The sequence below is a fragment of the Balaenoptera borealis genome, assembly GCF_965194805.1.
Source record: "Balaenoptera borealis genome assembly, chromosome: 5".
Lineage (NCBI taxonomy): Eukaryota > Metazoa > Chordata > Mammalia > Artiodactyla > Balaenopteridae > Balaenoptera > Balaenoptera borealis.
Genome location: NC_138862.1, coordinates 39,461,206 through 39,533,294, shown reverse-complemented (window position 1 = coordinate 39,533,294; position 72,089 = coordinate 39,461,206).

Here is a 72,089-nt window from a genome sequence, read left to right as displayed (position 1 = left end):
ATATATGGGATGAAGCAAAAGCAGTTCTAAGAGGGAAGTTCATAGCGATACAGGACTACCTCAAAAAAAAAAAAAAGAAAAATCTCATTAAAACAACCTAAACTACCATCTCAGGAAATTAGAAAAGGAAAAATAAACAAATTCCAAAGTCAGCAGAAGGAAAGAAATGATAAAGATCAAAACAAAAATAAAAAAAATAGAGAACCCCCCAAAATAGAAAAGACCAATGAAGCTATTATTTTAAAGATAAACACAACTGATAAGCCTTTAGCCAGGCACATTAAGAATTAAAGAGAGAGGATCTAAATAAACAAAATTAGAAATGAAAGAGGAGAAATGACATCTGATATCACAGAAATACAATCACAAAAGAATACCACAGTTATATGCCAACAAACTGAACAACCAAGAATAAATGAATAAACTCCTAGAAACATACAATCTTCCAACACTGAATCAAGGAGAAATAGAAAATATAAACAGACCAACTACTAATAATGAAATTGAATAGGTAATTAAAAAATTCCCAACAAACAAAAGTCCAGGATTGGATGGCTTCACAGAAAAATTCTAGCAAACAAAGAAGAGTTAATATCTATGCTTCTCAAACTATTCCAAAAAATTGAAGAGGAAGGAACACTCCCAAACTCATTATGTGAGGCCACCATTACCCTAATACCAAAACCAGACAAAGACACTACAAAAAATGAAAATTACAGCCAATACCTCTAATGAATTTATATGTAAAAATTTTCAAAAATATATTAGCAAACCAAATTCAACAATGAATAAAAAGGATCATACACCATGGTCAAGTGGGATTTATTCCAGGAATGCAAGGATGGTTCAATATTCACAATTCAATCAATGTGATACACCACATTAACAAAAAGAAGGATAAAAATTATATGATCATTTCAATAGATGCAGAAAAAACATTTGACAAAATTCAACACTCATTCATGATGAGAACAGAACTCTCAACAAAGTTGATATAGAGGAAACATACCTCAACATAATAAGGTCCATTTTGTGACAAATCCACAGCTAATATCATACTTAATGGTTAAAAGTTGAAAGCTTTTCCTTTAAAAACAGAAACAAGACAAGGATGCATACTTTGCCATTTCTATTTACCAAAGTATTAAAACTCCTACCTACAACAGTCAGACAAGAAAAAATAAATAAAAGTCATCCAAATTGGAAAAGAAGAAGTAAAACTGTCACTATTTGCAGATGACATGATACCATATGTTAAAATCCCTAAAGTCTCCACCAAAAATCTATTAGAACTATTAAGTGAATTCAGTAAAGTTGCAGGATACAAGATTAATATATAGAAATCTGTTGCTTTTCTATACACTAATAATGAAATATCAGAAAGAGAAATCAAGTAAACAATCCCATTTACAATCACATGAAAAAGAGTAAAATACCTAGGAAGAAATTTAACCAAGGAGGTGAAATAATTCTTAAAAGTATAAGACTTTGACATATGAAGTTGAAGACAATACAAATAAATGGAAAGATATCCCGTGTTCATGGATTGGAAGAATTATTGTTGTTAAAATTTCCATACTATCCAAAGCAATCTACAGATTTAATGCAATTCCTATTGAAAAATCATGGCATTTTTCATGGAACTAGAACAGATAATCCTAAAATTTGTATGGAACCACAGAGGACCCTGAATAGCCAAAGCAACCTTGAGAAAAAAGAACAAAGCCAAAGGTATCTCGCTCTCTAACTTCAGACTATACTACACAGTTAGAGTAATCAAAACACTATGGTACTGGAACAAAGACAGACGCATAGATCAATGGAACAGAATAAAGAGCCCAGAAATAAACCCACCACATATGGTCAATTAATCTATGACAAAGGAAAACAGTTTCTTCAATAAGTGGTGTTGGGAAAACTGGACAGCTACATGCAAAAGAATGAAATTAGAACATTGTATCGTACCATATCCAAAAATAAACTCAAAATGAGTTAAAGACCTAAATGAAAGTCTAGAAATCTAAAACTTATAGAAGAAAACAGGCACTATGCTCCTTGACATAAATTTTAGCAACTTCTTTTTGTATGTGTCTCCTCAGGCAAGGGAAACAAAAGCAAATATAAACAAATGGGATCTGATCAAACTCAGAAACTTTTGCACAGCAAAGAAAACAATCAAGAAAGCAAAAAGGCAACATATTGAATGGGATAAGATATTTGCAAATAATAAGTCTGATAAGGGGTTAATATCCAAAATGTATAAAGAGCTCATAAACTCAAGGTCAAAAAACAAACAACCTGATTAAAAATTGGCAGAAGACCTGAATAAGCAATTTTCCAAAGAAGACATGTAGATCTCCAACAGGCACATGAAAAGTTTCTCAACGTTGCTAATCATTAGGGAAACACAAATCAAAACCACAATGAGATATCACCTCACACTTGTCAGAATGACTATCATCAAAAAGATAAGAAATAATAAACACTGGAATTGATATGGAGAAAAGAGAACCCTTGTAGTGTTGGTGGGAATGTAAATTGGTACAGCCACTGTGGAAAACCGTATGGAGGTTCCTCAAAAAATTAACAATAAAACCATCAATACCATATGATCCAGTAATTCCACTGCTGGGTATATATCTGAAGAAAACAAAAACACTAATTTGAAAAGATATATGCACCCCAATGTTCATAGCAGCATAATTTATAATAGCCAATATATGAAAACTACCTAAGTATCCACCAACAGATGAATGGATAAAGATGTGGTATAAAACTCAGTTTGTAATACAAAAGAATGAAATCTTGCCATTTGCAACAACTTAGATGGACCTGGGAGGTATTTATCATGATTAGTGAGATAAGTCCCACAGAGAAAAATAAATACTGTATGTTTTCACTTATATGTGGAATCTAAAAAATAAAATAAGTGAGTATAACAAAATAGAAACTGACTCACTGATACGGAGAACAAACTAGTGGTTACCAGTGGGGAGAGGGCAAGTTAGGTGAAAGGAATTAAGAGGTACAAACTACTAGGTATAAAATAAATGATACAGGAATATAATGTTCAGCACAGGGAATATAGCCAATATTTTAAGGTAATTTTAAATAGAGTATAATTTATAAAAATATTGAATCACAATGTTTTAAAACAGAAACTAATTTAATATTGTAAATCAACTATAATTTTATTAAAAAAAAAACTCAAAAAAACAAAAAAGAAAAAGAAAAGGAGCCTGTAGAGTTTCTCTGCTGCTCATATACAAAACTGAGTGAAGGAAGAAGTAGGCCTGGTTATGGACAGATCAGAGTGCAAAAGATTTGCTACTTGCAAAAATTTGAGTTTCTCAACCATTATCACTGTGATTAAATGTCTCTATACATAGCCGTTTTCTACATCTTAGTAATTTCCTTTCTCTCTCTCTTTAGTTCAGCAAATATTTATTCAGTACTTTATATCTACTAGGTGCTGAGAAAGCAGTAAGTATATAAAGATGCTTTGCACTCTGTCCCTGACCAGGGGATGCCTGTAAATTAAAGGCAGAGAGGCTTATAAAAGTATATAAGTTGCAAAGCATAAGTGCTACAGCAGATATGAACAAATTGCCCAGGAAGAGAGAAGGAACAAGTAAGTGATACTCAAAAGCTGAATCAGAAATAGGTTGCTGCCATTTATCATTCTTTGTTGAATTTTTTTTCTAGCTAGGCAGAGTCTGAACTTTTCGTTTTTTATTTCTATGATTTTTCCCTTTATAAAGATATTTCTTGTATTTTTATCATCTTCAGGATGCTATTCTAGAAACTTTTTTCATTATCCTCTTTAAAATTACTTATTTGCTAAATGTATCTTTCATTTTTAAATTATAACATGTGAATATTAATAGCTAAGGATTTTTCCTGAGTTTTACATTAAATTTTTTTCAGCACTGGAAAAAAAAAATGATTTGAAATAATAAAAGAAGCCACTGATCTACCTCCAAATAAAACATTGAATAGGAACACTACAAATCTTAAAGTCACCTGAAGTAAAACTAAATTTTATAAGGTGAGGCTGTAAATAGACCAGATGTCTCAAATGGGCTTTTTTAGATTAACACATTTGAATGCATTCCTCTATGCATGAAAAAATTTACAGTTTCATTCTTCACTATTGAAACAGCGTTGGATACAAAAAAGATAAGTTCAGGTACTTACTAGTCCATAACAAAGGAAAAGGTAATAATCTTTTTACATCTGAATTCTCCTGCTCTATGAAGCTATAAATTATTCTATGCACACACACACACACACACACACACACACAAACAGACAAAAAAATTTGAAAACTTAAATAGAATAAAGCACAATCAACTTGTCTCTGTTCAGGCACGTTGTCTCTGTGAAGTCATTTTTTAATAGAAAAGACTACTTTCTACAACATGGACTAACTTATCCATGTTAGCTATTTCTTACTTTGCCCATTTCAAAGTATGGATAAGAATTCTTAACTATTTCTTACATATCATGAGGATTAATGATTCTAAGAAGCTTTCAAGATGGAATTTCTTTCAAGTATAAAGCATCATCAATAATAAAGAAAAAGGAAATTAAACCATAATATCCTTGATCATGATGACAAATTGATGTCCTGATGGACATAATTGGCATTTCATATACCTGGCTGTAAGGCAGATTTTGTAGTGCACCATTATTATTCTACCCAGGTACACAGATGATACTCATAATGAAACTTACACACCCCCACCTAAACGTATGTGTATAGAACACACACACACACACACACACACACACACACACACACACACACACAAAATCAAAACTTACATGTTCTCTACAAGTTTACCCAAGAGAGAATTTAATCTCATGAGTGGATTAGAATTAATGTAAAAATGCTTCCACATCTAAAAAATTCAAAAACGTTGAGCCCAAATAATATACTTGCATTTTGAAGGCTATATCTCATATTTTATTTTATTTTATTAATTTATTTATTTTTGATGTGGACCATTTTTAAAGTCTTTGTTGAATTTGTTACAATATTGCTTCTGTTTTATGTTTTGGTGTTTTGGCTGTGAGGCATGTGGAATCCTAGCTCCCTGACCAGGGATTGAACCTGTACCCCCTGCACTGGAATGTGAAGTCCCAACCACTGGACTGCCAGGGATGTCCCTATATCTCATATTTTAATGTTTTAGAGTTTTGAGAGTTAACCTATAGTAAATGACTGTTATATAAAACCATGAAATGTCATATTTTAAAATTATGGGATATTAATTAAAATATGAATTAAAAATCAACATCCTCAGAAAAATATGCATAACACTTTTGCTGATAAGAGAAAAAGCTATATCTTTCAAGTCAGGCCCAATTCCATGATCAGTTAAGTAGGCAATTTAAGTATCTTGCCAGCGTATAAGTGACCATCTAATATGAAAAGACACACAGGCATTTGTAGGAGAAGCACAATTAATTTTGATAGGTTTAAATAAGATGGTACTTCAATCAAACTATATATTCCAAACAATTGTGATGCTTTTGATTCAGAAGTTTAGAGATGATAACACTGATGAGAATGTGGATAGTAAAATATCAAAACTGGCAGCACACAACTCCAATTTAGAGAAGAAATTAGATTTCCCTGCAAAATAGATTAGGAGAGGAAGTGGAGACAAAGTGTCCTAGAACACAAAAACAATTCAAGCAACCCTTTAGAAACTGGCAGAAGTAATTGCACCTCTGCTTAATGAAGTGAATGATTTAGGGACAAACTCTTCAGGTTTTAAGTAGGGCTGGAGGGGAGGAATGTAAACTAGTTACCGAGCAAACTGCTTGGGGACTTTAACGTCTTCATGCTCAGCATCTCATACTTCCCTTGCATTTCTGTAGTTCTAATACTTCTAATATTTGATTACCTCAAAATGGAAAATATTTTAATTAAAAATGTTTAAAGACATAGTTAACAGATAGCTATTCAGGTGCAAAAAAGGTGCAAACAACATGACATTGGTAACTTAAATTGACCAGTAGAGGCAAAGTTGAACTCACTCTCACATTTGTAATCATCTAAAATATTCATCGAATTTCTATTAGCTGCCAAACCACTTTCTAAGCTGTGGGGATAACCTTCACAGGTCTGGCATTCTAGTGGAAGTAGATAGAAAACTGAGAAAAAAGAAACAGCAAGAAAGTTCCAGGGAATATTAGAGGGTGCTACATATTATGGAAAGAATAAAAGAGGGGAGGGAGCTAGGAAGTGCCTGGGTTGGAGATGAGGGTTGAAATACAAAGAGATGGTCAGAGGAGGGTTTACTGAAAAAGTGACCTTAATGAAGGGGAATTGAAGGAGACAAGCGTTCAAACCTCTTAGGTATCCGGGGAAATAGTTTCCAATTGGAGCTTGCTGGTACAAATGTCCAAAATCAAAGCGTCTCAACTACTCCAGGAATGTCAAGGAGCAGTTGGAGGGCAGTGAGCGAGAAAGAGAAAGAAAGGGAGAGTAGGAAATGAAGACAAAGGAAAAGACGCAGATTGGGTAGAGCTTTGTAGGCCATTAGAAACCTTTACTTTTACTCTGAGTAAAAGGCATAGGTTGCTTCTGAGCAGAAAGTGATATGGTTGTACTGGAACAATTTCTAATTTTAAAAGTGTGACATCACTCCCATTAATATTTATATATATAAAAGTTCATATTATATACAATAGGTATCTTATCTTCTTAATTTGATCTCTTGTTTAAAACTATTTCAGTGGAACACGCTATAACACTGTGGAGTTAGAGTACAGGGCTATGGCAGATATCTGGTTTTCTCCCTAAATTCACTCCACCTTTTGCCCACAGTAGTAAAATGGCTAGCTGGGCACATTGTCCTCCAGTTGTGATTGTATTTCTTTCCCTCCCTCACAGATAGGTGAGGCCATGTGAGTGGTTTCTGGCCAATGAATGTGAGTGGTAGTGTCCTCTAGCAGCTTCTGAGATTTATCCTAAAGAAAGAGGGCTGCACACAATGTGTCCCTTATTTTTCCCTGAATCTCCATTCTGTTAAATGACAGCAGCATTTCACAGTGCTTGAGTTGCTTTCTAAGCTCATTTGTGCGCTTTAGCTTTATCATTCTGGACATTTATAAAGTGTGATGATGATATTGTGGTTAAGAGTGTGGACTCTATTGCAAGAATGCTCTGCTTCAAATTCCAGTTTTGCCCCCGGCTTAGCTGTGTGATCTTCAGCAAGCTACTTACCTTCACTATGCTTAAGTTTTTATTACCTGTAAAATGGGGCTGTTGTGAGAATTAAATGACTTAATTCATAAATAATGTATAAAAGTGCCTCACAATAGTAAACCTCAGTGCCATTTTAGCTGCTTTTATCATGTGTTTTAGTAGCAAATAAACACTTTCATCTCAATATTATAAATTAGGCCCAAAACGTAAATCTTTGAAAATCACAGTCACCAAGTTTCACAATTTCCTTTCTTAAGAAGTGGGGAAAGAGGTTTACCTAAAATAGCCTTTCTATTTGTTTTCAAGGCCACAATACCAAGACATAACTGCTTATCTGTCAGATTTAACCCAATTTGTACTTTATATCCAAGTTCCCAAACAGTTGTTGTTTGCCCTTGTTACCAGCACCACAATAATGCCAAGCACATAATAGCTGCTCAGTAAGTTTTCATTGAGTAAATACATGAAATGATAGAGAAATCAAAATCTTTAAGACCTCAAGGATTTAAATAGTCTTTAGCGCCAGTCTTTGTTTTCAGACCATTAAATAAAGCTTCTCCAAAGTCAAATCTAGTACAATTTAGAGGTAGCTACTTCTGGAAAGTATTAGTATAAAGAGCCTTTTCCTGATGTAAACTTCACAAATGAGTAAGTACAAAGAGAAAAAAAAAATGTTATTATATCTTTATCCGGGGATTACTTCTAGTATACTATGCTAAGGCTACTATTGAAACACAGAAAAATACTTGGAAAAATAAATAAGCAAAAACCTTTTTTTAATGCTGCCGGAGTCTAAGTTTTAATTAATGTGCCAAGGCAATGTTACTGCCAGAATATGGCCAATCTGGTGGAAAAGAACCTAGAGGACTCAGTTTGAATACATACTTTCCTTTGAGCAAAGTTAGAGGAAGAATGTTTTGGTGCCTTGGAGAATATGGTGTCAGTTTATAAACAGTCCATTTAGACCAAGTCTGCATTCTTTGGAGGGAAAATTAAAGGAATCTTTTTTACAAACAACAGAGAAACACAAGATACAAGCAATGTTACATCTGGGTGTAAAGGTGTTATGCTGTCCTTTTCATTTGTTGTTATCTCTGTACAGTGGAATTATGGGCAGTTTTCCTCTTTTTTTGAACTTCTCTGTACCTTCCAACTTTTCCATAAGGAGCATACTTTTTTAATAATCAAAAACAAACAAATACCAAGTGAGAAAGCAAGCTTGCAGAAACCTAAAACTTTCAACTAGATAGGTTATGTTATCTGAAATTGACATAAATGAGATAACTTTCTAAATATTTTAAAAATAAGTAAGGATTGGCTGGAGAAAGAAACAGATTGAGTGACTTAGTAAAATACTGTGCTGATATTGTGAATACTGCAGAAGGAGTAAAATCCTAGAAGATACATTACATGGGATAGAGCCAAGAATTAATAATGAAGGCTCATCTTCACGGCAAAAAAGTAAAGAAGAAACACTTGAACCTGTGAAATAGGTTATGGGGTTTCAAATGATGGATTTTTAAATTGTGGAATTTCAAATTGCAGATTAAAGGGATCCCGACAGACCAAAAGTAACAAGGTATGAACAAGTAGTTTGACTTTGGGCCAGCTACCTAATATCAGTTATCTCATCTTTAAAGGGAGATACCATCTACCTCTAAGAATGTTTATGATGATTTAATTAGGTAATATGTGGCAAACAGTCCTCATCAAATTTTTTCCTGAATCTGGTGGTATAGGAAGGGAAGAAGAATAACACAAACAAGTTTTTACTTATCTTAAAGAAAGGAATTCAGAATTATTTGGTTAGCACGAAAAATTAATAGAAGAAATTAAAGTTAGATATTAAAAGCTGCTTGAGGTTTTTTCAAAAACAAGTATATTATGAATATTTTCTAACTAATAACTAATTTCTAATAAACTATATACTATATAAATAAAATGTAAAAGAATAACAATAAAAATAATCTTACAGTGATGTACACCATATTACAATTCAGCTACTATAGCACTAAATATAAACCTGCTAATTTCCTTTAGCATAGATGGCAACAAGAATAAAACTGAAGAATATATAAAATGTCATTGAAGTGTTAAACTCTAAAATCAACACTATGGATTCTGAGATAGCCAACATCACCTTGACAAGATAGAATGAACATGAACAAAAAGAAATGCAAATTTCCAGGAGCCAGCCCTAACCAGGCCACTCAGTGTGTCAAAAGGGAAGTTGGTGTTCTTTGAGAGAAAACATGTATCCAATTTCATGACAATCTGTCAACATATGTGGACATGGGAGTCTGGGACCAGGAAATCTTTGAATTATTAGGAGGAGAAGAATTGCTATGATCTCAGGCTCAGTCAGCAAGCTACCTTCAGTCAACTTGCTTCCCATGAAGGTTGCCTACAGGGAGAGAATGTGCTGGTATGCAAGCTGCAACTATTTCATTCACTTGGCTCTTATATTTATCATTTAAATTCATAAATTAGCATTCTGCTCTTTACCTGTCATCCTTGCCTCATTGGCATTTGTTATTCTAATAAAATGCCGCAAAGACAAGGTTAGGTTTAATATCCAGAAGATTGAGAGCTGAGTCCTTTAGCACACCAGCCTAACTTCCCCAAGATTCTCCCTCAACCACTCACATTTATTTTTTTTTTTTAAAGATTTATTGATTGATTGATTGATTGCTATGTTGGGTCTTCGTTTCTGTGCTAGGGCTTTCTCTAGTTGCGGCAAACGGGGGCCACTCTTCATCGCGGTGCGCAGGCCTCTCACTGTCGTGGCCTCTCTTGTTGCGGAGCACAGGCTCCAGACGCACAGGCTCAGTAGTTGTGGCTCACGGGCCCAGTTGCTCCGTGGCATGTGGGATCTTCCCAGACCAGGGCTCGAACCCATGTCCCCTGCATTAGCAGGCAGATTCTCAACCACTGCGCCACCAGGGAAGCCCCTCACATTTATTTTTAAAACAAACATAAATATATATAATATATAATATGTATATTATATACATAATAAACATCAATTATTGTACTTTTCAATGTTAATCATCTATTGTTGATATATCTTTATAATCAAAAGACCAACTACTTGGTTCAGGTCAACTTTGACAGCAAATACAAGAAATAAAAAAGATTATTATTTTGGTGAAGTGATTAAATTAGGTAAACCATGTTATGCTATAATAGTAACAGATATGGTAAATCAGAAAACATAAACATGATATAGTTCATACTTAGAAAATTAGCTGATGTAATATATTGGAGAAGAGGAAGACCATTGAAAGGAGACCAATCAGGAGATGGTTAAGAGTAATAAGGACCTAATCGTTAGTAGAGATGGATGGAGAGAAGAATTATAATTAGGAAACTCTTAGTATGTGTTTTAGATTGCAAGTACAAAAGCATCCTGGTAGATTAAGCAGAAAAGGAGTGTACAGAAAGGATATTGGGTAGCTCAAAAAACTGAGAAAGCTAGATAACTTTTATCAGGTTCCCAGCTGAGCTTTCAGTAACAAGGATAAAATGCTAGCTACCAAAGTGACCTGATGAGAAAACATTCCTTTTCCACCGAAACCACTGATGGTGATGATATGCAGCTAGCATCATTGCCACGAACTAGAGTTTAATGCCACTACTACTTCTTTTCCAGGATATTGATCTTACACGATCGTTGTCAGGCACCTCTGGCATCACCCCTAGCCAACACAGTGGATTCTGTATAGAAACTCCTTCCTTAGTTTGCTTATTTTTGAATTAGACCCTCAAACAAGTCTATTTGTTACAGATCAGGTCCTAGACACCAGCATATGGTAATAGGTTTATCAATATTGGGGTTTTTTTCAAGGCAACCACAAATATAGTTTTCTTCCTATAAACCTGTAAGGAAAACACAAAATATTGATAATAAAAATTATAAGCTAAGAAAACATAATTTCTTACATAAGAATTAAGTATAGTGTATATAAACTGAATCTAAATGCTTCTGATTGAATAATATTTTTCATACCTAGGAATGCCTAATCCTGAACAAAACAAGGAAAACACTAATATAATATTCAGCAACATCCAGTTATCAAAGTAATATATTCCATAATTATTATTTCATAATGCTTATTTTTAATTCATCTGTATTAGTTATAAAACAAAACAAAACCCAACAAAATCACCTTCTTAACTTTCTAAATTTATGAAATCTTTCTTTTTCAATCTCAGAAGTTGTACTTTAAAAATAATAATTCTTACTCTTTAGTGGAAGTCAGTTCAAGGGTTCAGAAAGTGTCCTGTGGAATTCTTCAGTCTTGTTGCTGCATTTCCCACTGCAGTGCTTTTTGGATGTGTTAAGGTGATGTAATAATCTCTCTCCTTCACAACCCCGGCCCTCTACTTCAGCTGGACCCTATCACCTTGGTGATAATGTGCTCATCTCCCCAGACACCTAGCTGACCTCACAGCAGTTTAAAGTTCTTCATAATGCAAGGTCTCTGGTATCTGCCAGAACTTTCCCATAATCATCAAAAATACTTGTGTAAATTAACCCAGATCTGGACCTTATATTACAAATAAATGAATTAAAAAACACTCTGCCAAGTAAATTATTTTATGTTATAATTCAAGTATAAGAACTAGTCCTTGAAAAACTTGAAATTTCAATGCTTGGGAATCACCTCTGTCAGTTTTACAGGTTAAAAACGGGCAAACAATATTTCAGTACTGGGACAAAGATGCCTTTGTTAGGGCAAAGATGCCCTAACATTACCATATGCTAGTGATGTTAGAGATTGAAAAAAGTATCTGCAAAAGATAATGGGAGGAGAAACTCACATGACTGATAGCTGACATTTTTAAAAAGATATCTTGAAAGATTCTTGCATCTTAAAATTAAATGATAAATTTCTCATGGTGTTAAAGGGAAAAAGAAGTATATCAGTTATATTAAATTTAACTTAAAATGATTAAATAATCAAATGCTAATCGAATATTTTGTAACCTGAGATGTTTACAGCAGCTGTTAGAAAGCAATGAGGTCATTTTCTAAAGTTCAGTCTAAAAGAAACAAACAAGGAAAAACAATTAAAACACACAAAATAGAACAGATGTAGACGTATTGATAGATATGCTAAGAAGTAGAATGCTCAAAAAACCAAATGCTATCTTTTCCACTAGAAGTGAAGTGTAATTTCTTAGATTATTTTTTAGTATTTCTTCTTATTTAACTTTCAAAATTTCATACACTTAGTATTTAAAAATCAGTCAGTACTATAAGGATAACCCCAGTGTTATCTGCAGAGAGTAGGTTGAATTTAACTGCTGAGTTCACTACACTATCCACAAAATAGAGTGCTTTTTCTTCCCATAGATAGCTCACCTAGCTAGGTTCCTTATTCACTTCAAAATGGTTGGCTTCAAAAGGATTGCCTTGAGTTAACCTGCAAATGTGAGTGATAGTTTCAAGGTGCAATTCAAGATTTAATACAATTAATTAATCATTGAAATAATGGAGGTGTACATAGAACATCAATTAATCACTTTTAAGAAATGTTCCATCTCTCACTCAAAATACCAATTTTAATGGGTGTATTTAAGTTACATTTAACACACAATTTAAAGTGATCATTAAATCAAAGAATAAGGTATATGAGTTCTCTCACAGAGTGAGGGGAAAATAAGTTGATTTATCAAATAAAGTGCTAGAATTTCTCCCTGAGTTTTGCTCCAGGAAGCAAATGAATTCTCTTAATTTAGCTATTGTTATCAACTTATTAGGAAGCTAACAATCAGATTGAATCACTCTAAGAAGTGAATGGGTGAGATCTCCACCCACTGCCCCAAGGATTTTTGCATTTTCAACGGATAATTTTTTAAATGGTGAAATGAAAACAGAAATCAAATCATGACAAGGAGGCATTTTTGAACTAGGATAGATTTTTTAGACTGTTAAATCTTACTTAACAATTTCAAATTCTAATTAGTCTGTTTGGGCTGCTATGACAGAATACTGTAGGCTGGGTGGCTTATGAAATAGAAATTTATTTTCCACAGTTCCGGAGGCTGGGAAATCCAAGATCAAAGGACCAGTAAATTCCGTGCCTGGGGAAAGCCCATTTCCTGTTTCGTCTAAGGCAGTCTTCTTGCTATAACCTCACATGGCAGAAGGTTCAAGGGATCTTGCTAGGGTCTCCTTTAGAAGGACACCAACCTCATTTATGAGAGCTCAGTCTTCATGACTGAATCACCTTTCAAAGCCCTCACATCCTAATACTATCACATTGGGGAAAGGTTTCAACATATGAAGTTGAGGGGTACACAAGTATCCAATCCATAGCAATTCTATTTTCAGATTACTCCTGCCCTTGGTAGGACTTCTTTGTTCACATGTTCTTTTTATACGTATATATGGGAAAACTTGGCTTTAGGATAATTTTCTGAAGCCATAGAGAATTTGGGAGAATGAGGAAAGTCCTTCTATCTAAACAAGTCATAGATTATTATCTGGGTCAATTTCTGCTTTTTAAATAAAAAGAAAAACACAATTTTGTTAAAGGTTTGCATTTTAACCTGTACATTTGGAAATAAATAGTTCATATCTTATTTAATTTGACACTTACTCTGATGAGTAAGTAAATGGAAATATTTCTTCTCTTTGTCCTACACTCTCATTTCATTACATGATACTGATGACAAGCTTTTCACCTAGATTGCAGCTCGCAGGCTTGAGCATCGCCTGCCAGAAGTGATTAATACCAATCAAACAGAGTTTGTTCAGTTGCAAAGACTGGCAGAAAACATTTATCATCTTCTTAAGGCATTAAAGTTCCAGATTGGCTCTGTGCTTGAGATAAACAGGATATAAATGCATTTGCTCCAATGTTCCCCTTGTTATCACATTTATTGAGCCTATTTTCCCAAGCAATGAAAGTAACTGTGCCCACCCTTTCCAATGGCCTTCAAGCTTAAATGGCATACCTTTAAAATCTTTCAGTAATAATTATAATGTCCAAATCTTAAATTAGGGAGAAACTAGGTAACACCCAATAAGACAAAATGTCTCCCTCAAACTCTTTCTGAGATCTCTTCTTAGATAATAAAATATAAATCAGATGTTACCAACCTCACATGTTGAGGCATTTGTTTATGTTTCCCTGGTGTTGCTTTTTAGCATAAAACAAGTGCACTGTACTATTTTGTATCTCTCTGGTGGGGGAGGGGAGGGGAGATGCAAGAAGGGTACAGGCCAATACTACCAATCCTTTCTGTTTCAAGGGGTGAAAACAAGTAGCTGAGATAGACCCAGAGGGGACAGAATGAGAGCAATGAGCAAAGCAAGAATGTAACATTTGCTAATCTCTTACTGCTGCCCCGTCTCACCTACACACCCGCCCTGCGCCACTAGCACTGACCTGTCCCAGCTCTAAATTCCTCAAAGTTCACACCCCTTCTTCCCTGATGTGCACCTTCCAAACCCAACCCTGTTTACTTCTATGTGATCTTCCCTGGGTCTGGACATAATGTAGTTTATCTCTTCCTCTAATCTCTTTCCAGTCTATTGTTTTGTGTAAACTCTGTCAGGCTTTCTTCAAAACATTTCTCTTTTATTTTTAAGGGTCTCTGTTGCAGTTAAAAATAAACATTAAAATAAGACTTTCTGCTATATTAATTTAAAATATCCTCAAGGCAATGTGTTCCAGGCTTCTCATTGACTAGGGAAAGAGCATAGAAAAGAAAAGAAAAGCACATGTGGAGAACACACAACCATCACCTTATTGTTTGTCCTTTCCTTCACTTAGTAAACATTTATCCAGCATTTGCCTCAAATGGCCAAGCCCTCAAGGGGCTCACTGACTAATGGGCTAGACAGAACAAAGAAATCAATCCTCACAATACCTTATATCAAAATAAGTGTATGTACACAGTGTTTATCTAAGAGGCCCACAGAGTATGTTTAGAAGGACACCCGACTGTTAGAGAAGAACAAGAGTCAAGGGAGTTCCATCTAGCCCAGTGGAACTGAACAGTAGGTGCCAAGACAGAGGCATGAAGGAGCAGGATATACATAGGGAATGAAAATTGGTTCAGTTTTCCCACTGATGATAGATGGTGAGTTGGGAACAGGGAGAAGAGTTTTGATCAGGAAGGGTCTTATTTGTCATGATAAGACATTTGAACATTATCCAGAGTCAGTGAAACTATTATCAAATCTCAGAAAGATTTTAAGCAGGGAATAATATAATTAGATTTACAAACCACAAGGTTAATCACTCTAAGTTTAAAGGATGATTGTAGAGAAAAAAGAAAACAAAACAGGAGACAGGTTACTGCAATTATCTAAGAGAGAAATTATGAGAGCTTTAAGGCAATGGAAGCAGACATTTTCAATTCAGGTTTTCAATACAGAAACCCAATCAACCCATATTTATACGTAATGCTGTTGCTTTTCTAATTAGCTACTGCCCAGATTTATGCAAGGTAGTCATCATCAAATGCTATTGCTCTTTTGAAATTCCTACTCTGAAACACACACTGGTTGCGGTGGTTGCAATTTGGGGAGAATACCCTCTTTCCCATGGCAGAGGTCACGTATTGACTAGTGCCACAGGAGCAAACCTGGCAATTAGTTAATAAATTCAATCTAGATCTTGTTTTATCCTTTGATGACCTTAAAATATGAAAATGCTTAAAAATTAGTTTTACCTAAAAATTCTGCTTTTGACTTGATAAATATAGCTTTAAGAAAACCATACTAAAAGGTAGCCAGAAACTGCTATGTAACACAGTCCTTCAACTTAGACACATAAAATAATCTTAAAATCCAGTTATCCTCTTCCAATGAGCTTGGGATTCCTACTTGCTACAAAAGCCATAAACAGTTTCTTGCTAATCAGCTTTTAGAAGAAGTCACAAGTAGAAAACTGTGAAGGTGGAAGGTCAGAGTTAGTACTTCAAGTACTTACTAAAAAGCATGTGTTGCCTGAAACTGTTTACTCAAGTCAGAACCTTTATTAACTGCATCCTTTTCTTCTGGAAGATAGGATTCAACTATAAATTATTTGGATAGACTACCATCTCCACATTAATTTACCAAGGCTTTCATCCTCCCACACAGAAGTGTATTTCTTAATACAACTCAAAAGACATCGAGTATCTCATCCAACCTATTCGTCAACTCTAAATGGGATTTGACGTTAAGAGGTCAGTATTGCTTTTCCTCATAGATGACTAACAAATTTACAGAGACATAAGTTCACCGTTCTCACATGGATCACTGTGCAACAGACCAGTGTTTTTTGATTGTAACATTTAGGTTTCAGTTATTAAATGAAAGTGGAAACTCAGGCTGTGACAAATTGCTTGGCGCCTCAACAATGATCCAGAGAGGTACCCAGAAGGAAAGCCAACATATTTCCAGGTTTCAAGAGGAAAACTTGGCCAATAATAATGAAGTTACATAATTTTGGGAAATTTTATGAAATTCAAATATTAGAATAAATTAAACTATGATTTAGTCTTAACATTTCATTGGTTTACATGAAATTCTTCTTTGAAATTATAATGCATTTCAATTTTTCTTAAAATGTTCACAAAGCTAACATTCGTAGCATAAAAGTAAATGTTTATACAATCATAGTTTATTTTGTCATTCTCTAACCTCTTAATTAAATTCAACAGCTTAAGAACATGGGAAATTCATTGCCTTATTACTGGAGAAACTAAGCAAATGAAGAGAAAAATCCATGTGCATTTCCAGTGAAAAGTTGATTCATAGTTTTATGGCTATATCTGCATTAAGTCACGCTTTCAAATGAAGAACTTACTCATGTATTCCAATGTGCCCAAATTCAGGCAAGATTTGATTTAAGACGAGTGATTTAGAAATGGCTTGTTCATAGGAAAAATCAATAGTGGCATATTTTGTCACAAGTCAAAATTTCAACTTTTGCTTCCTAATTCCGAGCAACTAGCAAGTGACTGGTCTGGACAGGTGCCTTGTCTTATTTATGCATCCACCATGGTAATTGCACACCCTTTCTTCACTTAGACAAGTTTTCCATGCTTAAATATAGTAACTTCGCCTCTCTTTCACCCCTCATTTCCACTTTATTGCTCTGCCTTCATCTCCACAGTTGGAAAATGCGTTTTCATTATCTTTGGTCATACACCTAAAAGCATTTTCATCATTGAAAGCATAGATACTCATAAAATCAATTATAATGCTTGTTGAGTAGAGGTGAAAAAGCACTAAAGAATTCCCTTCCCCAATGCCTAATTCATATAGCAATTTAATAAAAATGTATTAAGAACATAGTATATGCCAGGTACTAGGGATAAGAATAGCAAGAAACAAAACAAAACTTCTAGAAATGTCCGTTCTATTAGGGGAGAAAGACAACTAAATAATTACAATACAGATGGTGGATACTATAGGTTACTTACCCGACATCCATTCTTCCGTTCCTCTTCTAAATAGAACTGTAATTTTCTTAAATTATCCATAAATCCTCCATGAAGTCAGGGACGCAGACTACGTCTTCATTAGTCTAAGCCAGTGGTCCTCAACTGGGAGTGGATTTGCCCTCTAAGAGACACTCAGCAATGTCGAAGACACTGTTTGTTATTACAACCTGGGGGATGGCATCTAGTGTGCAGAGTCTAAGGATGTTACTAATACCTTACAATGCACAGAGCATAGAATTATCTAGTCCAAAATAACAGTACTGCCACCATTGAGAAACACTTGTCTAAACTGAGGTTAGTAACACTCTCCCTTCCTCATTTAGGAATATGGGCATGAGATAATAGTTTTCTTCTAGCAACTACCATATGTCCAGTTGGTCTAATCAGAATAATAGGGAAAGTCTTTCTCTTTCATCCTTTAGACTTAAATATGGAGACATTTTGCTCTGTTATTTCTTGCAATTACCTTGGATTCCTTGGACAGTCAGAGATAATAAAGCCAACACAAGGAAGCATGCAAAAACCCATTCTTTTGCTGAGAGAACTGGAACTTCGATAATAGCATACTCTGTGGGGTTTAACGTGAAATAATACATGTCCTCATTATTTGTTAGTGTGTGTCAGGTTTTCTGTTACCTGAATGAAAAGTTTCCTAAGCAAAGGTAATATTAATAAACATATGAATTTGTACCTAGAGGAGTACCAAGGAGAGACAGCTAGTAGAGCCTAGAAAAGCCTGAAATGTGCTCTCCAAAGAGGAGGTGTCTGAGTTAGTCCCAATCAGCCAGATAAGGGTGTAGTGCAGGAAAGATATTACAGAGAAAGTGAGCAGCCTGTACAAAAGCCTGAAAATAAGAGAGGACATGGCACCCTAAGGGAACTAGAAGCATGGATGGATGGAATGGGGAATTCATGGGTTATGGGTGAGGGAGTGACAAGAGGATGACCCTCAAGAGTTGGCTGGAGACTGATTCTGTAGAACGCTGTGTGCCAAGCCAAAGAGCTCAAACATATTATTGAGGCCATAGGGAACCATGGAAAGATTCTAAGCCTTAGAGTGATAGGGTCACATATGCCTTGTTGAGAAATTGCTATAACCATGCAGAGAAGACTATAATGGAGAGAGAAAAATAAGGGAACCAGCCTTATTAGGAAATGTTACAGTAACCTAATAACAGGTGTTAGAAGCTGAACCTAAAATGATGACAGGGTAGACATAGGGGAAAAAGAATATTAAACTATTAAACAATTGATTAGACAAGATTCACTGATTCATTTGATTAGACAAGATTCAATTCTAGGAGGTAGAAATGAGGGAAAGGGAAAGATTAACAATGATAATGAGAATCATCCACGACACTTAATGGAAGTGGTACACTCACTCACTGTGGAATGCAAGAGTGCCAAGAGGTGAGGAAGGTGATGGCTTAAGCTGTTCATCTATAGAGGCTGAGGTGTAGTTAAACAGCTCTGTGTCAGGACCCTAGAGATTCATAGTGACATTCCTGCAGGAGCTAGAGGATGAGTGATAACCACTGTCATGTCTTATGGTCAGAAAAATGTTGTGGTAGAGAGAATAATGCTCCCCCATAAAGATGTCCATATCCTAACCCCTGGGATCTGTGAATGTTAGGGTTCTCCAGAGAAACAGAACCAATAGAATGTGTGTGTGTGTGTGTGTGTGTGTGTGTGTAGATAGTGAGAGAGAGATTGATTGCAAGGAATAGGCTCATGCAATTATGGAGATGGACAAGTCCCAAGATCTGCAGAGTAAGTGGGCAAGCTGGAAACCAGCAGATCCAATGGTTTAGTTCCAGTCTGAGCTGAAGGCCTGAGAGTCAGAAGAAGCAATGGTGTAGTTCCAGGTTCCACTTCAGAGGGTGGCTGACTCAAGAACCAGGAAGAGCTGATGTTTCAGTTTGACCAAACATTGGGGCACCCAGTGGCCCAGTCAAGTTGATGCATACAATTAACCATCCCAGTAACCTTACATAGCAAAAGGGGCTTTCAGATATAATTAAGTTAGAACCTTGAGATAGCAAGATTATCCTGGATCATGTAGTGAACCCAATATAACTGCAAGAGTTCTTGTAAGAAGGAGGCAAAAGGGTCAAAGTTAGAGAAGAGATGTGACAACAGAAGCAGAGTTTGGAATGATGTGCTTTGAAGGTAGGGGAGGAGGTCAGGAGCCAAGCAAAGCAGACAGGTTGTAGCAGTTGAAAAAAGCAAGGAAACTGATTATCCCCTAGAATGTACAGAAGAAAATGGAAGAAAGAACCCTACTGATCCTTAATTTGAGGATTTCTGACCTCTAAAACTGTAAGAAAATGAATTTGTGTTGTTTTATGTCACTAAGTTTGTTGTAGTTTGTTACATCAGCAATATGAAACTAATGTATGTATTGAGCATTTGGATGGAATAGTCAACAGGAAAAATATGCAACATACATATTTCTACAACTAAAGCTAACTTAATCACATTTGCAAGTACGTTTGCTGAATTTGAAGGAAAGAGAACTTATAAACCCCTTGCCTGTATTCTCTCACTTAATACAACAATCTCTTGAGTTAGGACTGTAATTTTCTCTATTCCATAGATGTTAAATTGAAACAGAGAAGTTAAGGAGTTGACACAAAGTCACATGGTTGCCAGAAATGGAATCTTCAAGAAGAGAATGGAAAACTATTTTTCTTATGGTTTTTAGAATACTGAGGTGAGGATAAGTTCACATATTCCTTTTAGTTTATGATCTTGGCCTTCTGCTAACATACTGTATTACAACTCTGTGATGAAGGAGAAAGCAGTACCCAAGGGATTTCCAATGCACAGTCTAGGGTTGACAAGGCTTAAGGGCAAGTCATATAGTATTAGACAATTTGCATTCTTCCAAAGTTGCTGCCTTTCTACTGTTGTAAGATTTGATTCAAATGTTCTGTCTTTTTTTGAATTTTCTCCTACTCCTACACATTTTATTGTGAATATAGTGTTAATATGTGACTTTAATTTGCAAATTATAGATAATTAAATTTTAATAATTTTGTGTTGCTTGATTTTTAAGTGAAATGTCAGTTACTCCTGCATTTATTTACTGTATTTAATTACTGATTTCTAAAATAAACAACTTTGCATGAGATCTGAGTGTAATCAGATTACGACTGCATTCAGATTACTTATATTTGTTTGTGTTGTAATACATACAACCATCAGTCACTGATGCATATCCATAAGATTTCTGATTATGAAAGAGCTCTAACCATAAAATAGTATACGTGTTTTTGTTTTATGTAATCTACAGAATGCTTACTTTTTTCCATCTTGTTCGATAAATTCTACAAAAGAGATGCCTCCCCCGCCTTTAAAATGCAAAGCATTTTTATACTGTATGCTGCATATTTTTTGAAACCAAATTTGTTTAAATAGTGTAATTTGTGTGATTATGTTCAAATGCGACAATCAATAATCTAACAGGACTGAAAGACTTTTTTTTTAAGGCCAAATAGCAAATGTTTTTGGTTTTGTGGTCCTTCTGATCTCGATCACAACTATTCAATTCTGCATGAAAGCAGCCATTGACAGACAATACATAAACCAAATGGGCACGGTTGTGTTCTAATAAAACTTTATTTCCAAAAATGCATTACAGGACATATTTGTTCTGCTGGCCATAGCCAGCCTATCTCTGTGTTGCAGAACCTCAGATCAAGTTGAGAGGGCAGATATTGTGGTTGGTTGTGTGTTGGGGGGAGCGGAGCTGGGTAGGGAGTTGGGGGCAAGGGTGGGAGAGGGGGTTAGGTAAGGTTGAGTGGTGGGACTTTTTTACCCTGTTTGTTGTCTAGTTGTCTCCTGAAAGACATTTTTGTTTCTGAGCACTCCATGTGGTCTCTCTCCCTGATCCAGTAAGGGCAATGAAAATCAATCAATCAAAATCATAAAAAATGAATATAATTAAGAATCCTCAATAATTAGGAGACTGCTAAGATTTTAGAAACTCAAAATTTGGAATAAAGAGCCCTCTTTTTCCCCGCCATTTTCATGCAATCTTGCCTAAATAGTTCTGCCCTACATTCCACATTGCAAATTATATTTTTTACTGCAGTAACTAGGACTTCCGAATGAATTTATGTTTACCTTTCCTTGTAGGGAAAATGACTGACTACAACCGCATAGGCATTGTACACTGACTCTTAAGGAAGAAAGAATGAGAGAACCACATTCCATTTCATGCTAAGGACTAAAGCCCTAACTGTCCTGTTACACAGTCACTCTACAATTGAGTTCTCAGCTGGACAGAATTGAGAGAATGCTGTTGGGGCTCTCTAGTTAACAATAGAAAGGGCAGAATGTAAAGCAGCAACAAAACCATCTTTGCAGTATATCATTCCTTCAGTCCTCCCAGGCTATCATCTTAATTATGAGGCCCATAGAAACAATCACTACAAGAAGATGCAACAATATTTAGCCTCAGCACCATCACTTGCAAATGATTTCAGAAAACAGTTTTGTGCTCCATTTGTACATTTCTTTGACTAGAAAGTTGCTGTCTTAGCAATCTTTCTAGCTCTGATAGAAAAATATCATATCAAGTATAAGTATAAATATAATTGAGGCTTATATAATTACAAAATAAAACTGTAAAACTTCTAAAAGAAAATCCAGTATAGAATGGACCTACTGTTTAAAAAGAAAGAAGGGGGAAAAAAGGAAAGATTAATGGATATGGGCTCCCATGGAATGAGGGCTCTCAAGCATTTAGCGTGAAATTGGTATTCTGCCATTAAAAAAAGGAGACATTTTAGAGACCTTTTCAGTTATAAGAGGAGGTACTGAAAAAAATTTTTTTGAGGGAAGTGGAGGAGAGGATAGCTATAACAAAGAGTTATTGGATATCTTGTTATTCTCACCTGATTTAAAAAACACATTAATATCTGTCAATGAGTGTGTTATAGAAATTTTAATAGAGGCACCTCTCATATACTTACTATTATTACCTCAGAGGACTATCTCCCTACTACTTGCACAACTTGTTACAAATTTTCCATTAAATAAAATATTGGGAGAAAACTTCATTAAATCATATTAAAATTAAAAGCTGCAAAAATATATACCTTTATCGGGTAGAAAATGTTTACTGTGTTGCCTAGTACATGGTAGATACTCCAAAAAACTGAGCTTCTGGTAGAAAGACAGTCTATTTATGTGAACATTTGTTTGGGCTGGAAGTCAGGGCACATTCAATCTCTGGGACTTCTAAAATCTCTGTGTCTAAGATCTTTATTTTCTCTTCAAAGAATATGGTTTTCATTAGATGATCTTGTTACTAGATATTGTTGCATTGCTTTCTATTTCTCCTGTCATACTGGAACTTCTCTACATTTTGTGGATGCTATGGACTGAATTGTGTTAACCCAAAATTCATATGTTGAATCCCTAACCCCAATGTGATGGTATTTGGAGATGGAAGTTTCAGGAGGTAATTAGGTTTAGATGAGGTCCTGAGAGTGGGGTGCTCATGATGAGATTAGTGCCCTTATAAGTAGAGACCAGGGAGCTTGCTCTCTCTCTCTCTCCCTCTCTCTCTTTCCCTGCCTTCTGAAGAAGAAGACAGCCTTCTGCAAGCCAAGAAGAGGACCCTCACTCGGAACCTAACCAGCTGTAACCATGATCTTGGACTTCTCAGACTCCAGAACTGTGAGAAATAAATGTCTCTTGCTTAAGCCACCCATTTGTGGTACTTTGTTAAAGCAGCGTGAGCTAAGATTGGGGAACCCACTCCTGCCCCACGTTCAGGACAGGTTATAAATGTGAGTTTCAGTTTCATCCCTTGTGATGGGCGCAAGACTCAGTCCTAAGCCTGTCAGTAAATATATGCCTCCAGTGTAATCAGAGCTTCTCTCGGGTATTCTCATGCAAATTCAATGACATTTCTTATGCTTTTTAACCTGAAAGAATGTAGCTTCAAGAGCTGAAAAAGCCTTCTTGAAACCATGATGAGAAAGCTGGTTTAAAAATAGAGTCAACACTACAGAAGACTTTCAGGAATGGGGGTAGGGGGAGAGAGAGAGAGAGAGAGGGAGAAAGTGTCTTGATGATATTGTTAGTTTAGGGTAATTCACCCATTGCAAAAAAATCAATAGGTAGTATATGAAATAGCAGAAAATAGGGAGATAAGTTAGAAAATTACTCAGAATCTGTTAAGATTTTAACCTTATAGCTTTGGCTTTGTGACTTCAGTGTCTAGCATACAGTTAGTATTCAATTCATGTTTTTGGTTTGCAAAAAATAATTATTGAATTATTAATTACTGGGATCCTCAGCTCAGGGAACCAAGAATGATGCTGTATATCCCTAATGAAAGATCTCATTTATCAATTATTGCTTATAAACCAATAATTTAAACCCCAAGATTTAAAACAACCACCATTTTACTGGTTTATTATTCTGTATGTCAGCAGTTTGTACTATATTCAGGTAGATATTTTTTTCTGCAATCATTTGGAGTTTGACTTGGAGGCTCTTTGCTCTAAGGGCCCCCTGCTGGAATGGTTCATCTACTCCAGGTGATCATATCTTCCAGTAGCCTAGCTGCATTAGTTTGCTAGGGCTGCCATAACAAAGGACCACAGACTGGGGAGCTTAAACATCAGAACTTCATTTTCTCACAGTTCTGGAGACTAGAAACCCAAGATCAAGGTGTTGGCAGGTTTGGTTTCTCCTGAGGTCTCTCTTATTGGCTTACAGATAGCCATCTTCTCCCTGTGACCTTACCTGGCCTTTCCTCTGTGCAAGTGCATCCCTGGTATCTATTTTTATGCGTCCAAATTTCTTCTTCTCATAAGGATACCAGTCAGATTGGATGAGGGCCCACCCATAGGATGTCATTTCGCCCTAATTACCTTTCTAAAAACCTTATCTCCAAATGCAGTCACAATCTGAGGTACTGGGAGTTAGTTAGGACTTTAACATATGAATAGGAGATGTGAGGAGGGACAAAATTCAGCACACTGCACCAGCCAAAGCTCCTTCAGTGATGATACCACTTCCTAAGAGAGCAAGATGTACTGCTTCTTCAGGCTTTGGTTTAGAATCCATATACCTCTGCTGCACTCTGTTGTTCAGAGCAAAACACAAGACACTTCTAGAATCAAGGGTGGAGAAATGCAAGTAATGGCAAAAGGATGTACATTGGAAAGGCTTGTTCTAGCCATCTTTGCAAATGATCGTTAATGAAAATACTAATAAAAATACCAATTTTTAAGGAATTCTGAAGGAACTTCGGTGTAACACAGCAATGAAGAAAAACAAATTTTACTAGATATAACAGTTAAAACTGAGCAATAACAAGGAAAATATTTTCTTGGGAGATCCAAACTTCATATTCCACCTTAGTTAAGTCCTTAACTTGTACCCCTATAGATAATGCTCAAAACCATGCTTGGAGAAATGTACTATTATTAATTTTATTTTGGAAATAGAGAAATTCAGGCTTGTTGTGATTAAATTACTTGTTAGTCATATTTTTAGGATTGTTAATTTATAAACTGAACTATTTAGGTAATTGAGTAAGATCACTGTATTTGTGAGCTACTTAGCCTTAATTTCAAGGGTTCCAATAATAGGGAACTTTATTTTTTTGATATCTGTAAAGTTCATCTAAGATAGATCAATACAGATTATACTATGATTAATAACACCTTACTTATTCTACCTTGCATTTATCATCTATCTCATTTTAAGGAGAGGATTTATCTTCACATATCTAGGGGTTTTTTTTGAGACAGTCAAATGTTAGGCTCAATTTCCATAGAGTTTGCAATATCATAGATTGTAGCACAAGTGACCTTGAAATGTGACATTCTGAGCCACTCAGTGATTATTTCTGTAAAAGTAAACTTTTTTTAAGCATACTTTAAAATTTTTGAACATAGAACTCTTGCTAAAGGAATTGCTTTGAAGAAATAATATTGTTATAAAAATTTTATTAGATTAAATTAATATAATTCAAAGTTGAAAATTAAGTTATTTAAGGAAATGTGCATAAAGGCCATGAAACTGCAGGATGATACAACTTAGAACAATCTTAAAAGAAAATCACAATTAATTTAACAATGATTTAGCATTTTTCATGTATCAAACCAGAAAAATATTTTAAAAGAATATCACTAAATGCTGATAAGTATGATATTATATTATAAATGCAAATCAACAAGCTGTTTTAGAAAGAAGTTTGACAGTATATACCAGAAAGTACGTGACCCAATAATGACACAACTATCAAAGGTCCCTAAGGAGATAAAAGTAACCAAAACAAACAACAAACACAGAAACTCAAACACACACACATGTTCACATGCACACACACACCTTTTTCACAAGGATGTCTATCAATTTATAATTCTTAATAGTAAAACAAAAAACTTAAAATTTTCAATAATAAGGTATTAAGTGAATTATGTTATATATATGTATACATATATACACACAATGATCAAGGTTAAGGAAAGAAAAAGAAAATATTATCCATGGAAAACAAAGCTGGAAGAAAATCTAGAAAAGTTATGCTAGTGAATGGACTTCAGGTAATGAGTGTATCATCTATCTACCTTGCTGTATTTTCTATAATAAAATATATTTCTTTCATAATGGGAAACTATATAATAAGCTGTGTACATTATTGGATTTTAAAAAAGAGCATTTAACCTCCATTTTTTTTGTTATTACTTCTCCATTGTGAGTTATCAATTCTCTATTAAATGCACTATGCTTATTAAGAAAAAAATGTATATTTTTTCCAAAGCATAAAAGTTGAGGAAAACATCAGTGATTATAAATATTTGTATTATTATTAATACATTAAAACCTGGAATGTCATTAATTTTTCTCTGACTGTATTTTTCCAGGACAAATGTCAAATTGATTAATGTAGTGAACATCTACTGTAATTTATTGCACAGCTCTGAAGAGCAGACCCAAGTAAGCTGACAAATTAGGAATAAAGTTTCACAAGAAGACCAATGGTATAAATTATGCTGTTACCACTCACTGGGCATCAATGTTTTAAGAAAAAAAGTTATACTTTTTGGGATAAAGTCTAAAAAACTGTTTTATATAGTGATGGGTTGAAGACTATTCCTCCTTTGGAACAGAAGTAATGTAAAATAGCTAACTGGTGTCATCAAAGAACTTACTCTTATAATCTAAACTAAATTGAATATTTTACTCATATAGATCCAGCCAAGATTTGCACCTGATTTCTAAATCCTTGGCCAGGAACTTGCACTTACTGGTATAGTTCTTCAGAATTATGCTAACTTTATGAGTTTGCCTAAAATATGAAATCTTATATATGAATACAAAAAGGAAGAAAATTATAAATTTCACCCTGAGAAACTATTCAGATTCTTTTGAGGATTTATAGATTTATAGGATTTTCATTTGGGAAGGGAGATTGGATGTAATGCAATTCAGTGGATTATCAGGGTTTTTTTCCTGCAATTTCTTTGTTCAAATGAAACTACAACAGGAAGCCTAAATTTAAGAAACTAAATAAAATTATTATGATAGAAGTGGAGTGGGAAAACTTGTCTTCCCTCCTTTTCTGTCTCTCTATGTCTCTCTCTGTCTCTTTCTGTCTCTCTCTCAGCATGGTTTTTAAAATACAGAAGTTCTAGTTTAACAGAAGAGAGACTTGGTAATGGGGAAACCAACTCCTCATACTTGTTCAATGACTTAAATTTTTCAAATAATTGTATCATATTCAAAACAACTCAGAGTTTCTTCTCTCTCCTTTTTTAAAAAAAATTATATACCCATATCTCAACAATGATAACTTTGGATTCCAAATAGGGTATCCTCATTATGCCAAGTTAAGTCTGGCCTTGGCACTGTGTTAGATTTTATCAGATTTTTATGACCTTATTGTTAGAGATTCTATGTCCTATGTCAGTGTGGAGAATATTGCTGTTTGCGTGCCCATATACATTCTCTCTTCCTTTCTGCTCACAGAAGTCCATTATTATTATTATTTCTATCCTCTGCAAGGCCATGAGCTCAAGAATGGTGACCCTATTTCCAGCTTCAGGAATGAACCATGATTGGTTTAATCCAATCAGCTTGGTCTTGTTCCTTTTGGCAGTGGATATTTTATGTATTGTCATGTGACCAAGTCCTGGTCAATGCAACCTAAGGAAAACTCCACTGGTAAACTTTTGTGGGAGATTTTTCTCACTATAAGAGTGATGCACAGAAATGTATTCTCTCTTCTTCCCTGAATAATATTGTGTCTGCATATGATACTGGAACCACTGCAGCCATTTTGTCACCATGAAGAGAGACATACTGTAAAAGAGAGAAACCTTGTCTTTATTTCATATCATTGTAAACAACAGAAACAGAGGCTTAACCATATTTAAACTTTTACTTTTCCCACTCAATAAAAAATCTGAAAGGTATTGTTCATTGGCCTTGGGACAATAGCTCTAAGGATATCAAGAGCAAGATTTCTTAAATTCCCGTGGCTTTTCTCTATTAGTATAAGATGGCTGTTACAGTCCCAGCCAACAAATCTATGTCTCCTTCCAATCAGAAGAGGAAGGAGGAATGAAGAGGAGGTGAAGTGACTGCATAAGACAAAACACTTTCCTATAGGGGGACTCTTCATGGGAAAAGATCTGGGAAAGTGAATTTTTTTCTTCTCAGACTTTGTAGCCGAAGAAAGGAAGGAACTGGTGCTTGAGATGGCTGCTGAGTGAACTTATCTGTATCTTCCCTATGGAAGACAAAGGGAAAGATAGAAAAACCTAGATTCTTGATGACATTGTTGATCCATTGAATAAAATAACACAGGACAGCAGTTTCCAGACTTTGTGTTATATGAGAAAATGAAGGTCTCTACTATTTAAGACACTTGTAGTTTGGGGTTTTGTTGCTTTCACCTGAAAATATCTTAATTAATAGAGCCACATAAACATCATACAAAATGAATTCTAAAGTCATATGTCACTAAAGGTCAAACTGATAATGTTTTTTTAAAGTCAGAAGAAATAAATATACCAAAAAGTTTTATGTTTCAATTTATATACATTCTTTCTTATTCTTAACTTTTAGAGAAACAGATTAGTCGTCACTGCATGGACATCCCTTACTGACTTTTTATTTACTGTTTGTCTTCTACCATTAGAATATAGTCCGAGAGCAGATACTGTTTCTGCTTTGTTCATTACTATGTGCACAATGTATTTCATACAGTACATAATAAACAGCCAAAAAAAAAGAATACTTTTATCCATTTAGTAGGATGTTTGGAAAATGTGCTTAAAAAACAATTCAAGACTCCTTGAAATTAGTACAGCCTTTAACAATGTGATTTCTACTACTTCTGAGGTCAATGGTGTGGAAAAAAGGAAAAAAAACCTTATTTACAGATGTTGAGTAGTTGACATGTTTGGGGAAATTAATTTTGTTTAAATAAATATGCTCCAAATAATAATTTAATCTTTGTATGAAGGAAAATGAGTCATTCTCTTTCTTTTATATTTACCATTGATTATGAGTTAATGAGAGCTTCAGATCAATATTCTCTGTACTCATAAAAGGAGGTCATAGAATCTTAATATACAGGTCATCTAATCCAATTTCTTTCCCTTAATCAAGTTCTTATTAACATGGGGAGACTGAATATACAAACAAACAATGGCCAGATCATATATAAAAATATAACTTTGACCCACAACCTGCAGCAACCTGCCCAGGAAACCAACTCCTTATATATAATCTAAAACACAGGAAGCCAGGCTGCTCGGATTGCTGTCTCTAGTGACAATCCAAGAAGCTAAACAATAACTTCTGTAACAATTGGCCCAGAATAGGCAGGACTTGATTAATAACTGACAGCTTCCCCAATTTTTATCCCTGCTTCCAATTTAGGACCAACCAGAGAAAGTCAAATAATGCAGCCCAAACCAGTCACATAGGATGTCTACTTTTAGTTAGTCCACCTACATCTTTCCCAGAGAAACAGCCTGCAGTCAGGGCATACCTGAGGTCTTCCTTTTTCTCACTGTAAAACTTGCCCACTCCTGTCTGCCTTTGAGTACCTGCCAAATGCAAGTAATGGTGGCTGAGTGCTTTGCTATAGCAAGTTCAGAATAAATAGCCTTTGCTTTTCTCATTTGGTTGGTTTTTGTTTATGTCCACAGCATATATTGTCAAATATACTTCAACAGTTATACTATAAAACCAAATTTGCATTAAAATACTTAGAGTTTGTGTTGGATTTCCTTAAAAGAAATTCATAAAATAATTCAATAAAGATGATCATTAGAAAGTGATGCCTTGACCAGATGGACTACAGGAGTGTCAGTTTAATTAAAAAATAAAAGTAATCTTTATAAGATCTCCTGACCTATTTTAAGCATATTTATCAGTTAGAAAATAGAGCACTTTAATGTTTTCCTGAAATAATTCATTAAATATAGATGCAACCAAAATAGATTCAAGGTTAATACCAATTAATCAATCTGAAGCATTCTGAATCACATTTCAAAAATTATTTACCTCACATTTAAACATACGAAGAAATTTATGAAACATTTTTTGATGAATTTGCTTTCCAAGCACAATGGAAGAAATATAGCTGTTACTCTATATTTTTTAACTGGCCTTATTAGATTTGTTGGAATTAAAGTTTTCTAACAAGAAAATATGGACATTCATGTGTCAACTTTGTAAAAATCTCAGATATAATTTCCTTCTAATTGTTTTTCACATGTTTGAATATAAATACATAGAAAATCACAAAATTAAAGTATCATGAAAGATTAAACATACTTTCTAAGAGAAGATTCCTAGATGAACTAAAATTGTTTATTCTTACTGATCTTTCAGTTGTTTTCTTTTAACATGTAAATTCGTATAAAGATGTGATATTTATTAAGGCAGCACTTATTTCATTTTTAATCTCAACAGGAACCATAATTATAAAATGATAATAATAATACATTAATTTATCTTGATAATTTTGAAGAGAATATATAAGTTTCAGAAACTGAATACAATAATGGGGACATTGTTTCTCCAAAGATATTCTGATTGATTTTTCCTTCTCCTTCAGGTTTGTCTTAGATTACACACATTTCTTGTTGCCAGCAGAAGAGCTTGGAGACAAATATGTTGTTAATCCTTGATCCATGAAATAAGAATCCAAGACATAAAAATCAAAGGAGGCTTTTTAAGGGAGGATAATAAATCCAGCAACCCCCAAGGGGAGAATGCACAGATGAACACCTTGCCCCAACTGGGATTTCATAAAATTGCACTACTTTCTTTCGACCATGAGGACATTTTAGTCAGATTCCTGAATATCCCAAAGTTAGTTAAGCAATCCTACATTAAAGTGATAGTATTTTTTTCTTAAAGTGATAGTATTTTTATAACCCTAAATAATGAGGAGTTTCTGTTCAACATGTATAAAATTTCAGGTATGCAAGATGAATAAGTTTTAGGAATCTGCTGTACAGTATTATGTTTATAGTTAGCAATATTGTACTGTACATTGAAAAATGTGTTAAGATTGTAGATCTCATGTTATCTCTTCTTATCACAATAAAAACAATTGAAATGTTAATAAGAAGATGCAGTCTAGAGCAGTCTTTCTGATGCTCTGACTTTCACCATCCCAGCACACATGTTATATAAAACCACATAGTATTGAGCAGCACAATAACAAAGAAATTTGCAAGGCACTGATTTTCAAACAGGAGTTTTGTTTGTCTCAGTTTTCACACATGGTTCCCAAAGTATACTTTCAACAACTTTGAAAATACCTGGAATAAAATGTTAGGCATTGAGCAGAGGGAGAATGAGTAAAACTAGAAAAAAAAAAAAAAATGAGAGCCATTTGACACTTACACAATTTGGCTTGACTTAGCTTTCACTTTTCCTGTGACACCTTTACATCCATAAGATATGTAACATATAACAGGACATTGTCAGTTTCATGCCTTAGAAATATAACATTGTTCTATAGGAAAGGTCACATTGCAGTGAATAATAAATATCCAGTTTCTCTTTAAAAATTACACAAAAATTCAGTGGAAAAGTTCAGATCAATGAAATAAACATGCACTTAAATAATACAACAGACAGTAGTTAGAATATCATTTTTTACCCAGATCCTAGATGTTCTGATCCAGTGATACCTTCAAAACAAAGAAAATTCAAATATAAAATTGGAAATAAATTGCTGTTATTTTTAAAGTGTAAATTAATGGGGCTGTCTATAGATGAAATTTAGATTAGAAATATATATCTGGAAGTACTAAAAATAAGACCGTGTTAAATATATTGTCAGACACTGGCATTTTATCATAAAACTACACTCATGCTATTTGTCTTTTTGGAAACGCTCATATTCAAATCTTTTTATTTAAATGCCTAGTTCAGGGCTTCCCTGGTGGCACAGTGGTTAAGAATCTGCCTGCCAATGCAGGGGACACAGATTTGAGCCCTGGTCCGGGGGGATCCCACATGCCGTGGAGAAGCTAGGCCTGTGTACCACAACTGCTGAGCCTGCACTCTAGAGCCCATGAGCCACAACTGCTGAGCCCGCATGCTGCAACTACTGAAGCCCACATGCCTGGAGCCTGTGCTCCGCAACAAGAAAAGCCACCACAATGAGAAGCCCGTGCACCACAATGAAGAGTAGCCCCTGCTCGCCACAACTAGAGAAGGCCCGCGCACAGCAACGAAGACCCAACACAGCAAAAATAAATAGATAAATAAATTAATTAATTAAAAAATAATAATAATAAATAAATAAATGCCTAGTTCATTCCTCTGTAGAAGCTCAGAGGCTTATCACTTAAATTGTTTTAATTACAAATCCCCATACATGATTATAATCATTCAATTTTATTTCAATAAGTAAATGTAATCGATTCCTCTGCAAAAGAAAACTAAGTAATTTCCTTCTTGCTATATATACTGTTCCTTTTCCATATAAAATATTAATATATTATCATACACGGTATAAATACAGGCATTTAGGTAGAAAAATTCCAAAAAGCATAAGTTTTCATTCAATAATCTAGTGTAGGTTAGTAAAATTAAGAGTGCCAGAGAGACAGTGAGAGAGTGAGAGGGAGAGAGAGAGACAAAGAGGGAGGAGGAAAGGAAGGGAGGGAGGGAGGAAAGAAAGAAGGAAGAAAAAGGAAGAACGGAAGAAGGGAGGGAGGAAAGACAGAAAGAGAGAGAGAGAGCTAGCAAGCGAGCTGAAGTATTTCTCCAGAGGTGCTGGAGGAGATGCCTAAGGAATTGGAAATGGTGTTGGTAATATAATGGTCTGTGCAACCTCATTAGCTGTCAAATCCTAGACTGCACAAGACTAATAGCTCTTTTATTTAGCACTGCTCCCCAAACTCAAAGGCACAGGACACTAACTATTTAAGGGCAAAGTGATAAAGACTCACTTACTTAGGTTGATAAGTTTTCTCAGGAGTAGCATTTTGATTCTGAAACAAGTCACAGAACTCATTAGCAGAACCAATTCAATGATAATAGACTATGACTATCTTTAATTGTCCTTCTGTTGTGTTATGCATTTAAAGGCCGCATTTGAAATGAAAGCTTTGTTGGTGATTTAATGTCGGTATTTGGGTTTTAAAGTAAGATAATCTCGCACCTATAACAAGATCAGTTCTGCATTAGACATATGTCCTGGATCACCTTCAGAAATCTTTGTTGATGACATAAAATGCAAGTGTTTTAAGCTACTGATTTTGCAAAATAATAGTTAAATTCTACCTATCGTTTAATATTCAAAGATATTAACTTTATGTTTCATGAAATGTGAAATAAAATGCTAGCTACAAACCTGGCACATACTTCAAATGGCATTCTAGAGTTTAAAGCGTCAAAAGGTTTTAAACAGGCAGTACCATTGTACACAGAAGAGATTTATTAGGCTGTCAGTATGATAGAGGGAAATACTGCAGCATCCTTGGAAGGGTGTATAAAGTTTAAATAAGCATATTCAATATGACAATATAATTTTATATTTAGAAATGTTTTTTAAAGTTACTATTGTTTTTTAATATGAATTCAAGAAAGTAAGTTCATAAAGAAAGCTCTACTACTTTGAGCATTATTAATTCTCAAGGCAGAAAGGGTTATCTTGGACACGGGATATGCTTGAGGTGTTTGTTTTTAATGGAACAGAGTTTACATGTTATAAGTGTGAGAACTTCCAGTAGAATGAAAACATGCAATAGAGACTAAACTGGGGCCCAGAGACCTGGATTCTAGCTAGGGTCCTGTATACGGCCCCAGGGGGCTTTAGACTGCCCAAATTAAATTTGCATAGCTTAGCAGCCCTGTGGGTCTATCCCTTACTTGCAGAATATTATAGAACATATTATAGATCCCGTTTCGGTTTTAGTGTCCTCTATTGTCAACTAAGGGGTTTAGATTAATTACCAAATTATTTCAGATATGCACTTATCTAAGATATTTTTTGAGAATGTAGTGAATTAAATGTTCCTAAATTTTATCTATGTAGCTATTCTTAACACTGTAACTTATGCATAATAGAATACTAAAATAACTAGAAAAATCAATGAAAAGGTATTTATGGTTCATCAAGTCAATGTAAAGCAATGTGATTCAGGACACTTACAATCCAACCTTCTGTTATTCTTTCCCCTATGTTCTTATATATCAAAAGGAGAAATCAAACCAGAATAAAACTTGGTTATAGGAAATTAGATAAAGGGTCAGGCCATTAGGATGTTTGTTGCTTTTATTTTCTATCATTGCTTTTTTCCAACCAACTAGTTGACATACAAAAAGCTGCACATGTTTAATATATACAACTTGATGAATCTGGAGATAAGTACATTTATGAAACCATCACCATAATCTATGTCATAAACATATTCATCACCTTCAAATATTACATGGTATAAAGAGGAATCTAAAATTGTCCTTTTTAAATTTTTAACAGCACTTCCATACTTTTCCCTTGGAGAATTTTAATGAAGTAGTTTTTCTTTGCATTTTTCATTTGGAATGATCTCTCTAGTGTCAGATAGGAGACTAACTTGGACTGCTGCAATATGCTTAGAGAGGAATAATGAAAGCTTGGACCAAGATAAAGACAGTGACCAGTTATTGTAAAAAGGACTTGAGTAGGTTCAAGAGATATTAATCAGTTTAATAAGAGGAGGATTGATTAGAAGTAGGATGCAAAAAAAGAAAAAGTTAGTTACGCCCAGATTTCTTCTTAGAGCAGCTAGAAAAATGGTGAATCTATGAAGATGATACATTGCGTTCAGCTCACCATGTTCTTTTTTGGGCACATAAATACATTTCCCAACTTCCCTTTCAGTTAAGTAGTATGATTTCTAGCTGATCATATAGGTGGTAGTAATAACAGCTGTTTTCATTCCTAGCCCTACAAAACTTCCTACACAATCCACAAGCCATTCTATCTCTCCCATGGCAAGGCTGGAATCCATCTATTCGAAATGGTTCAGCCACAAGATTGGTAACAATCTGGTTCCCTTAGTCCCTATGATAAAACATCTGAGGAAACATGCCTGATCCTCATTATATGGTGAGAAGAGTGAACAATGAAACTTTTTGTATTAATTCACTGGAATATCAATGATTATTTCTTATAATAGCATATCTAATCCTAACCTGATTAAGCAAGAAATCATTGAATCAATAAAAAACATTTAGAAAAAAGCAGACTTGAAAAAGAGGAATAGATGGGGAAAACAGAGTTCAGTTTCAACATACTGAATTTGTTGTCCTCTTTAACATCCAAGTGAAGATGACAGGAAGCATTTGGGGATACAAATCTGGACCCAAGGAAAGAGAACCAGGCAGGAAATGTAGATTTAAAAGTCTTTAAGTTATAAATTGTAATTGATGTCACAAAAATGGGTAATATGAATCTATTCCATCATCTCATCCTCTGCATACAATGTTCATATGAGGAATAATTTTTTAAATGTCTCTGTATCATCTCTAAATATTTAAAAGACCATTTCAGGTTAAACAAATTCTTATAATTTTGCAATGTGTATTATACCTTAATTAACTGGGATAAAATAGAGTAGTTGGTAATCTCTGTTTTAGTAAATTAGGTGATGAAATTAAAATTCATATTTTAAGGTACGGCAAGAAAAATTTAAACATAAAATATTTTCTCTGCCCTTTGGCCTCCTCTCTTGCCTCTAGTGTGCATTGTGCATCTGCATTATGTATTAGCCAGACCTCACCAATGTCAGAAATACCTGCCAACCATAAAGGTCAATTTTTCTTCTTCTGGTGCCAACTATGTATGTAACTACTTAGAAGATAACATTCTTTTTTCAATCCTGGAAGGGGTCAGGTTGACTCACCACTCTCCTTGTATGCTCAGACATCTCAGGTGAACTTTATGTACAATGCAAATATATCATTTCCCTTAAAGATAGTGATTGATGCAAAACAGATTTGTCAGATGACCTGACAAATTACTGGACCACACCTAACAGAATTTCTTAGTTACTGGACCACACCTAACAGAATTTCTTAGCTTAAATACTTACTTATAACCTTATTAATGTTACTAGTTATATTACTTGTATTCTTCCCATTTTACAAGATTACTGTTTATCACATCACCAAATGCGTACTGAGCCTCTGATAAAAATAATGATGACTAGGCGACTTGAAATGATTAACCAAATATAAGATCAATTATTCTATAAGATCAATGATTGTAAAACTGTAACTCTAAATATGGGAAGAAATAACAAGAGGGAACCACTTCCTGGACCTTAATAGACTAGTAAGACAGGTGGTCCAGAGACCTTTTGCTACCATTAACAGGTTCTAGTTCAGTAATAGCACATTGTGTGACCTATCAATGAAAACCTCACCTGACCTGGGAGTGAGCATTCCTACCACAGTGGAACAAACTGGTCACGAAATGCCTCCCAAATTTAGTCAATGTTAATTAAGACTGAAAGGGAAGGGCTTGTAAGATAAAGAATGTTGCCTACCATCCAGTTCTACAAGAATCAAGTCATTAGCCACTGCAGTTACTGACCTACAGTATACCTTGAAAGGAATTCAGGGCAAGGATCAAGATGAAGCACTTTGTGCTCTGGGAAAACTGACAGAACTAGACTTCAGATACATATTTCAAGGAGAAAATTTAGTAACCCATGTCCTTGCATCTTTCCATACTTAGAAAACACTAACACCATTAACTAAGATATCTGTTCCTTGCAAATATCAGTAACGTTCTACCAATGATGCGTGTACCCCTTGAATGCATGTGCCCCTTCACCAAAATCACATATATACTGGCCTCAGAACAGCCCTCAGGGCTTTCTGAAAGACTGTCTTCCAGGTTATAATCCTCAGATTTGCTCAAATAAAATTTTATATTTCTTTTTTAGATTGACTATTGATTAATTTTTTTCATCCACATAGGAAAATATATTAAGCTCAAACATTTTTTCTAAAGTTAACTTCTGTTGTAGACACTGGTTTTTTTGATCATCAGGATTAATTTATCCAACGTCTGGTACCAATTACTGTCATATTTGTCTTTGGTTGCAAATAATCTCTGTAGATGGTAAATGAATGTTTCCTGCTCTTTCTTAACCAGGGAGTGGACTCATGATCTATGATAAGCCAATTCTGCTTTTCTAGATCAAGACAGATGAGTGGAATGATGCAGTGGTAGAAGAATGTTTAAAGCTCATTCATTTCAGTAGTGCTTTCTGATGCAGAACTCCAGTGGCTAATGATGTCCAGACACCTGGAGATTCCTTAGTTTCTGTTTCTTTTTATCGCAGTTTTTTCATCTTCCAGATGACTCTCTGAGCTAATCATTAGCATTTCAGTAAATCCCCATTAGGTACCAAAGAGCTTCCTGCAACCAAAGAACACTTAGCTGCTGAACATACCAATCGAATAAACAAATGGAATTAAAAGTAAAAATAATCCTCATAATTTGGTAGAGGGTCATTTGTCAAAACAAAAATCCTGGCTGTAAAGTGAAATATGAATATTCTAGGTATTCAGTTAAGTTTTTATAGTAAATGTAATTAATCGCTTCAACTTTTTCTAAGTTTAGAAAAAACAGAAAAAATTAAATAAACAAACTCTTCTAAAAGAAAACATGATAGCAAGATATCATACAGAATTTACCTGGAAAAATCCTTTGGCATTTTGTTACCTGTTTCAGACCTTTACCACATAATTTAAAGGCAAAATTGTCTTTTAGTGAATCATCAAATATGGAGAAACTAGACAAAATGAGTGACCTAGAACACAACAGTAAAGTAGTCTTTAAATGAAGCTTAAACGCAAAATAAAAATTGCTGGTTCCAAATATTAATATTAAATATATTAATATATTAAATATAATATATTAATATATATAATACATTAAATATATTATATATTAAATATATTAATATTTAATATAAATATTAAAGTTGTCTTTGAGAGAGCAAAGAAGCAAAATTTGAACAAAGTAACCACGTGAAATGGAAAATTTTACATGAAAGAGATGGACACAAAGACATCTTCTCTGAAGGCACCACCACCACCAGAACAACAAAATTCAGAGTTAGATGAATACTATAGTTTAAGTGTAAATAAGATACATCTAAAAAGAAAGATGTGATTTTAAATGAAAATAAAAGTTATCAATTAAGAAGAAATATACTATCCTTCTAGACTTGAAGGTCCATGAGAGCCAGGGCTGTACTCTCATTAAGTCAGTTAATAGATCCTGAGTAGGCAGCAGGTAGCACTGTGCTACACACTTTGAAGCTTTGGGGAAGTCAGAGTAACAGGTACAAAATAAAGAAGAACTAGTCATAGAACAACTTATCACAGTAAATGTGATCAGATGAAAGAGAACAGCCCTCTGCATGGATAGTAAAGGGAGACTTTATGGAGTAGATACCTTTTAAGGTATGACTTCAGAATTTATAGAATACGTGTGTTTTTCTGTGTGTTTGGTAGGAGAGTAAGATGAGTGGCAAAAACTGAGCATCAGTAAAATGGAGTAAGTGGAGTAGATGGAGATAGAAGTGGAGAATTTGGGGAACAGTTTGTAGATCTTTCATAATGTGCTAAGTAATCTGAATTATTATTGACAACATGAAGTTACTAAAGATCTTTGAGCAAGAGAGTGACATGATTGACTGTGTTTAAATGATAATGCAGAAGACAATTGGTGGGAAGAGAAGCCAAGGGATTTACCAGGAGGCTAGTGTAACAGGCTTGAAAAGAAATAATACATGAGTAATACAGTGTTTATAGAGAGGAAGAGATATAACTTTTAAAATGCAGTAATCAACTATATTTGAAGATTAAGGGATTTGAAAATGACTCCAAGTTTTCTAGCAACAGTAACTCTTTATATGGGTAAACAATTGAGAACTGAAGGAAAAAGAAAACTTGAAGAAAAGACAAAGAAGTCATATTTGTGTATGTTGGCATTAAATTTCATGGTGGATATACTAGTGGAGATATCTGGCCAATAGATAAAATGTAAAAAGATAAATCCATAAATATTTGATACTATTTATATAAATCTTATAGTCACTAGTGTATAGGAGATAATCAAAATTATTGAAGTAGATCTGTGCTCCAGGAGGTTGCATTCAGAATGAGATAAGAGGTGTACTAAGGACAGAATATGTGACCTAAAGGCCAGGGAAGAGAAGAACAGGCAGATTACGTGGATGAAAAAACAGAGTGGAATCTCAAAGTCTAAGGGAGAAGAAAGCACTAGTGGCAAGAAGATGGCTGGTAGTAGACAAATATTATGTTTTATTTTCTCTTCATATTCCATTTTATACATTTAACTAATACTTAGTTGTCTTATATTTCATATGGCCAAATTATTGTTGTTTTTTTCTCCCTCTGGGTACAGTTGCCTTAATGAGAATATAAAAATTATCTTATTTGATTTAACATTTTAAAAATAAGAATCTTTTGATATTATATGTTTATCTTCCTTTTTCTTAAGTCTGAGTTTCATAAGTAAGGCCGATAGCACTTTAACTGACTTAGGAATGATCTAATTTGTTGAGAATAAAATTCCATTTTTTATACATTTTTGAGTGTACCAAATGAAATAATTTAATGAATAGATTATCCTCAAATTTTATTTTAAAGTTAAGAACTGACCAAGATGGCCTTAGCAGTTCTCTCTCTTGACCAAACTTTAGACAGGCTTTTTAGTGCCCCTCAGGACCTGGGAGCCATCCCTTTGAAATGTGATCAAGGAAGATAGTGCCCTATCACCCAGTCTCTGTGAGAGGGTAGTAGCCAAACTTTGTGGGCACTTTGCTCCAAGTTGTAAAACTACCTTCCATCAAGAAGATTGAGAAAGTTAGCTTTTTCTTTGGCTAAGGCCAATTAGCAAACACAGATGATCTACAATCCCCCTACCTTCAACCCAGCTCTTAAAAACTCTCTAGCTCTGTTTCAATAGAGGAGTTGAGCTCAGACTGAGTTCTGGCTTCTGTCCCCTATTGAAACAGACTTGAATAAATTCTTCCTCCTCTGTTTAACCTTGTCTGGTGCAATGTTTGCTTTGACAATACTTAATATATAAAATCTCCAATAGTGAATAGTCCAATACATGGCATTACAGTTTCAATGAATTTTTCTTTACACTTCCTCTTGCTCAATGCTGAAGTGTGTGTTTTGAAGAACCAAGTTAGAATTATGTCCTTGGCATTTCCAGTATGTGAAAAAAAAAATCAGGGTTTTAAGTACTGCTAGTTGTTCTTCAGCTCTTGTACAAATGCATGTTATATGCAAACTATCTGTTTGATCTGCTCTTCCATTGGCAAGGTGAAAATTAAACAAAAATTTCAGTAATTTCTTGTCTATTATTCATTAAAAGCATTCACTGATGATATCAGTGAAGTGTACTGAAGCGCAATGAAATACACTCCCCACAGGTTTAATTTGAACACAATATAAATCAAACAAAATAAAGTTGTAGTTGAGGAAGATTTTAGTATGAGCTCCAGATAATTTCTGTCATTTCAGTGAGCTAGCTTGATTTAGAAAGGCAAATTTAATATCACATGTTAAAATCCATGAATCTACAAATTTGCTTTCAAACATTTAAGGGAGAAAAATTTCCCCAAACCTGGAGGGTATACATATAGTTATATGTAGTATAACAAGAGACTTGTTTTTAGAGTGGTGAGAACAGTAATGCTGAAAACTAGCAAGAGTCTAGAAGTTTAACATTTGTGTGAAATTGTTACTAGTTTTCTCTGATGATCTCTTACATTCAATATCATTCCCAAAACTGCATTTACTAAATGATGACCACTACTTGAGGAAAAATTAGGAAGGTCACACAATCATTGGGCTATAAGCATTCTTGTTATGTGATTTAATAAAACACTTTATTTATAGAAATGGCTGTTAGGGCTAAGCCATCTCAGATAGATAAATGCTTATGACATGTTTGAATGTCTTCAAAAAATGATCCTAAATAAGCTGCATATTAAGATGAAGACAAAGTTTTAATATCTTTCAAATCAAAACATTCCACATACTTATAACTCAAGTGTGGCAAAGTTCCTTTCACAGCCTCTGGTTTCACCCCAAGTACAATTTGAAGTCAAGGTCAGGACATTTAACCATCCCCCAATAGACTGAACCCACAATTTATTGATAGCATTTTCATTATGTGGTTAGATGTATTAGCTTCCTGTTCAACATCAACCCCTGTCTGCTTTCTAAGCCTAAGAGTAAAACAGTTTTGATGGGAGGCACAATCACGTAACCTCTTGGCACTCTACACTACATATTTAGGTTGCTTTCTGTAAGCACCTCAGACTGTCTGTGAGCCTTTACCTGTCCTGGGGAGCACGTTAGGTTCCACAATGCAGAGAAATTCTTCCCATATTTAGTTCTCAATCAGTGGTGAATACATTTCCCAGTTTCCTTGTCATCTTTAGAATGACCTTGATATGTGTTCTACACTGTCTTGGCAGGATTGAGCTTTAGTAGCCCACAGTGATAACGTGCTTGATAACTCCCCTTCTCTGATTTCTTTCTCTTATCTCACCTCCTTGGTCCCCTACCAATGTTTACAGCAATCAGCTCAGAAATATACTACCTACACTGAGATCCCTTTCTGAGGATCGCTTGCTGGTTTGCCCAGCCTCCTTTGTATCTAGGAATGTCCAGAAGGTTCTAATCTTAGCCAATGAGGCCTGAGGGGGGAAATAAATAGCCTGATCATTAACAAGGGAGGAAAGCAGTGAGAAAGGGTGTGTTCTCCTAAAAAAGGGGAGATGCAGGGGGCATCTCCACTTACTCCCCTCCCTTCTCCACCTCTATCAAGCACTTCTTGCTTTACATGTAGCTATGCTTAAAGCTGCAGCCATCATCTTATAATCAAACATGAGGATAATATGAAACATACTTAGAATGGTGAAGGGGACAGAGGGAATAATCTGGGATTTTGAGTAGCTGACTAAAGTCAGTTGAACTTTTTGTTTGGTGTGAAAAAATACATATACCATACTTATTTAAGATCAAATATATTGATTATTTAGCAACTGTATGTACTAAGACATACATATTTTTATAGAAATTTTTATAGCAAAAAGGAGAAGGCTCACATTATACAATATGCAGAAAAACATCATAGAAATCTTCATTGCATCATTTTTTGGTCTCTAATATTATTCTCCTTAGTTGTTTCACAACCTTCTCTTCCTTCACATAATATTTTTAAATATTTTCTATTACTGTGAGGATTTCAGTTTCTACACTAGGCTTGCATACTTGACACAAAAACAAAAAACAGGTAATTAGCCCTAACCAAATCTTTTATTTTTTAAGCGTACCCCAAATGGGGCCTCTTGTTTCATTTTCCATGTAAGCACACAGTCCTAGAAAAATAAAAGGTTTACCTAGCTTAATTCAGAAGTTCAAACCAAAAAAAAAAAATAGGCAAATTGTTTTTCCAGCTTAAAAATTAAAAGTCTCACCTTAACACATTTAGTAATTCACATATATAAAGAAAGTAACAAAAAAAGATTACTGTACCTGAAAGTACGGGGGAAAATTGAATAAGTAATAGAAAAAAAAATTGGTCATAGAATATCTAGCAATGTCAGAGATAGAAGAGTCTGGATGTGAGCAACACAGAAAGCCAATCCAAATAATCACATGTGTAAATGCATTGTGTGCATTATTTACTTTGATCTTCATTGCAATACTGTGTACAAGGTACAATTAATATATCTATTTTATACATGAAGCAAAGGCAAAGAAAAGTCGGGGAAAAAGAAAACAACTCTCTCCAGATTCTTGTAAGTACCTAGTTTCCAATTTAAACCAGTACTGTCTGGTTCCAGAGCTAGTATTCTTGACCACCATGTGAGTCTGCCTCTTGTCTACCTGATACTCCCTTTCACTAAAAACAGAGATCTCTATTGAGAGAATGAAATAGTTCATGGCCTTCCCTAGAACTTAAGTATCTCCTCAAAGTCATCCAATTACCTTTGAATTAATCAAAACTCAACTAATTACATTCTAAATATTTAATTTCCCAGGTATTTTGTCAAAGGGAAGAGGGCTTGCCATAAAAAACAAAATCTTATATCCTCCAGTATAAAGTAAGTAAGCATGTGGCGTTCGTTCAGCTTATTGATCTCCAATAGAATAATCAACTTCAGGATACTAGAAAAAAACAATTTCTGAATATATAAAGCTAAAGATTGGAAACACTGGAAAATGTTAACCCTAAAGGTCACATGTAAACTACTAGGTGGCATGCTCAGACAACCACCTCTGTCTCGGGCTCTCAATGATGCCATGTGGAAAGATTATTTTGTTTTCAACGCACGGCACTACAAAAAAAAAAAAAAAAATTACCCATATTTGAGTGAGATGAACATGCACTTTGCAGTCTGCAGAATCCAGCTCTACAACCCCACTACTCACCTGGGTAATGACAATTAACTTGAGATTAAAGTTTACATCTGTAAAATAATATCTAAATATTTAAAAATAGTATTTAAACACATGTGATTTTGAGGATTCAAAACAATGCATGTTGTCTCTTTTAGAAATATATGGTGCTGAACCAAAGAGTCAATTCTCAGCCTTCAGTTTACCAACATTATCATAGCTAATCACTCTACTCTGGATTCACTTTTTTATTTGGCTTACAGGATGCTACATTAAAAATAAAATCTAACTGGTGGCTACACTACTTTAGTGGCTCCTCGTTTCTGACCTATCCCTTAGCCTTGATATTTCCCAGGTTTAAGTTCCTGGTCCTCTTCTAAATTTGCATTCACTCCCTTGGTGATCTTATTCAGTCTCTTGACATTAAATACTATTTATATATTGATGACTCGTAGATTCGAATCTACATCACAGACAACTTTCACAAACTACTGTATACCTAGCTACCTACTCTTAAGTTCAATGTTTATTAGAAATCCAAAACTGACATATTCAACATGTAATATGTGATCTGCCCCCCAAATCGTGATCCATCTGCCTACAGCCTTTTCCATATAAATTGATAGAAATTTTGTCCTTCCCATCACTCAGACCTCAACCCCTCTAATTTTCTCACACCACATATCCAAACTTTCAAGAAATTCTGTAGCCCTAGAATCTGACCACAGCTGCAATCACCCTGGTCCTACTAAACATGCACTTAAATAGCACTCTGATTTAGTCTCTTAATAGGTCTCATTGTTTTCACTGTTGCCCGCCCCAGGGTGTTTTCTGCAAGAAAGGGTGTTATCGCTAGCAATCGGTTGTGTTACCATCTGCTTAAAACCCTGCAATAACACCCAGTTTCCCTCAGAGTCAAAGAAAAGACCTCACAATGGCTACAAGACCTCACATCATGTGGCTCCCTCACATTTTTGATGTATTCTTCTACTTCCCCCATTTTTCATTCCATTTCAGCTGCACTGGCCTTCTCGCTCTTCCTTTAACCTGAGATGCATATTCCTGCCATAGGGCCTTTTCATAAGCCATTTTTTCTGCCTGAGATTCTCTTCCTCAAGATAAGTTCATGACTAATTCCAGTACCTTCAAATTTTTTGCTTAAATGTTATTTTTCATTGATTCCTACCATCACCACCTATTTAAAATTATAATCTGCCTTACTCATTTCTACTCACTCTTATCTTTAATTTTTTTTCAATTACAATCACCTTTTAATGGATTATATAATTTACTTTTTTTGTATTACATCACATGTTTATTAACTAATGGTTGCACAGTAATTGAACCCAGGCAGGCAAGGATCTATTAGGTTCATTGATACAATACAAACGTCTAGAACGATGCCTGACATGTAGTAGATATTCAATAGATTACTCTGTTTGGCCATGAGCAGTAGTTATTATTATCACCTATCCAATCCACAGTGTATCATCAATTATTGGATATTGCCCAAAGGCCAGCATATTCCTATTCATCATATTTAATTCAATAGGTAATGAAATTTCACACAATCCTTGAATAAAATGTAGCATAAAGTTTTAATACTATATCAAACAGAAACTCAGAAGTGTTACTGGAAAAGGAACCTTAGGACTAGATATTGGTGAATAATGAAGCTACAGGTATGCATGAGTAGGAGAGAAAAATTAATGATAGTGGAGGCTGTGGTGAGGCAACCAGATCCTCTCTTTAGACCTGGGCATGTATTCTCCTGACTGCAACAAATGTTGGCCACTGATAACTCACAGCTGTGTTCTCCAGGCCTTTGCCCTCAGCTGGAGAACAATATACTGCTCAAGGAGATGCCGTCTTCCTAGGGCAGCTGAAATCCATTGACTGGTCAATGCAAGGTATAAAAACCCAGCCCCCTTGTTTGGTTTGGAATTGTTGTTGAGAGACATCTTAGCTCCGGAGAGCACAGACAAAAATGGGATTTTGTATTGCATTACCTCCTGCACAGCCAAAAATGAAGACCATATCACTGGAGGTAAGTAGAATACTGATGCCTGGCATGCTGTCTCAGTGAAATTTTAAAATTTTCACTAGTGTTAAACTGGGGTGGAATAATGTTGAAAGGGAGTGCACTGGTGGTTGTATTATCTCAGGTATCCTCAGAGCCCAAACAAAGTAGTATTATAAGGACCCTGAAATTAGCTTTTGTTGCATACTACTGATGCATTGGGGAAAAAAAAAATGAAGGCTGGACATGATTAATCATCAATTTAGGTGAAATGTGAAAGCCAGATGACCTCCTAACTAGCATAAAGGTATTTTCATTTCTCAAGGGCAAAAACAACTATGCGTGAGGCTATAATTTAATTATAAAAATAGAGGAGTTACAGAAAAATTCAACTTCTTTACTCTGCAAGTGTGTTTGTCTTAAGATTAAGACCCTAGTTGGAAAAGCATGGAACCCTATGAAGGTAACAACTGGATTGATGTCCTTAAAAATCTTGAATTTCCAGATCCCTTAAACACAGTGGGCCTTCAGAAGTGGCCCACTGCTCTCTTAAAAGACTAAGGTTCCATCCTTATGTGAAGTTGATGCAGACATTCTTTGCATCTGTCCCCACTTCCACCCTGGGTCACCATACCAGTAACCTGGGTCAAGTCACACTGTAACCCAACTGGAGCGGTGTTGCTGAGCCTATAAAGGGACAAAAAAGAATATGCACCCAAAAAAGCTGTAGGGGAGTAGCCAAAAGTTGCTTGTAGGAGTCGGGAGGGTATATATGGATCCTGAGGGGGCTGGGTTAAGAAGGGTCGAAGGGAGAGGTTCTGTTTGTTTTAATGTATGTTAGCAGTTGTGTTAGGCAGAAAAGCGCCTCCACCCCACCTCAGTAGATGTCTGCTTCCTAATCTCTGGAAGCATCTTGAACCAGCAGGGTGAAAAATATGTATATGTGTGTGTGTATGTGTATATAATGTGTGTGTGTATATATATATATATATATAAAATATACATAATATGTATAATATATATCATAGGAAATTATTGCCTTACATGGCAAAGAAGAATTAAAAGTAGACAGTAAAGTTGCTAATAAGCTCACCTTAAACGAGAGAGGGTATTCTGGATTATCCAGGTTGTTCCAATATAATTACAAGGGTTCTTAACATTGGAAGAGGGAAGTAGAAAATGAGAGTCTGAAAAAGGAGATGTGACTATGAAATCAGTCAGGGTGGAGCCAGGTGAGAAGGACTGAACTTGCAATATGCTCATTTCAAAGATGGGAGAAAGAGGCTAGAAGCCAAGGAATCTGGGCAGACTCTAGAAGGTGGGAAAGGCAAGAAAATAAGTTTTACTCTAGAGATTCCAGAAGTAACTTAGCTCTGGTGAGACCTTGACTTTTAGCCCAATGCGACCAATTTCAGGCTTCTGCTCTTCATAACTATAAGATAGCAAATTCATACTCTTTAAACCACTTAGGTTTTGGAAATTTGTTATTGCAGCAAAAAAGAATGAATGCAGTGCTCCTTCATGATATAAGATTTAACACCTTGGCAAGGACCCCATGAGATGTTAACATGGTACTAGAGGCATGAATAAAACAATTTATGTTAAATTTATAATTTAACATGAATATTTATGCCTGCATTACTGTTGCTTATGCCTGCATTACTGTTGCTTTCAGCACCTGGAAAAATGAGTGCCTCAGCCTTGAAAGAGGAAAGTGGACAATCACCCCAGTATCTGCTACAGTCTAACCATGCATTTCAGGTAAACTTATTTCATGTAGCATGTTTGCTCTATCTGGAAACATTTCCAGCAGGATGCTGAGAATGTTAGCTGCTGATGGCACATTGTTAATTTCTGTTCCAGAATTGCCCTTAGTAGAAGAGTGCTGTTTCCCCTAAGTTATCATCTTACTCAGGGGAAGTCCAAAAGCAAGGCTGGTTGATGAGGGGGTGCAGAGATCTAGGCTCTTCCCCTCAGCTTGAGACAATTAGGAAGAATCATCCCAGCTCCAGAGCTCCCTGTGGAGATCAGCTGAGATGTCTGAAACTATATCACATTTCAACCTCTCCCTCTGCCTGATACTGTTTCTCTTACTCTTTTCTAGGTTTTATTCTCTAAAGCACTCCCCAGTAAACTTTCTGCCTGCAACTCTCCATCTTGGAGTCTGTTTCCCACAGAATTCACCTAAAACAATAACTTTTTAAGGAAAGACATTAACTTTTCTCCCCCTATTGATATAAGCAGTGACTTTTTAAGTGATGGGCTAAGGGAAAATTATGCATTTACTACAGTAGGGCCTCAGATTTCTAGAAAGGCAAAGGTGAAGTTTTCAAGGTATAGAGCTTTTTATAGTGACATACAAAAAGCAGCTTTACTGTGATGGATTGGGGAAAAATTTGTGATCCACCTTTACCATTTGATGTGATCCAGATGTGATGACTTATTCGAGAAATGAAGTAATGTACTCATTTCAAAACGTGGCCAGCATGAGTTTGGAGATGGACGGATAGGGATGCAGTCAATTCTGGAAAGGCTGAGAGGGCCTGGGAACCATGCAGAGGAGGCAATCACTTCATTAATTCATTCATATATTGATTCATTCATTAAGCAAGTGTTTGTCAAGAACTTTCTAAATGTTTGCCACTGTGCTAGCATAACTGAGAAGAAAAGATGCCGTCCTTGTCTTCTCAGATGGGGTCCAGACTTGTAAACAGGAACTTTTAATATTAGGTGACAAATGTCATAGAAATAGAACCTAGGTAAGGATAGAGGTGAAATAATACAGGTGAAACAAATATCCAAGGCAAAGGCCCAAACTTCAGAAAGAGGATAACATGATATTGCTCAGTGACTTAAAACCACCACTGTAGGATAGAATGAAGAAGAAGATAAGAGAAGGGGTGAGAAGGAGCCAAATTGTGAAATGTCTTATGGGTAGGTCATGTTTAAGAGTTTAGATGCGATCCTGAAGGCTATAGGGAGAATTGGAAGGTTTTAAGTAGAGAGTGATATCATCAGATTTGCCTTTCAGAAATATCAGTGTGAAACTCCTACAGAGCACGGCTCAGAGGGCACAGTCTGTGGCAGTTTCTGTTGCTTTGTAAACTTGATAACATCAAGGCTCCGTAAGCGTTGATCTCTCAGTGCCATGTAGAGATTTAGGATACAGTCTGGCTCTGACATCTCTTACTTATAGGATGTAAATAGATAAAAAAAAAAATCAAGAAACTCCAACCAAGAAAACACATAGAACACCATGGAAATTATTAAGGAGGTCACCAAAGTTTATAAATATACCAATGATAGAATTTGTGGCATGATTAAATATGACCTCTCAAATCATGGAACTATACTTTGACTATTTTCAAAAGGCAGTTCTGCTCAGGGTATGGGTTATAAACTAGTGACCAATGAATCTTACCCTCATTTCCATCAGTATGTTCAAATAATTTTGTCCTAAGACTCCAAAGATGAATAAACTTGAGTAATATTAACACAACATAGTAAACGTGTCTTTTAAAAATGTTTTAGAAGATGCCATTTCCCTTAGACATCAGAGGAAAAACCTATATATTTGTCTGGAGTTTCATTTCCATAAGTTTCAGTAAAAATCTTAGAATCTTATATGGTTTCAAGGAAAAAGTGTTATTAACCCTGATGAAGGTACATTTAACCCTAGGCAATAGAAAATCTTAAGTTCTGATACCTGAAATAATCAGAAATGTTGTCTTACCTACAGCTGAATGTTACAGGACTCAGTTCAGACTTATCTTGTTAAGATCAGGTAGTAATAGTCTATTCCAAATATTTAGTTTTTAGATCTCTGCTCTCCTTGAGTCTTATCCTGATTGGTTGCTTTAATAAAAAGTCTTTTCAGGCTCTATCTGCCCTGATAATGCCAACTGAACTGGTGAAGACTGGACAAGAGAAAGATATGAGAAAATATTTGCTCTATAAATCTAAAATATAAATCAAATGATGAAGGCTTCCCAAGAAGCACAATCCTACAGAACAGCAGTTGCTAAAAAAATTATTATTGAACTAGATATATAAAACTCAGTGAAAACCCTGAAAAAATAGGTTTTCTTGATATTAGTAATACAATGCCTGATTATCTATATATTAATACATATAATAATTTATATAATACATATATATTAGGTACTCATGGAAGATTTAAAATGGACTGATAAAATAACAAAAATCTGTACTGGGAAAATACAGTAGGCTGGTCAGATTTTGAGCCATTTAATTTAATGTTGAACAATCACCTAAGTTTTGTTAAATTTCCTATTTTTGAAACAAACTACTAATATAGAGTATAAATTGCCATTACAGCCCATGAGTTTATTATTTCTGATTAAATGTTTACTAACTAATTGAGATTTACTAAAAATTGGAATCTCTTTATAATACCACCCTGGTACAACATTGGTTTTATAAAATCATTATTTCCATGTTCCATTAGAGATGCATTTGGATTTTATTACAGGCCTTATTTATTAATTGTATACACCCCTCTGGGGTAATACCACAGTTTGGGCTGCTTCTGTTATCTTTGACATTTATTCTGTATGTCATGTATCTTAAATCTGTACCTCTGACCTAATTTATTATCATGTACTTTAGACTTGCCCATTCAACTGCTGCCCAGATATTTGCACTCTAATATTGCTTGCACATCTCAAAATGAATATTCAAAACTTAAATAATAATTTCCCCTAAATCTACATCTACTTCTGTATCATTCTTTTACTCAGGGAAGCATATCCCCTGAAATATCTGATAATAAAAGGAATATTTTGACAAAGAAATATCTATACTTTTTATTACCAAGTAATGCGTGTAACAAATATTATCTGACTTCATCCCATCCTTAAAACCACACCTGAATTTTTAGACTTTCATATTTTACTTTCTATATTGTGAGAATTTTACTAGAATGTTTTACTACATATTATTTTAAAGGTCTGTTGGAAAAATTTACCATGTTATAACAGTAATGTCTGTATGCATAGGACTGATATCATTAACATTGCTGTTCATTAATGCAACTCATTATTTCCTGGGAAGTCTGAGATGGAGATGAAATAATCACATGGGGACTAAAATATGGTCCCCTATATCTCTCCCTTCCCCTGGTTTAAGACATACGTGAAGTGTCAGAGAATGAGCAGGTATTGAACAGGCTTATTGGCCTCTTCTGAAAGGAGGAAGGTTGGTAAACAGAGCAAAGCTAACAAAGTCAGCCTCAGTATAATAATTACCATTTACTTCAAGTGTGCTATGTGCCAAGCGCTGATCTAAGGCCTTTACATATACTTAACACTCAAACAGCTAAAGTGGTAGTTAAACTGATTATCCTTATTCTATAGATATGAAAAAGGAAACATATATGGGAGAGAAAAACTTACCAGAGATAAAAAATGAAGTAGGTAGAGGAACCATGCTTGGAGCTTTGTTTAGCTATAGGGCCAAGACTTAACTAAAATTTTTCCTACCCATAGTACGCTCTCTAATCTTTCTCTTACAACACTGTTAATCACACCTCAGCTTTCCACCTTAGAAACAAGGCTTAGCTTTGAGAAAGAGAGGGATATAAATAGAGAATAAATATTTCATCTCAAGATGGAAAGGGGATATATGATTTTGGTTACTTCACAATTTTTAAAGAGTTGATCATTAAAGAATTATTTTAAGCTCACACCAGAATGCCTAATGCTTCTACAGCATGAATGTTGGTCTTGTCTTCTGCTTTCCTCTCTCTTAACCACCAAGTATTTTTTTATTGTACCTCCAGGATTGTTCTAAAATCCATCCTGTTATCTCCATCCTGACAAATTCTCCCCCTTCTGCATGTGACATTTCTTCCTAACTGGTTTAGTATCATCATGTTTAGCGCTTTCTAAATTATTCTCTAAATTTCAATAAGTGTATACTTTTCAAAATGCAAATCTGATCACATTAATCCCCCCCCCTCCAAAAAAAACCTGAATACTTCTCATTTCTAAGTGGATAGCATATTTTTGTATAATCTAGTCTCTTAGCCCTCCAGCTTCCTACTTTCCAGGTCACACATCATAATCCAACTATATCTTACATCCTAAGCCTTTCAACACACCTCGTGCTCTCCTGCCTATGGGCTTTTGATTATTCGTGTTAAAATAATTTTAGATTTACAGAATAGTTGCAACAATAGTCCAGCATTCCTTAGTATTGTTCACTCAGCTTCCCCTAATACTAACAACTTGCACATTCATTAAAACTATGAAATTAACATTAGCACAGTACTGTTAAGGAAACTGCAGTCTTTTTGCTGTTTTCACCAGTTTTTACACTGTGCTTTTTCTAATCCAATACCTGATGCAGGTTTTCATGTTGCATTTAGTTGTTGTGTTTCCTTAGTCTTCTTCTATCTGTGACAGTTCCTTAATCTTTTAATATCTTTCAACATACTAATGCTTTTAAGAGTACTGGTCAATCATTTTGTGGAATGTACTTTCAATTTGAATTTCTCTGGTGTGTCCTTATGGTAAGGTTAAGGTTATATAGTTTAGGATTTTTTTTGCAAAAATACCACAGAAGTGGTGTGGCTTTCTCAGTGTATCACGTGAGGGAGTACATGATGTGATATGTCTTGTTACTGGTGCTAATAGTCGTGACCACTTGGTTAAGGATTTGTCCATGGTAAAGTTACTATTTTTGATTTGTAACTGATAAATGTCTTGAAAGATGTGTTGCAACTATGCAAATATGCTGTTGCTCCTCAAACTTTTGCCGCTAATTTTGGCATCCATTTGGTAGAACTTGCCTGAAGAAAAAATATTGTGTTGTTCTGATGGTGATTTTCTGTCTTCCTCAATCCTACATAAATTTTTTTTTAGTGAGGAGGTTCTGTCTCTCTTCTTCCATTTATTCATTCATTCATTCATTTATATCACTGTGAATTCATGGGTGTTTATTTTATTCTGGGGGTTATAATCAGTACTGTTTTTTATGTTACTCAAATTGTTGAACAATTATTGAGCTTTAGCCATTGGGAATTCTTGCAGATTGGCTTCTGTGCATTTTCCACATCCTCATCACATTTTGAACTAACCCTTTCTTTTCTAACATTCATAGAATGATATAGATTCATCTAGTATTTTCTCTGCCCTACAATCAACCACTTTTTCGAGTTGGCCTTGTTTAGTTCTTTGAGAATGGCACTTAGAAACCAAGATCTAGGTGCTAGGCATGCTCAATTTTACAGTGATAGTATTGTTTCTAGTTCCTCTGATTAGACAGAGATAAGAAATGCATATGTTGAAACCTACTACACACATGAAATAATTCCAGAATTGCTAACCCATACTTTGTGAGCAAAAAAGAACTAGACCACAACTAGTTACTAACTAGAGCACAACGTTTGTGAAGTTCTTTTTGTCATTAATCTTAGAGTATCAGGTCAAATTACTGTTTTCCAAAGATAGTCTAGTTATTTTCTTCCCTACTTGTTTTATTCTTATTCAGATAATAGGTTCGTCTGTTTAATTGATATCTCCACATCTTGTTTTTGTTTTTATTTACATACAGTAAAACATACTCTTTGTGGTACATAGTTCTGTGCATTTTGACAAATGCTTTGAGTTGTATATCTACAACACAACTGTGAACGAGAATAATTTCATCACTCCCAAAATTGTCCTGAATTGCCCCTGTTTAGTTAATTTATTCCCCATCCTCAAAGCTAGAAAGCACTAGTCTATTTTCAATCCTACACTTTTGTCCTTCCCAGAATATCATATACATGGAATCATACAACATATGACTCTTTGGGTCTGGCCAAAGCTTTCAAATGCATTTAAGGTTCATTCATATCACTCCATGAAAAAATAGTGTGTTCTATATTATCACTGTGTAGTATTCATTTGTTGGCTGTACAACAGTTTATCCATTCATCTGTTGAATGACATCTGAGTTGTTTCTGGTTTTGGTGATTATGAATAAAGCTGTTATAAATATTCATGTACTTATGTTCACATAAGTTTTCATTTCTTTTGAATAAATAGCTAGGAGTGGGACTGTGTGGCAATATAGTAAGTGTCTATTTAACTTTATGAGAAATTGCCAACCTGTTGTCTATAGTGGCTGGACATTTTGCATTTTCACCAGCACTGTATGAGAGTTCCTGTTACTCCACATCCTTGCCATACCTTTGTAGTGCTAATATATGTTTATGTTAACTACTGATTATGTGAATAGTCATATATCAATGTGGCTTTGATTTGCATTATGTAGTGACTAATGCTGTTGAGCATCTTTTCCTATGCTTATTTACCATCCATATATCTTCTTTGGTGAAGTATCTATTTAGATCTTTTGCCTATTTTTTCAATTGGTTTTGGTGCTTGTTGTCATTGTTAAGTTTTCAGCATTCTTTATATATTCTAGAGACAGGCACTTTTGTCAAAAATGTGACTTGCAAATGTTTCTTCCAAGTCTTTGACTTGTCTTTTCATTACCTTGTCTTTCTTAAAGCTAGATATTTTAATTTTAATAAAATTCAGTTTTTATTTTTATTGCATGGATTGTGTTTTGATATATGTATGTTAAGGAAGAAAAAATTATTTGCCTAAGTGATTATCACAAATATATTTTCCTGTTTTCTTCTAGACTATTTACAATTTTATATCTTATATTTAAGTCTGTTTTATTTTGAGCTAATTTTTGGTACAAGATGTGAGATACAAGTTAAGGATTATTATTTTTTGCATATTTATAAATGTTCCAGTACCACTGGTTAAAAATGTATAAATGTTCTATTGTCACTTGGTGAAAAGACTACTCTTTTGCAATGAGCTGCCTTTGCATTCTTGTCAAAAATAAGTAGACAGCATTTGTGTGGGTCTATTACTTGATTTTCTATTCTGTTCTCTTTTTTCCATATGTTTATCCACTTGACTTGATTAATGCAGAATTATAGTAAGTCTTGGAATCTTAGTATGAGTCCTTAAACTTTTCAAATTGTTTTGGCTCTTCTAGTCCCTTTGCCTTTATGTGAAAATTCTTCACGAGCTTGTCAATATCTACAAATAGAATGCTGGAAACTTGATTGGGATTCTGTTGAATCTACAGATCAGTTTGGGTAAAACTGCCATTTTAAACTATTTAGTCTTCTGAGTCACAGACATAGCATATCTCTACATCTACTTAGGTCTCTGATTTCTTTCATCAATGTTTTGTACTTTGCATCATACAGATCCTGAACCTTCTTTGTTAGATTTGTACCTAAATACTTAATTTTGTGATGCTACTGTAAATGATGCTTTAAAAAACTTTTCCAATTGTTAGTTAAGAGATACAATTGATTTCTTTTTTTTTTGCTATGTTGATCTTATATCCCAAGACCCTTCTAAACTTACTTATTAATTCTAGGAGTTTTTGTGTAGGTCCTTCGAGATTTTCTACATAGGCAATTCTGTCTGTGAATAGATGCAGTTTTATTTCTTCTCTTCCAATCTAAATACCCTTTCTTTTTTTCTTCTTGCCTTATTACACTAAAATTACTAGTACAATGTTTAATAGGACTTGTAAGAACAGACTTGTTTCCAATTAAGAGGAAAACTTTCACCATTGAATATTAAATATCTCATAACTTGGAGATTTTTATAGAGTCTTTTATCAGGTTAAGAAAACAAATTATCCCTAGTTTGCTAAAACTTTGCTAATGGACATTGAATTTTAAGTGCTTTTTCTTTATCTATTGAGGTGATCATATGATTTTTTTAAAAAATTCCATTTATATGATGAAATAACAGAGTGGAAAAGGGGTGTTCTCTGACGTTCTGATTAAGCTTCAGCCTTAGGTAGACACAATGTTGCTGAGTATGGAGCATGTGACCTTCTCATTGTTCTTGACTCCCCCTCAGCTTTTAGTTCTGGCTTCAGCATGTACTCCTGTCCCTCTTCTGACAGTAGAGGAGTTGTTTGTTTTTTTGCTTGTTCATTTCCACTAGCTATGCTGGATTTTCACCAGTGCCCAAGGATGTCTATTTCTGACCCCTTCCAACCAGAGAATAATGCATTTTTCCATAGAGGAGATAAAGAAGATCCAGGCAGATTTTTTATGTTCTCACACAGCAACTGCTCTTCCCTTTCACCTAGGTGCGCACTAATTCAGAAACTTTCTTAGTATTCTCAAATTTGGGGGGGTTGATGGAGGGAAAATAGCTATAGAAATGTGCCAGTCCCCTTATATCTGTGGCCTCCAGCAGCTCCACATTGTCTCCCCACACTTATCTTTTGCCAATTTGTTCACTGTTCTCATTGAATTATTCTAATAGTCTTCACCTGCATCTGCTCTAGATAAGCAAGTGCTTGAGTCCTGTCTCTCCCTGCAGGTGTCGTTCCTTAGATTTTATGCTAGATGATTACCTTGTAACCTCAGATCCCTGATGGATACAAGAAATGTGATGGATTTTCATTTTGTCCAAATTTTTGTTGTAAGAGTATATGTGATGCTCTTTCTAGCTCTCTATATTAACGAGTGAAATCTGGAAGTCCTACCCTCTTTTGAAAACCTTTTCCCTCCTGTGGAACATTTTCATGTCTTCTACCTTATACCCTTCCATCAATCTCTTCAGAGACTTGCCAAATTATACACTCTCTCTTATCCTTGTGATTAAGTGTTCTTTCGATAACTTCCTCCAAAAAGCCATCTCTCATTTCAAAAAGTAAAGAGTCCCTCCTATGTGATTCCTCATGTACTTCTCTATTATTACACTTATTTAATTCCTTGTAATTTCATATTCACTAGTCCACATATTTATTCATTTAAGATTCCTGAAGGCAGGAGCCTGTTGCATTGCCAGTGCCTGTAACGCTTGGTAGGCATCTGATGATCATTTCTATATGGAAGGCTTTCTATTATGGATACCAGAAACAGTGTAGACAAGAAGTATGGTATTATATAAAAGTCCTCAACATAAACCTAGAATCCAAAATATCACAAATGTTAAATATGTCTTTTAACTGTGCAAGAGATCCATGCTCCAAGAAAATGGAAAAACTCTTGGATATTAGACAATAGAATATAAAGTCAGTGGAGGCAGGAATGTATCCTTTTATTAATACCCTTCTCCCAGGAGCACTTATTGTAGAGTAAATTGAAAAATTTTAGAGGCAGAAAACAGAGGGGGAAAAAAGTGAAGAATAATCCAGATATGTACTCTTGTTTCAGGAAAGCAATTAACACTATTAGGAAATTTTTAAATTTTTAATTATCATCAATATCCATAGGGAGCCCTTTGCTAAATCCTAATGTAAATCCTAAATAAACTTTATATTTTCTGTGTTCCCTCGTTTTTTCAAAATATTATACAATTTTAAAGTAACAGAAAATATGTTTAGGGAAAATATAGATGAAATTCACAGAGAAAAGGAAGAGCAGATCCTCATCTGTAGGTAATAATGGTAGGGACAGTGAATAATCCCAGGGCTAACAACCAGGAAACAGCTTACCTGACCCAAGATACACAGACAATAGGCAGCTTCCCAACATGCTAAAGTATATTTCCTTAGGGAATAAATTTAATTACTGTACTAGTAAAATCAATGGATATTCAAGTTATTTCCCCAAAGAATTCAACATTCATTCAACATTTACACAAGAAGAACTGAGAAATCCTTCACTGCCTTATGCTCTGAGCCATAGTTAATTGCAGTTTAAACTTTTTAATTTTTTAATATATATTATTAATTATAATCATGAAAATAGACCTAAACATTTTAACATAACAATGCTAGACTCATAAAGCTGCAGCCTCTTTCCAGCCTTTAAGTGGTGCTAAATTCTCATTTGGCTAGAGTGGAATTTCATTAAATCTACAAATATCCCATAAATGCAAAACTTAAACTTAACCTTGTCCTCTTTTTGCAGTATATCACATTCTAAAGAAATTATCAACAGGATTGCTACCCTGTAAAATAGAGGGGGGAAAAGAGAGAAAAGAGTGGTAGTTTACATCTAAGAACTTGGCAGTTTCCAGTAACATCCAAATGTCTAAAATTATTTTCACAGTATACACTTACAATCTTTGGTTATCTGGCAAACTGAAACTAGATTTTTAGAATCAAAGTTATCCAAGAGTAAAAACCTTTTAACACTGGGCAATAGCTCTTAAGTGTATTTGTAAACATAAACAGCTTGAATAACTGTTAGCACTCATCCCTCTCTCTCTTTGTACAGTCTTTCTCCTTGCATCTATATACACAGCTGCAGGTGTGAGGTAGTGCATTGTAGTGGTTCAGAGCAAGGGCTTTGGAGTCAGACCACCTGTGAACCCTTTTGTACTTCTCAATAGGTGCATGGCTTTCAATAGCTTCCAACACCTCGTGAAGACTCAGTTTGTTCATTCATAGATGAGAGGGTAATACTGGCATGTACTGTGAAGGGTTCTCAAAATTAAATGAGATAATTTCTGTAAAGCAATAGCCATGGTGGCTGATACATAATGAATATGCAATAAATGTTAGCTGCAACAATAGTGATCAATGTATCATTGAGAGTCAGAATTGCATTATTTGGAACATCTCAGTAAATGGTAAACAAGTCATCCTTTTCTTCCTATAAGGGAAGACTTATGTTTCTACCAATTATATTAGGATGTAAAGATGTTCCTTCTTTCGTAATGAGCTCACTGTCACTAGAAAATCCAAATAGAGCTTCTTTTTAGTGTTTATTATTTTTGTTTCTCACTCCAAAATGCCCCATGCTTATGAGTAACCATAGAGCAGGATCAATGGCCCCTGGTGTCCGGTGGTAACTCATAGAGAAAAACTTTCTGTTACTTAATTCTTGGTCTTATCAGTGGACACTTGATTTATGAAGGAAGAGCAAAAATTTTGACAGATCTTTATTTGTACTCTGGATCTGTCACTTATTACTTGTTTAAAGCCGAAAAAAACAATTATTCTCTGCCTGTTTTTCCTTTTGTAAAGGTAGGTTAATAACACCTAACTCACAGAGTTATTATAAGAATAATTGATTAATAAGAACTAGGCCTGGTTCATAATCAGACCTTAATAAATGGCACCTATTATCATTTTCATTTAGTGCAGGTCACTCTGCTTTACTAAGAAATAAACAAACACAGAAAAAGTAGCAAAGATTAATTTTACTATCTTGTTTATAATGCAAATTACTGTCCTTATTAAAAAAAGAAGCATTAGAATATCCTTTAAAATATAATTATACAGGTTAAGTAATTTTTGAAGTGGTTTATTAAGGGAGAAATAAAAATAAGTAGACTGTCTTCAGTTATAACTGTTGAAGATGCTTCTGTTCAGTTGTTTTTAAGAACCACAATTCCAAGCCTAAATCTTCTAATTGACAGAGTAAAGGGTCAATTAAAAATGTTTTCTTAAATTATAAAACACTGCAGGCATACAAATAGATAATAAAATTCATGCCTCTATACCAGCAGCCCAGCTTAGAAAATAAAGTCTTACGTATACAACTGAGGGCTCAGGATGCTTCTTGCAGGTGCCGCTGTCTTCTTTTTCTCCTACCACTAATACATGCCCTTAAAATCACTACCATTCTGAATTTGATAAATCATTCCTAGAGTTTAACCCCAAACTATGGTGACTTTCATGACTCAAATGCTCACTATTATTTCTGCAATTAAGTTTTAGAACAAAGATATAATAATTATAAACTTAAGGGAATTTTTGGCATGCTTTCTGTGTTTTTAATTTCTCAATTTAAAGTAAATAATAGCATAAATTCCTACCATTGTTAAAAGTACATTTGTACCAGAAGCCATCAAGTTTACCTCTGAATCATTAAGATAAATTAATAGACTTACCCTTTTACTTAAAATAAACGGGAATAGCATGATAAAAATCTGTTCAAATAAAATGAAACATTATATGCAAGTTACCATGCTAAGAATACAGACATAACTAAGATTTGATCCTTGTGTTATGTTTTGGGATAGATTGCAAAATAACTGTTCCTCTCCTTTCCTTTTGTTAAATATCTTACATAAGGTCTTGGTTTGTATTCGTCTATAGCTGTTTTAAATGTTTGCCACTCTGAGCAAATTAGTAATGACCTTGCATAGATCTATACCGACTCTTGAGAGTAACGTCTTTTCTAACCTTCAAAGAATATTCTCAGGGTGTTTAAAAAGCATATTAAAAATCTTGTTTGAGTGGAAAGGCTTTTAAATATCCTCTACTGAATATAGTGTTAAAATGGACTTACTTAAAAAATGTTTTTTTTTTTCTATTTAGAAAACAGAATTCTCTGCCACAGTCAAACAGGCAAAATTAATATAGCTAAGCTTCTATAGTGTTTGTTTTAATGCTTTGGTCTCCTTCATATGGTGTCATGTTAAGATAATGCAGGTAAAAAGGAAAATGGTGAAACATATACACAGAATGCAGTTGGTCCTCTCTGAGTGGCCAGAAACCTCTGTAACCAACTCCATGACAATTGAGAAAGAACACGAACATTTCTAAGACAAAACTGAGCAATGCAGTTTAGAAATTCCTCATGGATCCAAACAGACTATTTCCATTTTATTTCTGTACAGACACATATACACACACACACACACACACACACACACACAGAGTTAAAGAAAACAATGTCAAGGAAACCAGTATTGGAGAAGTCTGCATTTCAGTGCCAAAAGAGCCTTTTTTAATTTCTTAACTTATAACATACTTTTCTATGGGTACTAGTACAATACTGTATCCCCTCTTCCTCATTCCATCTTGCTACTGATCCAAGCACAAACACAAGTCTAATATTCATATATACTAAATAATCATCCTAGAATCAGATTTTACACCAGTGTTCCCTGACAGATACGGTCCACTTTACATGTGACACCCCAAGTGCTTGAGATAAGAAGCAGAATCAATTCTAGACCTATTCTATTTTACTAATTTACAAACATATTTGATTAATGACTTTTAATAAGAGGTAAAGGTACTTATCATAATCACATGGGGAAGTTCTTTCTTTCTTCAATATCCCAATTCTGAGAATATACACTAGAGATTCTGGCTTAATGTTGAGAATAGGGCATGAATATACATATTCTGGTAAAGAACTATGTCCAGGTATAACTGATACTTATTTGGAACGTCTTCCAGGATCCTGATTAACTACTTAACAACCCATCCCCTGACTTCAGTTATAACCCAAAGTCCTCAAATACTGTTGACCCTGACCCTATGGCCAAGAGTTACTGGACTGGACCCAAGAGGCTCAGTCAGAGTTTTCTCCTCAGGGAATTGTTTGGGGATTATAGAAAGGAAGGTAAATCAAGCATTCGAAATGGCGTAGTGGCTTTTATTTGCTCCCTACATGGACTAGACAAGCACAGAAAGCCAGTGTGTAGATACAGAGTGAAACGAGCACATGGGGGAACTAAAGATGAAAGACAACAGCAATTTTCAACTTTCTGGTTTGACTACTGTTCTAAGGTCCAGCTGATTCTCTGTCATTGACTTTGATGACTTGTCTCTGTTTCATTACAATTCCCCTTCATGCCTAAGATATCTTAAGTTGGTTTATTTTATTTCCAAACAAAAGCCCTAATTTAAATATGTAAATTATCCTAACCTTTGGAATAACAGGTATGTAACAAAATAATAACCAACTTATGGTTAGGACTATTCTTTGGTGATAGAAAATTGCCATCCCTCACAGCATCTGAGAAGTAACTGCTTGCCTAGTCCTTCTCATTCACATTTGAATTAATAACCTTAAGCTAGTAATCCATTTTGAGACTTAGATGAGCATCACTTTCCTTTATGGAATCGACAACCACAGAATATGCATCAGGTTTTATTCCCTGGCCAATACAGGAATTTCCTTTATGATATTTTGACAGGTGTCCAGCTTCATAATGCTTTTAGCAGTTAGGATCTCTTTAATCTATGAAGCAATCAGTTGTATTATTATTATTAGAGAGTTGTGATGTTAGAATTTTTTCTCATATTAAAATCTTTCAAAAGTGATTGAAAGTTCAGGGAAAGTTTGCCAATGACTTTTCAAAATGAAAAGTTTATACTATTGATATTATCAAGGTACTGTTTTCAGAAATGCAGATTAAAAATCCCAAGGGTTAGAGAATAATTACTATGAGCCATGTGACACGAATAGTTTGATGGAGGTTGAGATAGAAAACTAAGATATGAAATGCTATAAATAAAAGGAAAGTAAAAACAGTGGGGAGACCATGACATTGAGAACTGTGCTTCAAGTGTTCTGCTCATTGTCTTGGCCTTGACTTGGCATTAATATTGCGTAAGAAATTTAAATTTCTGCATATGAGTTTCTTCATGTTTAAACAAATTTCTGAAAGAAGTCTCTAAGGGCCCCTTCAGACTCTGACATCCTATGGATAAATAAAAGAATGTATCACAAATACCTAATGCAGGCACTATACTAATCAATGAAGCTAGCAGTGCTCAGGGAACACAGAGTAGAGCTGAACACTTCAGCACAGTACTTCATCAAATGCTGAGTCTTGACCTCTCTGTTCTTACTCTGACCCAGGATGCATGGCTAACAGAGAGTTTCAGCGTGCCATCTGTCACATCAGCATCTGTAGTTTGAAGACTGGATTATAGCCAAAATTCCATCAATTGATGTATCAGTCTTTCCTTTCTTAAAGTTATACAGCTTTAAAAGTGGTGTCTTTGCCTTTATCTACATTTTACTTTTGATAAATCATAACTCAGTGGTTGGCAATGAACTAGAAAAGTAAGTGAATAGTAAATCACTGATACTGACTGTGCCTTTTATCATTCAAGTGAAGATGGCCACTCAGTTGGGTCTGAGAGATTGTGAAGTAGAAAAGGCACATTGAGTGTTTCATTAGCACCACTCCATCCTTCTCTGTGTGATTCCCTTCCTATTCTTCTATATCCTCTCTGTCCCTTATTCCTGTCTATTGTACTGAGCTCTGAATACCAGAACCCTTCACTGCTCTACTTTTCTTCCATTCTAGCCTACTCTTCCACATTCAAGACCTTTACTCCTTTATTCAAAATATTCCGCACTGCATCTCATATCCTTTCATCCCTGCTAAGTAACTGGCTAGTTACTAAAATAGCTATGTGGGGCTAGACTATTAATGGCTAGGAAAGAATGTAGTGTGCTATCACTTACTTTAAAATTACAAAGTATTTATTCAGTGCCTAACATGTGCCAGTCTTCATGGAGGATTCAGAAATGTGTACCTATATTATCCTTGATCTCTTGGAGATCACAGCCTAAAGAGAGAACCTAAGTAAATATCTAAGATAATGCGTGGTGAGTACTATAAGAAATATTAACATACATTATGTTACATAATGTTATTAATACATAATGTATTAACATACATTAAAAGCATAGAGAAAAAAACTTGACTCAATGTGGAAGTAAGGGATAGGAGGAAATAACTGGGAAGTCTATAAAGGAGACTGTTCTACTCTCTCTGAGACAGTAGTAGTCACTCAAGAGAACAAGGTGGGGTGTTCTTCAGGAAGAAGAAAGAATACATGCAAAGTACTGTGGTGAGGAAGATAATGGATTACCTAGGCATAGGAATAAAAAGAGAAAAGGCCAAGAGAGAAAATCTTTACAAATGATCTTATACAACATATTAAGGCATTTGGACACTATCATAATATGAGTAATGGGAAAACACTAGAATGGTTTACATGTTTGAAAGATCAGTCTGAGGATAGTGCAGATAATGAGTTGGAAGCATGGAGAAGGGAGAAAACTGGAAGCAAATAAAATATTTAAAAATCCACTGGAACACTAGCCAGAACTCAACAATTGAAATAGGAAGAGAAAAAGATGAATCCCCCAGATATTTGTTACTACAAGAATTGGCAGGGTGCAATGATCCACTGAATGTTTGTATGGGAGAGAAGAAAGGGCACAGGTGGTTTTGAGAGAGAGGGAAATTGAGGATAGCACCAAAGTATTTGACTTGTAGGCTTGGATATCTGGTGGAAACATGTGGAGATCAGGAAGAGTACAGGTAGACACCATTGGAGGTAATTAGAAAAAAAATACAAAGTATGACATTGGTTTTAATAAACAAAGCTATTTATAGAGCAATCAGATAGCAATATCTGAAAATACATGTCTGATAATTTAAGAAAATGGGACTGTCCTGGATTTATACAACTGAAATTATTAGCTAAATACATAACAGTGAAATCACTTATGAAGAGTATGTAGCAGGAAGGAGACACTTCTAGGAGGGATATTAATATTTAAAAGGTAAGAACAAAAGGGCAGAGAAGTGAAAAAAAAGTTTTGTAGTAATTGAAGAAAAAGACCAATTCAAGGAAAGGATAAGCAAAAAACTTTAAACACATGTAGGATGGTGTTTCAAAGGAAAAGGCAAATAGTAAGGAGAACATTGATGGCTTAAATGAAAAGCTGGTTCCAATAAATTTTAGGACCGCAAATGTATCAAGAAACATTTAAATAGAATAATTAAGTTTCTTGCATTGAAAACTGAATAGGTGGTGAGGAAATGGAGATACAATTATAGGCAAGTATTTTGAGGGAAATAGCCATTCATAGTTGTATCTTTAGTCTTAATGCACAGTTTAGTACAAAAAAAGAACTTAAATATTATTCAGTTAATAAAGAAATTTACAAATGTAAACAATTAAGATCATTTGGTAATAACTTGGTTACAAAAAAAAAAAATCACTTGCCTGCTGTATGGAGGATAGACCATGAGAAGGAAAATGTCCATGAGAGGAGACTAAGTGTATTAATTATCAATTGTTATTTAATAATATTACTACAAACTTAGTAGATTAAAACAATTCATTTCAGTTTATGTAGGTCAAGAGCCAGGGCATAGCGAAGCTGGGTCCTCTGCTTCAGGGTCTCATAAAGCTGTTATCAAGGTTTTACCCTAGGTTGTGGTCTCACCTGAGGCTTGACTGGGAAGGACGTGCTTTCAGGCCCATGTAATTGCCTGCACTTAATTCCTTGTGAGATTTTGGATTGCGGGCCTCAGTTTCTCACTGCCTCTTAGCTGGAGTCTATCTTCAATACCTTTCCATATGGGTTTTCCCAACATGGCTACCTCCTTCCTCAGAGCCAAAAAAATGGAGAGTTTCCTTGAGAGATGAACGTTACAATCTTATGTATTATAATTATGAAAATGACATCCCATTACCTTTGCACATTCTGTTAGTTGAAAGTAAGTCGGATTTCCTGCCCACACTCAAGAGCAGGATATTAACCAAGGCAGAAACACCAGAAAGGAGGAATCATGACATTACCTTTACAGTCTATCATCACAACAGTTAAAATAGTGCTTCAATCCAGGTGAAAGAGCTCAGTGGCTTGGATGTGGGTCATAGCTGTGGATTTGGATAAGATATGGTAAAATTTGGAACACAACTTGAAATACGAAGTTAAGGGTAATATTAATAGATTGGACCTAGTGCAAAGTAAGAAAGAAAGAATCAAATATGAGTGCTGAATATTCAGAATGAGCATCCAGGTGAATATTAGTACCATTTACTCTGATAGGTTAGATTGGAGGAAGTATAGGATTTGGCCATATTGTGTTTTTTTTTAGATATGGTAAGTTAGAGATTACTATTGTGTCCAAGAAAAGATAGATGCCTATTAGGCAGTTGAGTATGCATCTAGTATACAAAAAGAAAATAGGTGAAGATAGAAATTCAAGTTATCAGAATACATGTAAAGCCATGTAATTAGAAGAGACCGTGCAGTGAGTGAGAGTAAACAGAGAACAGAAGAAGGCCAGTATCTATCTGTGGGAAAGGAAAGAAGAGGCAGCAAAGAAAACTGAATAGTGACCACCAATAAAGTAGGAGAAAAATCAGAGTAGTGAGGTATCCTGAAAGACTAGAAAAGATGGTGTTCCAAGAAGAGTAATCAACTGCATTCAATGTTATTCATTATCTTACTTAACCTTCTAATAAGAATTGACTATAGGGGGAAACACTCAGCAGCCTCCATCTTGCAAGCTCAGCTTGCTTTCTCCATTTGAGAAAATCTTGGAGCTCGATTGTTTTCAACTCCGTCTCCAAAAGTATCTGGCTGTCCACAACTGTGTGGCTGACAGGGTATTGGTGCTCTGGCCGGGTGTCAGGCCTGTGCCTCTGAGGTGGGAGAGCCAAGTTCAGGACATTGGTCTACCAGAGACCTCCCAGCTCCACATAATATCAAACAGTGAAAGCTCTCTCAGAGATCTCCATCTCAACGCTAAGACCCAGCTTCACTCAACAACCAGCAAGCTACAGTGCTGGACACCCTATGCCAAACAACTAGCAAGAGTTAACAACCCGACCTATTAACAGAGAGGCTGCCTAAGAACATAATAAGGTCACTGACGCCCCAAAAACACACCACCGGACACAGTCCTGTCCACCAGAAAGACAAGATCCAGCCTTATCCAGCAGAACAAAGACACTAGTCCCCTGTACAAGGAAGCCTACACAACGCACTGAAACAACCTTAGCCACTGGGGCCAGGCACCAAAACAATGGGAACTATGAACCTGCAGGCTGCAAAAAGGGAACCCCAAACACAGTAAGTTAAGCAAAATGAGAAGACAGAGAAACACACAGCAGATGAAGGAGCAAGGTAAAAACCCACCATACCAAACAAATGAAGAGGAAATAGGCAGTCTACCTGAAAAAGAATTCAAATAATGACAGTAAAGATGATCCAAAATCTTGGAAATAGAATGGAGAAAATACAGGAAATGTTTACCAAGTTCATAGAAGAACTAAAGTGAAAACAAACAATGATGAACAACACAATAAATGAAATTTAAAGTTCTCTAGAAGGAATCAATAGCAGAATAACTGAGGCAGAAGAACGGATAAGTGACATGGAAGATAAAATAATGGAAATAACTAATGCAGAGCAGATTAAGAAAAAAGAATGAAAAGAATTGAGGACAGTCTCAGAGACCCCTGGGACAACATTAAACACACCAACATTTGAATTATAGGGGTCCCAGAAGAAGAAGAGAAACAGAAAAGGACTGAGAAAATATTTGAAGAGATTATAGTTGAAAACTTCCCTAATATGGGAAAGGAAATAGTCAATCAAGTCCAGGAAGTGCAGAGAGTCCCATACAGGATAAATCCAGGGAGAAACATGTCAAGACACATATGAATCAAACTATCAAAAATTAAATACAAAGAAAAACTATTAAAAGCAGCAAGGGAAAAGCAACAAATAACATACAAGGGAATCCCCATAAGGTTAACAGCTGATCTTTCAGCAGAAACTCTGCAAGCCAGAAGAGAGTGGCAAGCAATATTTAAAGTGATGAAAGGGAAAAACCTACAACCAAGATTACTCTACCCAGCAAGGATCTCATTAAGATTTGATGGAGAAATCAAAACATTTACAGACAACCAAAAGCTAAGAGAATTCAGCACCACCAAACCAGCTTTAAAACAAATGCTAAAAACTTCTCTAGGCAGGAAGCACAAGAGAAGAAAAAGACCTACAATAACAAACCCAAAACAATTAAGAAAATGGTAATAGGAACATACATATTGATAATTACCTTAAATGTAAATGGTTTCAATGCTCCCACCAAAAGACACAGACTGGCTGAATGGATACAAAAACAAGACCCATATATATGCTGTCTATAAGAGACCAACTTCAGACCTAGACACACATACTGACTGAAAGTGAAGGGATGGAAAAAGATATTCCATGCAAATGGAAATGAAAAGAAAGCCTGAGTAGCAAATTTCATATCAGACAAAAGAGACTTTAAAATAAAGACTATCACAAGAGACAAAGGACACTACATAATGGTCAAGGGATCAATCCAAGAAGATATAACAATTGTAAATATTTATGCACCCAACATAGGAGCACCTCAATACATAAAACAAATGCTAACAGCCATAAAAGAGAGAATCGACAGAAACAAAATCATAGTAAGGGACTTTAACACCCCACTTTCACCAATGGACAGATCATCCAAAATGAAAATAAATAAGGAAACAGAAGCTTTAAATGATACATTAAACAAGATGGATTTAATTGATATTTATAGGACATTCCATCCAAAAACAACAGAATACACTTTCTTCTCAAGTGCTCATGGAACATCCTCCAGATTGATCATATCCTGGGTCACAAATCAAGCCTTGGTAAATTTAAGAAAACTGAAGTTGTATCAAGTATCTTTTCTGATCACAATGCTATGAGGCTAGATATCAATTACAGGAAAAGATCTGTAAAAAATACAAACACATGGAGGTTAAACAATACACTACTTAATAACCAAGAGATCACTGAAGAAATCAAAAGGGAAATCAAAAAATACCTAGAAACAAATGACAATGAAAACACGATGACAGAAAACCTATGGAATGCAGCAAAAGCAGTTGTAAGAAGGAAGTTTATAGAAATACAATCGTACCTCAAGAAACAAGAAACATCTCAAATAAACAACCGAACCTTACACTTAAAACAATTAGAGAAAGAAGAAGAAAAAACCCCAAAGTAAGCAGAAGAACAGAAAGAAATAAAGATCAGATCAGAAATAAAGGAAAAAGAAATGAAGGAAACAATAGCAAAGATCAGTAAAACTAAAAGCTGGTTGTTTGTGAAGATAAACAAAATTGATAAACCATTAGCCAGACTCATCAAGAAGAAAAGGGAGAAGACTCAGATCAATAGAATTAGAAATGAAAAAGGGGAAGTAACAACTGACACATCAAAACTACAAAAGATCATGAGAGATTACTACAAGCATCTATATGCCAATAAAATGGACAACCTGGAAGAAATGGACAAATTCTTAGACAAGCACAACCTCATGAGACTGAACCAGGAAGAAATAGAAAATATAAACAGACCAATCACAAGTAATGAAATTGAAACTGTGATTAAAAATCTTCCAACACACAAAAGCGCAGGACTGATGGTTTCACAAGCGAATTCTATCAAACCTTTAGGGAAGAGCTAACACCTATCCTTCTCAAACTCTTCCAAAATATAGCAGAGAGAGGAAAACTCCCAAACTCATTCTACAAGGCCACCACCACCCTGATACCAAAACCAAAGATGTCACAAAGAAAGAAAACTACAGGCCAATATCACTCATGAACACAGATGCAAAAATCCTCAAGAAAATACTAGCAAACAATCCAACAGCACATTAAAAGGATCATACAACCATGATCAAGTGGGGTTTATCCCAGGAATGCAAGGATTCTTCAATATACGCAAATCAATCAATGTGCTAAACCATATTAACAAATTGAAAGAGAAAAACCATATTATCATCTCAATAGATTCAGAAAAAGCTTTCGACAAAATTCAACACCCATTTATGATAAAAACCTTCCAGAGAGTAGCCATAGAGGGTACTTACCTCAACATAATAAAGGCCATATATGACAAACCCACAGCCAACATCATTCGCAATGGTGAAAAAATGAAACCATTTCCTCTAAGATCAGGAACATGACAAGGTTGCTTACTCTCACCACTATTATTCAACATAGTTTTGGAAGTTTTAGCCACAGCAATCAGAGAAGAAAAAGAAATAAAAAGAATCCAAATTGGAAAAGAAGTAAAGCTGTCACTGTTTGCAGATGACATGATACTATACATAGAGAATCATAAAGATGCCACCAGAAAACTACTAGAGCTAATCAATGAATTTGGTAAAATTGCAGGATACAGAATTAATGCACAGAAATCTCTTGCATTCCCATACACTAATGATGAAAATTCTGAAAGAGAAATTAAGGAAACACCCCCATTTACCATTGCAACAAAAAGAATAAAATACCTAGGAATAAACCTACCTGAGGAGACAAAAGACCTGTATGCAGAAAACTATAAGACCCTGATGAAAGATGATACAAATAGATGGAGAGATATACCATGTTCTTGGATTGGAAGAATCAACATTGTGAGAATGACTATACTACCCAAAGGAATCTACTGATTCAATGCAATCCCTATCAAATTACCAATGGCATTTTTCACAGAACCAGAACAAAAAATTATACAATTTGTATGGAAACAAAAAAGACCCTGAGTAGCCAAAGCAATCTTCATAAAGAAAAACGGAGATGGAGGAATCAGGATAGCTGACTTCTGACTATACTACAAAGCTACAGTAATCAAGACAGTATGGTCCTGGCAGAAAAACAGAAATATAGATCAATGGAACAGGATAGAAAGCCCAGAGATAAAACCATGCACATATGGTCTCCTTACTTTTGATAAAGGTGGCAAGAATATACAATGGAGAAAAGACAGCCTCTTCAATAACTGGTGCTGGGAAAACTGGACAGCTACATGTCAAAGAATGAAATTAGAGCACTCCCTAACACCATACACAAAAATAAACTCAAAATGGATTAAAGATCTAAATGTAAGGCCAGACACTAGAAAACTCTTAGAGGAAACATAGGCAGAACACTCTATGACATAAATCACAGCAAGATCCTTTTTGACCCACCTCCTAGAGAAATGGAAATAAAAACAAAAATAAACAAATAGGACCTAATGAAACTTAAAATCTTTTGCACAGCAAAGGAAACCATAAACAAGATGAAAAGCCAACCCTCAGAATGGGAGAAAATATTTGTAAATGAAGCAACTGACAAAGGATTAATCTCCAAAATTTACAAGCATCTCATGCAACTCAATATCTAAAAAACAAAGAACCCAATAAAAAAATGGGCAGAAAACCTAAATAGACATTTCTCCAAAGAAGATATACAGATTGCCAGCAAACACATGCAAGGATGCTCAACATCATTAATCATTAGAGAAATGCAAATCAAAACTACAATGTGGTATCACCTCACACCAGTCAGAATGGCCATCATCAAAAAATCTACAAACAATAAATGCTGGAAAGGGTTTGGAGAAAAGGGAACCCTCTTGCACTGTTGGTGGGAATGTAAATGGATACAGCCACTATGGAGAACAGTATGGAGGTTCCTTAAAATCTAAAAATAGAACTACCATATGACCCAGCAATCCCATTACTGGGCATATACCCTGAGAAAACCATAATTCAAAATGAGTCATGGACCACATTGTTCATTGCAGCTCTATTTACAATAGCCAGGACATGGAATCAACCTAAGTGTCCATTGACAGATGAATGGATAAAGAAGATATGGCACATATATACAATGGAATATTACTCAGTCATAAAAAGAAACGAAATTGAGTTATTTGTAGTGAGGTGGATGGACCTAGAGACTGTCATACAGAGTGAAGTAAGTCAGAAAGAGCAAAACAAATACCATATGCTAATACGTATATGTGGAGTCTAAAAAATAAAAAAATATAAAGTTTCTGAAGAACGTAGGGGCAGGACAGGAATAAAGACACAGATGTAGAGAATGGACTTGAGGACATGGGAAGGGGGGAGGGTAAGCTGGGATGAAGTGAGAGAGTGACATGGACTTATATATACTACCAAATATAAAATAGATAGCTAGTGGGAAGCTGCCACATAGCACAGGGAGATCAGCTCGATGCTTTGTGACCACCTACAGGGGTGTGATAAGGAGGGTGGGTGGGAGACGCAAGAGGGAGGAGATATGGGGATATATGTATATGTATAGCTGATTCACTTTGTTATAAAGCAGAAACTAACACACCATTGTAAAGCAATTATACTCCAATAAAGTTAAAAAAAAAGAATTGACTATAGGATTTGATAAAATTGATTTTACTGGCAGCTTTATAGGAGCAATTTTATTTGAGTTGTGGGACAAACGTTTAATTGTTTGAGTTACGGAGAGAATAGGAGGAAGAGAAATGGAATAAATCTTCAGTGTGATCAGGACGAGTGCATATATTTATCCTGGGGGATAGGGGATGGGAAGTTGTGGGAGTTCTCATGTGCTCTGAATTTTCTCTCTTATGTGATACTGACCACAAGGTATAGAGACTTCATGAAATACAGTGAATGTTTAGAATAATTCCTGTGCAGAAAGGAAGACATAACTTTTTAAAGACACACACAATTGCTTTTAACTAGAAAACTCCTCCTTTGGAAGTTTGAATATCTCTTGACATACCATCATCATCTTCAATATGTTAACTCATGATGGTGTACCATGACAGCAGGTCCTGTGGAGAAGAAAATATGGAGCAGGAATTTTGCCCAAAGTATCTTAACTCACACCAAATACGTGATTGCCAAATTTATTTACACTTAAGGTCAATCTGGGTCACAAAATCCTGGTAAAATCACTAAAATAGAATAGCGAATAACAAATATGTAGAAATAGAAGCATTGCCTGAAAGTAAATCATACATTCTGCTTATTAACAGAGCAATCATAGCTGAATATTTTAACTGATACTACAAAACAGGAAGAAACTAGGGGAAAGTTTCTCAAA